The sequence below is a fragment of the Astyanax mexicanus genome, chromosome 9 (assembly GCF_023375975.1).
Source record: "Astyanax mexicanus isolate ESR-SI-001 chromosome 9, AstMex3_surface, whole genome shotgun sequence".
In the NCBI taxonomy this organism is placed as follows: Eukaryota; Metazoa; Chordata; class Actinopteri; order Characiformes; family Acestrorhamphidae; genus Astyanax; species Astyanax mexicanus.
Window position 1 is genome coordinate 34,405,626 of NC_064416.1, and position 72,089 is coordinate 34,477,714.

The following is a 72,089-nucleotide window of genomic DNA, read 5'->3' on the forward strand; positions in this document are numbered from 1 at the left end:
TGCAACAGATACAGAGTTTTTTAGGCCTAGTGATTTTCAGGATTTTATAAAGCATATAGCCCTGGAAAAAAAGGACCAGTTGCTCTGATTTTACTAATTATAGGTAAATGTTTGGGTGAAATGAACATTGCTGTTTATTCTATAAGACATTGTCAACAGTTCTCCCAAATTCGGAATGAAAATATTTTCATTTAGAGCATTTATTTGCAAAAAGTGAGAAATTGTCTAAATAATGAAAAAGAAACAGTGCTTTTTTTTGCTGGATTTAGTTTTAGTAGTTTATGTAACGTTTTTTTTTTTTTTTTTTTTTTACACAATAATTTATGTGACAAGTGGTTTTTGCACAAAGATATATCACCAGCTCTATTCTTTAATTTTTTTTTTTCTTTTCAAAAATCTAGTAGAATGACAGGACAATTTAAATAGCCTTCACAAGCTTCAACACTTTTTAAGCTTCAAATATCTCTTAGTTTACAACTAAGAGTAAAATAAAGTATTGCATAGGGCGCCGAGTGGTCCAGCAGTCTAAAGCACTGGCACTATGAACAGGAGGTCGCAGGTTCGAACCATCAAGCCGCCGGCGCTCAGAGGGAGCACAATTGGCCCTGCTCCCTCCGAGTGGGTAGATGGCGCTCTCTCCCCACATCACTAAAGGGTGATGTCCACAGCACAGGGAGCTGTGAGCTGATGTATTGAAACCGAGCCGCTGCGCTTTCCTACTCGGCAATGCTGCATCAGCAGCAGCTCAAAAAGAAGCAGTGGCTGACTTCACATGTATCTGAAGAGGAGGAAGCATGTGTTAGTCTTCACCCTCCTGGTGTGTTGGGGCATTACTAGTGATAGCGGGAGTCCTAATGAGTGAGTTGGTTAACTGACTGTGTAAATTGTGGAGAAAATTGAAATAAAATTATAAAAATAAATAAAGTATTAAAGTATTGAAAGTATTTTGTTCAAACGGCTTTATTTTAGCACTAAAGTTCTATTAGAAAGTTAGCAGGAGTTAGCATTTTTGCGTTTCTTTGATCATTTTGTAACATTTTTAAATTTAAGGCCCCAACAGAAAGTTCTATCCCTAACAGTCATATACAGTATCACTATCACTAGAACAGTATAGAATCAATTTAGAGATTCCACTTTTGTATTTGTGCAGTTGAAATTCTTAGCATTAGCCTCTTGACACCAAGTGAAATGCAAGCTAATTGTCACTGTGTGGCTGTAGGAGAGAGCTAGCGTGAGATATTCTCATTTTGACTCTGGAAATTTTGCCTAAAGCTCCATGTCTCAAGCGAGACAGCTTCCGTCGTCTCGACACCACGTTCGTCCTGTCACCTCGAGCTGAAAAAATATGAACACCATCAGAGCAGACAGCTACCTGTGAATGACCCCCGTGTCCAAAGTTTAATGAATGTCATCTTTATTAAATGGCACTAAATATGCAAAAACACACACTCGAGGTGGAAGTGACAAAAAGGTTTGGTGAGAGGGAAATAAAAAAAAAGAACACAATCCACTTTTCCAAAATGAAAATAATAAAATAAAATACATTAGTTGCTCTTTCAAAAATACTCTATTTACATAGTTTTTTTTTTCTGCAAACAAATAATTTTTTAAAAAGACAAGCTATAAAATCTGTAGCGAGTTGTGATGGTGTTGGGTTGGTTTGTAGACCGTCAGTCAGCAGCACGGAGGTTTGCGCTGCTCTGCCTCGGGCTCCAGCATCTCACACAGATTTTCGCAGTTTGGCAGTTTCCTAGTTCTGTTGACAGCCTGCGGTGATTTACGCATCTCTGCATTTCCCTAACTGGCTGAGAGGCTTCCTTTAAGCCATTACAAACATCCAGATAATGACAGATTGAAAAGAACATGTTGTCAATGTCTGAACAAAATTTTCCATTTCAAAAACTTATTTTAAAATATTCATTTTTAAATGTTTGCACAGAACTGTAGACGCCTTTCTAAATAAATCTAATATTACTTGAAGAAAATGCCTTTGATACATTGGTTTTCAATTAGATCTGTCAATTTCTTATAGACATTCTAAAAGCTCCCAATTGGCAAGACTTTAGCCAGCTTTTAAAAATGCTTTTAAAAGCCCTAATACAATGTAAATATATCGACTGATTTTCTTCAGCAGTTGTGCTATTATTTCAGTCTTGGTAAGATTTGATACATAACAGAATGCATGTAACTGTGTACGATTTTACTGCTCTACCCTGGATGCTGTGGGAGGTGACACGTTTTATGCTTGTGGTTGTGCGGTTGACTATTTTAAACCTAAAACTTGATGCTGTTCAATGGCCCATAGAAACTTGCAGGTAGCAAACATGGCAAATTCAGACCCACAGTGAAATGTTAAATCTTCCATGGTATTTTGATCCAACATACACAAGTTTTGTGATAGATATGACCAATTGGACCAAGAAATTCAGTGATCAAAGCCATTTGCCATCAAGGAGAGCTCTTTGGGGAAAAAAAATAATTTTGTGGTTATTAAGAAAAATGACAGGTTGGGGAGGTCCAATATAAAGTTTTATAGTGATTAAAACAGGCTTGTCAAGGAGAGCTCTTTGGGCTAATTTGAAATAAGTACAGGCTTGAGTAGGTCTAAAAACCAGTTACATGGTAATTAGAGCCAATGACACACAAGTGGAACTTTCAGAACAAACTACATGGTGATTAGAACCAATCACAATCAGATTGGGGGTCTCAAAAGAAATGAAGCAATAAAGCAGTGATTAGAACCCAGCACAATTAGTTGGAAGGTATCAGAACAACAAAAGTGGTTATTAGAACCAGTCACTGGTTGGGATACAGTAACTTAATATATTATGTGGTGATTAGAACCAATTAGAGGATGGGGCAGTCATAGAACAAACTACATGGAGATTAGATGGTGGTCTCAGAACAAATGAGTCAGTGATTGGAACCAATCAGCTTCAGATGGGAAGGTTCAGAACAAATTATCGTGTTCATTAGGACCAACCACATTCAGGTGAAGGTCTTAGAACAAATAACATGGTGATTAGAACCAATGACAGTCAGATTGGCGTCTTAGAACCAATAATATGTGTTGGGTATTGGGGGTCTCAGAATGAATTATGTGGTGATTAAGACCAATCTTATACAAGAGGAAGGGATTGGAACCCATAATCTTCGGATGTGAAGATTAAAAAAATTATTGTGATGATTAGGACAAATCAGATTTAGGTGGAGGTCTTAGAATAAATAACATGGTGTGTTTAGAACCTATCACAGGTAGAGAGCAGTATCAGAACAAATTACAAGGAGATTAGAACCAATTGCAGTCAGACGGATGTCTCAGACCCAATTACAGATAGTGGGAAATGGGGGTCTCAGACCAATTACTGTACATGTTGATTAGAGGTTTAAAAACAACCAATCACATGCAGGGGGGGGAGGGTCATGTAAAAATTAGGAAAAAAGGGTTCATATACAATGTTTATTTACACAAAGCCTGACTCTACACAAGTAATAAATATACCATTTCAAATATTCAGATATAACTGATGGGGAAGGTTGTCATGCACACAAAAATAACAAAATCTCAACAACAACAAAAAAAAACGCAACCATATGAAAACGAAACAGGCATCTTAGCTTAACAATCGAGAAAACATTCTTTGGTAAGTTTAAAAATAGCACTTTTAATAGCAATTAACGAGACTCAATTGCTATCGTAATAGCAGGTCCTACTTTCTTCCCCATCCTTTGCCAAGCGTGCTTTAAAAAGCCATATTTTCTTCTGTAGAAAAATAAAACACTGTACAAGTGTACACCTGCGTTCGGCACTCGACTTGTTTTTTTGCCGTTTAATGGGAAAGGCTTTTAAACATGAGACAAAAAGGCACTATTACCTCCGAGGGCATTTCAGCATTTCAGATATATGTACTTTGGCAGGGGGCGAGACGCCGCGCTGTGCAGACGAGTCATTTTTAACAGAGGCAATAAACCAGGCAGCAATTATGATGTAAGAGAGGAAATCGCTCAAGAAAAAAAAACAAAAAAACACTCACTGTTTGTCCATTTGGAACGTAGGGTACTAGAGTTATAGAATAATGTTAAAATAACGCACGACTGCCTCTGCTGTGATGCAATTTCTGTCGAAGTGCTTTTGGCCACGCACAGCTGATCGTAAAACACTGGACTCAGTCTCAGAATGGCAGCTGGAGCAGAAGCACATTAAAAGCAACGCTACAGATTGACTTTCTGCACTTTGGTCCATTCAGCCCAATGCCCGACACTGGCCCGGCCTCCCATTCAGGTCTTTTGGAGTTCTGGTGATCAGAGGCACTAAGTGCTTTGGTACGCTCTATTCTCAGTCTTTGGCTGCGTGTTAGCAGGTCTGCGCTGGACGCTAACGAGCTGCGTTTAGCTTGTCGTCATAGTCTCTGGAGGTAACTGGGTCAGCTCTTCCCGGGCCGAAGCCTCCGCTGGCAGGGGGCGGAGGGGTTCGGCTGACCCGCAGCTCGTGCTCAGGTCTTGGGGTTGTGACTGAAAGACTTCATCCTGGGCCTGAAGCTGGGACTGGGCATGCGCTTTGATTTGCAGCCGGCCTTCCTCCGCCAGCTGAGCCAGCCGCCGCTCTTCAGCCTCGATCTCCTCTGTGGTCGGGATGGAGTTTTTCTTGGGTCGGCCTTTGGGCTTGGTTGGGGCTTCATGGCCTCCTTTCAGGACCTACATAAAAACATACAAATTAAGAAGATACAATTTAATACCTTAAGCCTTTCAGACCTGAATTATCTCCAGTGATGGAAAATAAATGCAAAAATGCTGTTTTCTGTCTGTATTGCACAGAAAAGAAGACTCTAATATTCTATTATAAAATCTATATAGCAAATAAATCCAATTAACTAAAATATTTACTATATTTCCATTGCATTTTTATTTCACAAACTGTCCCTAAACAGTAAAAAATAATGAAAAAAAAAAATCACATTAAATTAGCTAAATTTAGTTGTTACTTTGCCTTAATGGCTCTAGTGCAACTGTCTTTACAGTGCAGTGGGCGGGGCCAAGTTACTGTTTAATTGGTTTATAAACATGTTCATCGGCTGGTTTATGGTCTATTCTGATGAACAACAGCATTCAAATAGTGTGACGTGGTATAAAACATTTAAAAATAAAGAAAATACAATGATGTCCATTGTAATGGATGCAGGGTCTGAAAGAGCTCAACTATACAGTTATAAGTCTTAAGTTCTTATGAGTCGTGCTTTCTTATGCTTCTCTTTTTTGTGTTTATTTTTTTTGTCATATTTTTTGTCCTTGTTCATCCGCAATTTTTTAGCCCCAATTTCATGGTTTCATTCATGTTCCTATGGAAATATTAGAGCTTTTTATGAGTCATATGGATTAGTTTTTGATTAATCTTTTGAGGAATATAAATTATGGAAGAGTTAGTTGAGATATTGACTTAAAAAACACTCTTTAATGTTACTTAAATAAAAATGTAGTTACTGTACCTTGTGCAAAATATGATTTTTTTTTATGGTCCCCTGGGACTTTCAGATCATCCACATATTTTTATCAAAGGTTGCGGGAAAAAAAAAATATTTGAGCAGAAATCTTTTATAAGATCCACTGCTTTATAGTAGGGGTTGAGCAATATTTGTATATATATACATGTATATATATATATATATATATATATATATATATATAATTGGGGAGGCTGTTGCCAATATTTATAGATCAGGGCGACCAACGGTATTGTATATAATAATAATCACAATTATTCTTTTTCTTGCCAGTGATAAAATACAAAATCATTAAGAAAAAAACTTAATATACACAGTTTACAAGTTTTTTCACCTGAGTATTTACCATGTCTATAATTAGCTAGGTAAAGGACTACAAGTTAATCAGTGTCAAAGCATAAATCTACTGCTACAAAAAATCTATTCATTTACTACTAATAATAGGTTATAATGTATGTAGTTTAGAAAGAAAGGATCGGAAGTTAGGATTCACAGAGAGGTCGTTGAAGTTTAGGAGGTTAACCAGGGCTGTGATAAATGTGAGCCCAGGTTAAAGGTGAGTCTGGTTATTACAGTGATTAAGGGAAAATGTGTGGGCCAGAGGGACTGAGATAGCGAGGTCATTAATCTCTGAGAAGAATGCGCTACCAAGCTTTTGTTCTCGGCCGAGGAGCTGACCGCACTGACGCAGACCTTTCTCTGTCCTCTAAATCATTACTTATCTTTTCCTCTTTATCTCTCTCTTCCTTGCACACTCTTTTTCCCCTTCCGTCATGCACAGAATCATGCACACGCTAAGTGTATCCCCCCCTGGGCTACAGCTTCCTCGACAGTATATATGATGTATGGAGAGCAATCCGGGGCGAACAGGTTAAAAACTGTTTAATGGATTTTTAATGATATGGTCCAGAATCGTCTGCTGCCAAATAGCTACTGTAGCTTGGTGGTCTGTTTTACTGCAAACTTCAAGGTATGCAATGTTGTATGAGTATGAAATATGAATATAGCTCTGGATGTAGACAGTGCTCGGAATTGTGAGGTGTGGCCTTTGTGAACCCAAGCTGGCTCCAGTGATCCTAGCTTTGTCCAAGATTTAGCTTAATTATTAGTTTATTGTTAGACTTACCATTTTCTTCCATTTCATCCGTCTGTTCTGGTACCAGGTCTTAACTTGGAGCTGGGTGAGTCCCAGAGACTGAGCCAGGTCCAATCTGAAAGAGAACACACACACACACACAAAGGAAAAATTAAAAATGAACTGTGATGTACATCACCATAAAGCAGAATCTGTGGTAGCACCTGAAACAGCTATAAAAAAATGGTTTTAAGAAAAAGATTACATGAAATTGTGATAAAGGTCATTCAAATATGTATGTTTTAATGTTTAAAGGCATTTAACAGTTCTAAATCCCTCAATCCACAATATTACATGTATACCAGGAATACGCCATTTAAGGCATTACCCCCAGTGGACAGTGCAGTGGGTGGTAATGATTGTGACCGGCAACATCTGGCTAGAAATGTCTGTGTGAACAGGCCAATCCCACATGACAGTGCAGTATTCTTTAGCTTCCATGGAACATCGCAAAAGTCATGGGACATGTTATTTGTTACCATGTTTCTTGACAAGGGGGATCAGACTTTTTGGGGTGCTGAGAACGCAACCAAAAAAAAGATAAAACGCTAAATGCTAGAAGGGCTAGCGACACCCCTTTTCCATGACATTTTTTATGCATTTCATATATTTAATGTGCTACAACCACTGTATATGACAGATTTAGCTGTTGTTTCTTACTGTTTTCCCAAAGTTCAAATTCATTATCTACATACAGTAATTGTTCCTTAGAAGTTTAATAAAGGTTAACCGTGAAGGCTGTAAAGCTAGACCAAGGATGCCAAAACATTTGCGCAAAATTGTAGTATTCAGTATTCACCCTACAGCAGTTTGACTGACCCCCCCCCCAAACAAGGCAGAATACAGACTAGCCAATCAGAACAGAGGTCACTATCATATATCTGTCTTGAAGGCACAGCCTGTTGATTCTATATAAGGAAAAATCTTGTGTACAAGTAGAGGAAAATGGTTAAAATGTGAAGCTAGCATCCATCCGAAACCAAGACATAATCAACAATCCCAAAGTCACCTGTTGATCTCTACATTAAAGCCAGTGGGTGGCCCTCCATGGTCCAGATGTTCATCTAATCAGTGCATAATCAGTGAAGCTAGCTGACTGGATGTATCAAAGAGGGTTTACATGACTCTATCTTTCCAGACCTCCCATTCAATCCTGTCGGCGTTTATCTATACAGGAAAAAAGGTAATCCTATCACGCCGGCTTCTTTCTCGCCCAGAGGCGACAGAGGTTCTTCTGGCCACTTTGGCGAGCGTTCCGTGACTAATGCGGTGACTGGTTTGATGGTAACGCGATAGTCAGTGCAGGGTGTGTGAATGAGGACTGCAAGTGGGGTGGAGGGCGGTGGAGTGGGCTGTATCAAACGGCTAGACAATCAAATGACCGGACAGAGACTCCCACCGCGTCTGCCTTCAAAGTGGCTCCCAACAGCCTGAGGGGATTAGCCATGTCTCTGTCGGCCGGTCGGAGCAGTGCTCGGCCATTTGAAGAGAGGCGCAAAGATCTGCTGGAAATGAGCAGATTATCGCACTATCTGAGAAATATTATATTTCATACAGACATGCATGTACATGCGGTTGGTAGAGTTTAGTAACACCACTGCGATTTAGGCAGCAGACTGGCGGTTTGATTGCCTGCCAAAGAGGCAAGGAGACCAAAGTAGAGCTCTGCATTGGCAACGACCTGACCAGCCAACATTCTTATGTTGGCTCACATGGGTGGAACGAACGTGAGCTATTATTATATTATATGGCTCGCAGATTGTATATTTTGTGTGGGACCCAACTGGGCTTCCCAAGTGGTCCCTATTACTACAGTCCACTATTGCAAAATAAACCTTAGATAAAATGTTCTGGTTCCTTGTCGGATTACCCATGCAGGTCTTACATGGGCAAGTTATCTGGGAGGTGCTATGATACGTATCACAATACAGGGGTTACAATTCAATATTTTGTGATATATTGGAATACTGTAAGCCAAACAATACATCATCTAATATCTAAAGCCAGAACATTGCCATACTATATGTCTAAATGTTTGTTAACAAGTTAACTTGAAGTGTTTTCCCCTTGGCTTGGTTTGAATTTGAAACAATATAAAGCGCAAGTGCAACAAAATGTGTCACAATAAACCATGTGAGCACATAGTCTCCTCTTATTGGTCTGAGGGGATAGAACGTAAATAAAATAGGGTCCTGTGTTCAAGACCAACATGTAGGTTTGTGCAGTGCAAATTTGCCTCAGCACTTAAAAAAAACATATAGTTTAAATACTCTAATAAAAACAATAAAAATTAGCAAAATCCTAATACTTTTCTCCACATAGTGTACTTAACTAAACTGACTAAAAGTTGTGTTTTTGAGCTCAGATGTCGCTGCCACTTCTGAATAAGTTGCATAAGTTGTGAACATGAGACAGAATGTTTATAGCAAGGCATGATGTGAACAATTGAAGTTTGAACTAGGCCTGATAGTGGGTTCCAGGTGGGTGGAAAATTTGTGTTTATTTCACTAGAAGTGAAGTGAGGAACCCGTATCTGTTACTAGTGTGAACGTACCTTTCCCAAGAAAGCACCTGCATGTACACATTTCACCATTGTAGCCACAGCTGGTGCTGGATAATAGCCAATATCATAAAAGCGAAAAACACCACTGTATACACTGTATTTAACATTGCTGTTATCATTGTGGTCACGTGACCAAGTGACATTCGGAAGTAGCGCAGATCACATTTGAAATAATGGGGGTTTTGTTTTCTGGTTCTTTTCTGGTTTGAAGAACTCTAGTTTAAGATCAGTTGGCTTTAGATGGTCCAAGCTTGTCTTTGATGGTCAAGATGGTTGAAAGGCTGATAATCCAGAGGAAAAAATATACGTTATACTGGTAAGATAGTGGGACAATCAGGTGTGGCATTTGATTCTGGTCGTTCTGGTCAACATTACTTGCTTGGTCATGGTAGTAATGCCGGTTGTCCAGCATGGTCTTGTTGGACTTGCTGATCAACTAGCTTGGTAATGTTGGTCCATCTGGAACATTATTTCTGTAATGTTACAGGCTACTTTCATGGAACCTTTTGAAAATGTTAATGCTAAATGTTCTAATAACATTCTTTTAGCATTAGCTAGGTTGTTGTTTAGCTTGGTCAGATTGATCAGACCACCTTGTAGACTAAATAACCATCAAACATAAACAAAATCATACCATATACTGATCAAGACTATATTTTATTTCACATTTCAGTAAAAAAAACTGATTTGTGCTGCTTAAGTGATGTATAATAATATCATAATAGTAATGCAAAGAGAGCTATCTGTCTATCATCTATCACCTTCCTGTAAAAGGACAATTCATCACACAAATTGAGAACATCCTTGAGTAAGAGTCTGCGTCTGCTGCGGTCTTATCTCAATCAGAGCATGCAACACTCACATACACACATACTTTACCTTTCACCTAGCCTTCATGTGGGGCTTTTTGAAGTTATTTGAGTTTTGATGATAATGATAATGATTATAATCATCTCTGCCTCAAAAACAATTATCACTAAATGATATACATCATTATGGTCTATATTGTGCCATGTTTTTCACTGCTTTTATGGGCTTTTGATTGGTTGGCTGTTTGTGTGCACTCAACTGTGGCCAAAAAAAGCAGAGAGAGAGAGAAAGAGAATGTGAGAATATGATAGAGAGTGATAGAGAGAGAAAGAGAGAGAGAGAGAGAGAGAGAGAGAGAGAGAGAGAGCACAAACAGACCTGCGGCACGGTGTTCCCCTCATTCCATGGCTCTATCTGTAGAGGGGGATTTCCCCCAGTTCATGTTTTCCATTCGACTGAGATTTTAATTACTTCATTACTAAAACTGAGCAACAGATATGAGTGTATATTTCAGGTGTGATTGTTTTTAACTCTTTGCGGGGACCAAATGTAAGCAAGATATATGCATATGAACATGCATGAAATTTAACATGGGGTCTTGGCCCACTTTCATCTTGATGAATGATTGCAATATTAGTTGCAACCAGAATGAAGAGGAATAGAATATTCTCACGCAGTTCCTGCAGATTTGTGCGGTAGGGGTGAAGTGTTGATAGTGAATCCAATAGCATTCTATAGAGGCATTTCTAATCAGGGATAGGTTTGGCGATGCAGCTGGCAATAGCAGAGTATATGTGTCTCCAAGGCAAGTTATTAAGGCAGTTTGTGGACGAGCACTGTCCTGTTGAAATGGTGTGTGTACACTAGAGTGTGCATTCAGAAAAGATAGGGGCACTAGTTATTAACACATGACTTATTAACATAACATTAGGCTATTATAATGTTCCGTGGGCAAAATGTGCATCCCGATTGGTCTGTTCCTGTGCTCACTAGACCTATCAGTGCTTTTTTTTTTTTTTACAGAATGCATGGCTGTCAAAAGACTCTGAGGCAAGTTAAGGTAAGCTAACAAGTGTTATACTTTCACTGCTATTGTTAATCTTATACAGTATATTCTAGCTCCATCATGGTGTCCCTCTTGATGGTACCCTTGAACTCCTAATGGACTTGGTTATAACTCCCTGAAATGATTTTTGGCAGGGTTGGATATCTTACTATGGATTTGTTAAGTTGCAGTCCTAAGAGTCCCATTGTTTTCAGTCTACTATTTTTTATATAATGCCTTACAGTTACAAAATCACACAGTCATTGCACAGGAAAGACAGTTACTCCAACAAAAGCAGCATAAACTCTTTTTCTTATTATCATTGCATTTCTTAAAGAAGCATGAAAGAGCAGGTGTCCCAGTACTTGCTCCATATAGAGTGTGTTGGATTTGTTTGGGCCTGCAGGTAAGTAAATCTCTTAGAGGATCTATTAGAGGAGGGTTGCTGCCATACAGTTATACAGCCATCTGCAACCTGGGAGATCTGCACTTCAGTGCAGATGATCCATGACAGCCCTGACGCTTTTTCATGCAACAGCCAGGAAAACTGGTGACCCTACTGAGAAAACTCGGCCAATTGTTTTCCATATCTGACACGTTCCGAATCCTCAACGGTGGCTTATATGGTTTTAAATACAGTCCAGATTCGAGACCATAACAGCGGTACGTCCAGCACGGCCAAACCAGAAAACGCAAAGCCCTAAACCGAATGGAAAGTATGCGAAGGCCGAGCAAGTGCAAGCCGCGAGAGGCGACTCGAGACACTGCGATTACCTCATCTCATTGTACGAAAGCTCCAAAGCGTTTTATATACACCTGCATGTGTATTAAATGATTGGCATGAAATCAGTGTAATACATTTGTGTTTGCTGTTGTTGGCGTGTGGCCCTGTCTTGTTGAATGGGGGTAGTGTTTCTTTTAGAGCCTCTCTTTTTTCTTCGCTATTCAAAAAAAAAAAAGAAAAAAGAAAAAAAAGAAAAGCGCAAGGTTAAAATGTTACTCCTGTCCTGACTAGAACATTGCGGTACGTCATCCATTGGCTCGCCTCAATTAACTGGGCCCGAGACGTTCCCAAAAACATAAATCAAAATGTCATAATGAGTCTGTTCACTGTGGGTCGAAGAAATAAATGAAAAGAGTTCAGGCTTACATTTGCATTGAAAATTCTTCGGAGTCCTTACTGGCGTTGCCGTACATGTAATTCCATTTGACTGATCTACAGCACGTGTTTGAGGACATGTGGGCGAGAGCAGGAAAAAGTCCAATATTTTGTGCAAATAAACGTGTGCCAGTACAGTAGTGTGTTTTCTTAGTCATTTCTGTATTGTGCTCCTTCACCATGTTGCATCACACAAGCTATAAAAAAAACAAGTACAAAGTATTTGTTCCTTGCTGCACACACCCACAGTTCTTTTTGTCACATCCGTTGACATCCGATGTCTGTCATCATTTGTAATAAACCTCATCACTGCCATCCCGGCCTTGCACAGACTCGTAACATGGTAATTGAGATGTAATCCTGATTTATACTCATAGTAAACATATTAAACACTCATTCTCAGAACACTCTGTATCTGGCAGTGAAATAAACCTCATTTTTCCAAATGTCTTACTATGGCTATATTTACTTTGCAAGCCTTATTATTTCATTAATACTTTTTGCTCAGAGCGGTTTTGACTCAGATTTCACATTAGTACTTCTAAGTAAGAGATCTTTATTTGCCTGTATTGTAAACAATATTACAATGTGCACATTGATACTTTTATGTACATCATATTTGTGGCTTAGTCACACTGCAGGTGTTGTGCTGAATTCTGACCCACCACCAGAGTCTGACTACCCTTTATTAATGTTCTGTTGTCTGTTGTGAAAAATCAGAAAAACTTCATATTAATTGTTATTTAATAACAGAAACAACAGGAATCATGAGCACAGCCTGTAACTCAGGCTGCAAAGACGAGTCTTTATCTGACAGGGAGTCAGAATTTGAGAGACTTTGGGATTACTAGGACCTAATAAGTAGTAAGAAGTGTTCTGTCCTCATATGGGGACAGAAGTTTATTGTAACTTTTTTTTTTAAATGATCATTGCCATTTGGGACCCAGTTAGTCCAAAAACTAAATTTTAGCTACCTAGAGTAATTAAATAAAGCCATTTCAAACATAACATTAGATGAGAATTTTCACCTGGTCCATGGCTGTAGAAACTTTTGACTGAGATTCCCACCCTCCCATCTTGTTTTAAATCAATTGAGTGTAATTTTTTCGTGTGTCAACTAGATGGTAAGTGCAGTGTATCTGCATATGAGGATGCAGGGTCTCAAGAGATTAAGTAATGTTGTGTGATGTATTTATTAAAGGGTTAAAGTTTTTAATGTCAATTTTACTATTATTCACAACTGTGAACAATTTGATTTTGTATGTTGTATTACATTTAGGCATTAAATACTAAACCACTATAATAATAAAGAGTTGAATGACATAAAATGAAAAGTTGGGCCCGAAAGAGGATGTTACACATTTACCAGTCATGAAGGAGTGTTCTGAGCCATTCTGAATCTTCCGAATTTAATATTTGTTACTGTCCTTTATATTGCGTAATAAATTCTTGAATGGAGAATTAAAATTAAAAATTTAAAAATGTAATGGATTATCTGTTATGTTAAAGAACTGTATATGATCGTGCTGATGCTGACCTGTCTGGTGTTGAGAGATACTTCTGCTTCTGGAACTTCTTCTCCAGACCCATCAGCTGCAGCTCGGTGAAGATGGTGCGGCTGCGGCGGGGCTTCTTCAGCCGGGGGATGCTGTGCTCTGTCTCAGACTCGCTGCTGATGCTGACCGGGGTCTCACTGGGCTGCGGCTCGCCGGGTCCTGGGTGCAGGGGCAGGTGGGTGACGCGGCCAGGAGGTGACGGCTGGGGCAGGTGAGGCAGGGCACTGGGAGGCTGGCGGGTGATGACTGACAGAAGGGGATATGCCCTGAGTGAGGAGGGGCCTGGAAGAACCAATCAGAGAAATGAGAAAAACATTAGCATTGTTTAGCATGTAATATTTAACCCTCAATCCAGGCAAGCAGGTGGTGTGTATAAGCATTAAGCTTAGAGTGGTTCAGCAGACTAAGACGCTGACACTGTCTCCTGAGGCTGGTGAGTTTGAATCCCAGATCTCGCTGCCTCAGCATCAGCAGCCGGAGTCTGAGAGAGCACAAATGACCATGCTCTCTTTTGGTGGGTAGATGGTGCTCTCTCTCCTTATCATTCCCAGTGTGATGCTGATGGCACAGGCTTCTGTTAGTTGATGTATCAGAGCTGGGTTCCCGGCACTTTCCTCCAAGTGAATTGGTTACCTGGGGCTTGGTTTGAAAAGAGGCGGAGTCTGACCTCTAGGAAAAGTGTTTATTTTGTGACATCACACTTAAGAATTAGATGTTGCTCCAGTTTTTTTATATATGTATTGACTGGGCTTTGATTTGTACATTTTGAGTATTTTTATTGTATATCTTTTTTAGTTCTGTCAAAGTCAATTTAAACTGATATTTTTTAAGACAAAGTAATTATTTCTCCAAATTTACAGAGCCTGGTGACTTGTTGTTAGTGATTATATTATTTAGGAATTATTTTTGTTAGTGTTGAGTTCAGAACACACACACACACACACACACAGCTGTTCCTGTTACTTCGAGATAAGGCTTCTTCTAAAGCCCTCCAATAAACTTTTACTCAGTAAATTAAAAGATGTAGAAACACATAAAATTTAAACTGGAATATTATAATAAAGTAAAAAGGAAACTCTAGTCTAGGTTTCCAGACACACACATCTACACATTTTTTTAATCGATATATTATTTAATCTCCCATATATATATATATATATATATATATATATACATACATATATATATATATATATATGTATGTATATATATATATATATATATATATATATATATTTTTTTTTTTTTTAAACATAAATTGATTAACCACAGAATATTGTTGCGATGTGTATACATAATTCCATTTTGACAGTCTTACATTCATTCAAGTCTTTAGAACTGTGATTAATCCTGATTTATCACAGGATATTGTATTATATTGATTAATCAAATTGTTTTTATTGACCAAATTTTTTTCTTCATTTTTTTTTACTGTGGTATCTTTAATGTGTCTTTAATGGATTAAATGTGTACATTTTCTTTTCTCTTCATGGCTGTTTTGGAGCACTGTGTTTGAACCTCATTAAAGAATAAAATTGGCATGTGACGATGTCTCAGTTCACATCACTGAGACTAAATTGTGCCGTGAGGCTCATTTTGCTACTTCTTAGTTATATTTCGTCCAGTTTTACCAACCGTTGTGTCCAACAGATCTAAATCCTGGTTAATGGCCTGTCCCCCCTGCGCTTTACAGTGGACGGGGAGGCTAACAGGTCTGACCCTCCTGATGTAGGTTCCTGAACTGCAGGACCGCTATAATGACGTAACCGGTGTTTTACACCGCCACCTCTGAACCACTGCGAGATAATGATTCTCCCGTGATGCTTGCGTTCACACTCACAATGCACTCTGGGTAATAAATTGGAGAGGGAACGCTGGGTTTTCGGCCCTAAGAGTGATCCCAAACTTAAATCTCTTCATATCTCTTGCCCCCCCCCTCTCTCTCTCTCTGTCTCTCTCTCTCTCTGTCAGACGGCATTGAGACGCCAGGCTCCATAAAACGCAGACTGGGACTCAGCTGTGCTGAGAGGGGCATAAAAATCAAATTCTGATCCTTTAGATCCGCTGGATTTATTAGCACTTAGAGAAAAAGAGAAGGAATGAGACTCTGTCACATTCACATGACTCAAGAGTTCATTCACAGCGTTATATTAATACCTACTGTAGATAAATACAATATAGAATAAAAAGGGTATTTGTTTTGTCATAATCAAATTAAAATCCCTTAACAGGCCAGGATTTTTGTCAATTGTCTGCCTGGCATTACACCACTAAATCAGGAGGATTTCTATTCAGCAGGAACATTACTAAAAAGCATAACTGTAATTGTATTAGAAAATATTTTCCTGAATACAAATCAAACAGTTCATGTTCTACAAACATATTTGCGCCATATTTGTCTATTTTTTACGTCTATTTTCAAACCTGCAGAATTTGGGTTTGATTCCTGTTACTGATCTGGAATTATTAAGTGGAGCAGAGAGAGAACAGACAGCTTAAAAGGAAATGGTTGATCAGTGTCATTCAGAAAAAACCTTTATTTTCATAGTTTAGAGGACATCAGATGACTGATATATTTTCAGTTTATTCATAAAGTAATATTTTATTTTTTTAAGGTCTTCTGAGGTAGAATATCATTTTTGGGGGATTGACATTTTATTTTCAGATCTTTGGTATTTGATATTTTTAGCTAAAAAGAAAATATTATTTTCTTTCAGAGTTTTGATAATTATTTTTTCTTATATTTGATTTCTATGTCTATATATCTTATTTTTTTGTATTTTATGCAATTTTAAGTATGATATTTTGTTTTACTGTGCATTGTTTTTTTTTTTAGTTTTTTTTTTTTAGAGGTTTTCTGAAGCAGGATATGGAGCTTAGGGGTACCACATTTTAAACAAATACAACAAAAACACTTAATGTCACGTATTGCATTGCATATATGTCCATATAAACAGTAGTAGCATTTAATAGTATATTGTGGCAAGTTGTTTGCAGTAAAATATCTCAATAGCTACTGATAACAGGCCACAGTGATGAACATGATACAATATTATTATATGAATGATATTCCATTCCAATGTTCCATTTTGTGACATGTTGTAATTCACCACACATACAATAAATAAATGTTTTGTATAGTATAAACATATGCATGCATGAGTACACACACAAAGAGCTACACCCTTCAATGATTCCGATTCATATGAAATGAGCTCATCGTTAATGTTCCACACGTCCACATGTTCTGCTGCTTGTCCAGACATGAAGTTTCTCCTCTTCTACTTGTGACACACACACACACACACAAACAATAACACACACTAACACACACACAACTCTTTTGCTTTGTTTATATGTTTACTTACACCCGCCCCATATTAATCCTAAGATATATCATACCAAGCAGACAATAACCATGAACCTAATGGCACTATGACCAAGATCCTCAACCTTGCTGATGCTTCTCTTGTCACTGAATTCAATCAAATACTCAAAGCAATGTTCTAATGTGATTCCACAGAAATAAAATGAGAAGAAATAATGATAACGAGCAAATGGCCCAATCTCCACTGTGGATCCGCCCGCCCTAGTGAAAAAAATAGAGTAAAGTATACTAAGCATTATTATGCTATAGTGCATTAAGTGTACATTTAGCCACATTATCAATCAGTATATTTAAAGAGTGCTAAAATTATTATATTAAAATATAAAATTATTATTATACTTTAATTGTATAAAAATACTACATAGTAAAAAGTCTTACTTAAATTGTGCTAAGTGTACTTAACTGTACTAAAATGGAACGTACTTAAGTAACATTCAAACATACTACTTCATGGATGTAACCCCATATTTTAAATATGCTTACACTACAATTATAATACATTTAATGAGTATTACAACTGTATCACAATTATACACCAGGTATATCAGAAATGTACTAAGAATTGATGTTAAATATATTTACATTAGAGTACAAATATGCGTTTTGTTCCTGTCTTTTGTAGGAAGCACAATTCTAGTATACTTTGTTGGGTATAAAATATATTTTAATATACTGTACTACAATTTTTTACCATGTTACAAATTTACTTTTACATTTTATAAATGTAGTAATTTAATTTACTTTCTAAAAAGTAATATGATACATTGTACTTTAGGTGAGCTACTGTAACAGTTGTTTTTAACACACTTTGTTAAAAATATACAAAAGTATATTTGGAAGTATTTTAGAAGTGTATTGAATTACATTAAACTAAAAGTGTATTTCATAGTAGTCTATTTCTAAATACACTATATTGTACTTTTTAAAAAGTATGATCAAAGTTTACTTTCAAACATTTGATAAAAGCACAATATGAATGTACTTTTAATATATTTTAAGTAAGTACATAAATCTGACATTTCTCAGTATGTTTTAAGTACAATTAAGTATATTTTTTTTCACCAGGGCGGTAAAAAATTTATATCCGAGGGTCCAGGTGTGATAAGACTTTTACTTTTATTCTGTTCTGTATCAAATAATTTACTTATTAAAAGTAAATATTGTTTGCTGTCCAATAAAAATATAAAAAAAAACTTAACAGGATGGAGAAAAAAATCTTCTTAACTTTTAATGGAAGTTAATGTAAAAAAAATAGTTTATTTCATGTTACTTTAGAGAATTCCTATTGGTCTATTCATAAAGAAACATTTTGACACAATGTAAGGGTCAGTTAGTATGTTCAAATTATGTATTTAACTAAAAATCAACAAAAATAGAGAAACTTTTTTCATTAGACAGCGACTATATTATTTATATCTTATATATATTTTACTCTAGAGAGGTCAAACTAATGCAGTCAGAGGTGACAGCAAAAATGTAACAGGCTGATAAAGTGAATGGCACCTTTATAACAAAGTTCATACCTTCACAATAATTCCTTTTACATGCAGTGTGTGAAATGCCATCAACATTCCTGGTTACTAGTCAATAATCGTTGCTTGTTTGTTTTTTTAGGACAGAAAAATGCTTTAATGTCCTGTTATGTGTTGCATTTGTTTACATTTCACTTGTAAAACAAACTCATGCAAGATCTAAAGTTAGCCATGCAGATTATTTTATTCAGAGTTCCTCATTGCTACATGCCGTATGTCCGGAATAATTTTCCATTCAGCACCAGCTCGCCTGTCAATCATCCCATGTGTGGCAGAGTTTATGTGAACTTTTACGAGAGGGGTAAAACCTGAGCTAGATTTCCGACATTTGGCCACCGTGGAACCTGTTAAAGTGACAGAAGTATCTGTTAACATGCAGGCCTGCTTGCATCCGAACTGTGTGGACAAACACCTGAATTTTAATCCTTAGATTCTGCTCCTCAGCGTGCACATAGTATGCCACCAAAAATTACATTATAGCCTAAATAGGTGTAACATCCACTTAACGACATCTTCAACAGGATAATCATTATTCTTATATAATATATATATATATAATATATATAAGATTATATATTATATAATCTTAATGTATTTTCTTTATTAATGATTACCATGCGGACCCTGGCTTTTGGACTTGTTTTTGGACCTCTTTTTAAATAAAATTGTTGTGGACATTCCTGGAAAAGATGCTGCCTTAAAGGCAGTATATGTTGCTCTAAGACCTCACCACAGAAGTGTACTAGCACAACCTCATACCATGACAGACCCTGGCTCTGGACCTCTTTTTCCAAAGCCAAGCATTTGTAATGTGTGCAGCATGTGGTTAAGCATTGTCATGTTAAACAAAATTGCAGTAGACATTCCTGGAAAAGATGCTGCCTTAAAGGCAGCATATGTTGCTCTAAGATCTCATCACAGAAGTGTACTGGCACAACCTCATACCCTGACAGACCCTAGCTTTTGGACTTTTGGCTTTTGGAGTCTGGATGATTTGTTTTCTCTTTGGTTCAGAGCTCACGGCATCTATCTATCTTTGGATTGGTCTGAACACAGGATATATTTCCACTGTGTTTAGGACCTCTGAGCCCAGAAAAGTCAAAACCGCTTCTGGACATGGTTAACATGAGACTCATCTTTTGTATACTACTAGCATTTCTGAATGCAATTATGGATTTTGGAGCTTCGTAAAGCAACTATGGATTGTGACCTGTACTGTATTTTAAGAAGTACTAAACTAAAGATGCAGGCTTTAGGAAACAAAACGTGTCTAAGCAGATCGACTGCATTTAGGCTAAGAGGAAAACTGCCTAAAGTGCATTCGATTTTATTTTTTACTGAACTATCGCTTTAAAGTCTTAATCGCTCTTCCCCTTGTACCTGTCCAATTTCGCAGCACCTCCTCCAGCGATCGGATTCCTTGGGGATGATGTCACCTGGCATTCGGCGTGCGCTTGAACTCTCAGTAACACGGTACGTGATGTTTTGGTTCGCTGGGGTGTTGACAGCTCGGTGCTTGGACTCTCTTCTTCACTCGTCACCTATCAAACAGATCTCATCTCAGCCCCATAAGGGCTGAACCTTAACGAACGCTCAGTGGGCCAAAGGAGCTTGTTCGCCTTCAGCACATCCTTTGGTGTAGAGCCAGCTATTCAGCAGTGTTACCCATGTGTTTATGATAATGCAACGTATCTGATAAGGCCTGTTTCAGTCGTAGCGAGGCAACCGAGCTCTGGCCATCTCACCCTTAATAGTGTCCCTCCCAGCGGAAAGGTAAGCACAGAGTTGCAACGAGAGCTGGAAAACATTTAGCGAAACGCTTGTCAGTATCGCATTACTTGTAAGTGTTGTATAAGTGTTTCGACTTGAAACGCAAAGCCTGTGAATTTTCCTGCAGAGCCCGTAAATGCCGGCGGGCACGAGGCTCGGCTCTTCAGACGGATCTCCTGGAAGAGTCGACCCTGAAGACAACATCAGCGAGAGGGATTGGCAGTGTTGTGGGTTGTCTGTCAGCTCAGAACAGATACAGTGTCTTTGTTTGCTTGTAGATACGCTTTAAAAGGTCTGTATTATATAGTTGAGGGACTGATGTGGTGTAATGAGTTTTTGTAACAAGAGCATTCATAATTCATGTGTACATAACCATTCTGTAACCATTTGTGACATCACATAATCAGATCATTCAGTATGACCTCATTTTGCAGTTTTTCAAATATAGAGAGCATACAGACTGTATGCACTGATGTATGAACAGGTGGAAATTCTGAGTTAACGAAAAGTTTACTTTTTATCCAATCAGAACAGTGGGATTAGAAGACAAAGAACAACACTGCTATCAAGAGGTCGGGGCTTAAACACAACACAAAATAAACCATTATCTGCCACCAATCTTAACATGTTAAACTATTAACTAAAAATATACACTTTGTTTTTGAGTATTGATGCTATATTGCAAAATAGCATGTATATAAATGAAAGTACATTTACATGCAGATTTTTGGTGATATCATAACATGATGAAATAGAAATTAGCTTAAGCTCTGTCACAATTGTTTAGTCCACATAAGGCACTTACTATACTATAGACTTTAATATAGACCATTGCTATAAACTATACACTAATATTAATAGTGCAGGTTTGGCAGCTTCTTATGCAAAAATATTAAGGAACTTAATTGATAAGGCATATTGCTATGCCAACATATGTCTGTGCTATTCACCTTATTCTGCCACGCCCACTTTCACGAGTTTGCTTCTTTCACATTTGTGTCAGTTTATATTAAATGATGCCTGATGATCGCATCGCTTTTAAAGTAAATGCAGTCTGAAGTAGCTACTGCTGTGGACACTGATCATAAAGTAGCTAGATATGGAAATCCAACATCCCAAGAGCCTATTCAACCTTATTTACAGCTTTTAACACTAGCATACCTAACCAGCTTTCATACAACACATAAAATTATAGAAGTGCTGTGAATTGCTAGGTTGCCATCTAGCTAACTTATATCCACTGCCTTCCATAGAAGAGGAGCTGCATCTGTGGTTGAAGGAGCTAAATTTAACACATTCACCCAAACACTTATAGTACGTCTGCTGTTACTAGACCAGTGAAACAGACGCATCAAGAGCCATGAGTCTACAAGTAAGCCTTAAAACACACTCTCTTTACCAGAGCTTAGAACCAAGAACCTGTTTCTCTGGGTTGGGATGTTCCAGTTTTGGTTTATCCTCTATAAAATGGTAAGAGCAGACTTATGAACATTTGGGTCGATGTGTTAAATTTAGCTTCTTCAGCAGCACATAGCAGTTCCTCTTCTCTGGAAGGCAGTGGATATAAGTTAGCGAGCTAGCTCCACACAGAACTCCTATCTTTTTGTTTGTTGTGTGTGAAAGCTGATTACTTATGCTGTATTTAGCTAATAAATAAGGTTAAATATCCTGGATTAGCATAGCTAGCTACTATTGGATCAGTGTTCACAGCAGTAGCTATTTCAAACTGCATTTACTTTAAATCTCATACGACTATAAACAATTAAATACGTATTAAATGACCAGATATTCTAACAATAATGCGGAAGAAACACACTTTTGCATTTTCCATTGCATTGTGGGATAATAATGTCCATTGTAACCACACCCAAAAAAGAACACTGTTAAGTATAGTTATTGGATATTTTATTTAACTTAACTTTTTCATAATATATTATTTCATAATATTTCATTCTCAAAAATGAGTAAGTAACTGAAATCTAAATTTAAGGTTGGCATGGGTTGGTTAATAAAAAGTAAATTATTATTTTATACATTTTCCCACTTCAGCCAGTATCTTCCTTGCCTTCTTCCAGTCTACAAAAAACACATTAGCAGCAGATGAAGCCTCCTCAGCCTCCTGATATGTGGCCATTTTTCACCACCCTGTCACGGGAGATTACAACACCGCTGATATCTCTCTCGCCTCCTTCCAGAAAAGCCTCGAAAAAGAGCTTTTCCCTCAGTTTCTGCTGAGAGACGAGCCTCTAAGTGTAATATTATAACCTACCATTACACCAGCCTATCTGTAAACAGGCACTTCTGCACTGGCAGCACTCTAACACCTTTTTTTAAAAAAAACATTCAACACGCTCACGCTCACAGTCTTTTTTCTCAGGCCTAGTAGAGTCAACGTATACCTAATTGCTCATGGGAAACAAGGTTTTAGAAGGAGCTTGGGTTACACAAACTTGTCCTACCTGTGCAACAGTAAGGAATAGCTGTTCCTCCACCTGCATTGCTACAGTAAACAGCAGGGAAATGATATGACTGATATGGCTTGTGTGATGGTTACAAGATGGCTATGAGGATGTTATTAAGTCTAAAGCGAAATACAATAGCATTATTAGGTCATTTATCAGTATGAGTAAATGACATGGAACACTTACGCCAGGGCTAGTCATTGGTTTGGATTTAAAAATTGTGTGTGAATCATCCACCAAGTTCTTAAATAAGAATGACAGTCAGAAGGAAACTCAACTCAGGCACTCTTACAAGCGAAGAGGATACATTTAAAGAAGAAATCCAGAAATGTTTACATTTGGGCAGAACATACAGTATTTCTAAAAGATTTGATGTGAATTGCTTTGTTTAAAATAAATCTAAGCATGACATAATAGAGTGTCTACTTAGGAACGTCCACATTTGTATGAGTTGTGAGGTGTTTTCTTGTGAGTGCAGTTAAAAGGCAAAATTCATGGGACTAGATACTAGTCACATAAAGAGAGAAAAACAAAAAATGTATCAATATTTTATACACTATAATTATAATAAAAATAATAATGTAAAACAAAATGTGAAGGTATGATGGTGGTGTTTTACATAATAAAATGTAAAATATGCAATAAATAGTAAAGATCTGTTTTTTTTTTAATTCCTTTAAAATAGTCATTTTCTGCACTACAGCACTTCAGGCATTTTAAAGAAACTGCATTAAGGAACCATCTATATTACAAGAAGATGTTATTTGTGTGCAGTACCATTCAAAAGACACACCTTACCATTCAATGGTTTTATTTATTTATTTATTTATTTTCCTATATTTAAAAAATATATATATTCAAATTCAGACTATGAAGGAACACATAAGGAATCATGTAGTACACTTAAAAGTTTTTTTTTTTTTTTTTTTTTTTAGAATTGTGTATAAGTATAAAATTGTTTTTAAGTATTTTTTAACATGGGTGCACAAGTATCATCTAAGGCATTTCAGTATATATACACATGTATAAGGAACCAGGTAAATACTGCCATAGTTCCCTGTTAAGGACCACAGCCCTCACTAAAGAAACCCTCATTTATTTAACGTGTACTCTATCCACTAATTGGAATTAAAGCACATCCATTCATTCACATCAGTCCACTGCTTGCTCTCAGGTTTCCAGTATGTTACAGCAGCCCCCTCTGGTGAGAATTGGTAACAGCGTGGCCCTGTAGATCAAGGATGCCACGGCCCCAGTCCCAGTGGGAGAGTCCAGAAGCCAGTGTCCTCTCTTTCAGTGCCAGCCACCATGCCAGCCAGATTCTATATTCAGCATTACAAGCCATTGAAGTACTGGCATATAGAATATCTCACACCAGGCCTGCTTAAAAAGAGACGGTGGGCGCGAGGTTCTGATATTTGGACTGGATACTCAATCCCTCCAGGCTGAGCTGCCAAAACCCCCCACACACACAATCACACACACTTATACACACACACACACACACACACACACTGCCCTCTAGCCCATAGCTATAGCAAGTCTTTCACATCAGAGAAGAGGAAGTGTGTATGTGTGTGTGTGTATGTGTGTGTAAATAACCTCCTGCCTGACATGAAAGTGAGCAGCAGTAAGTTACTGAGGCTATTTTTATTATTTCATCTCCTCCACCTATTCAAACGTAGCGGCTCCGGTTTCAGCATTTACACAGCAGGTATAAAGAGCCGTGCTCAGCTCTCAGCAGGGCATGTCAAGATTGCCATCAATTCGAAACGCTCTGTGTCATATCCAAAGATCACTTCAGTTTTTTCCGCTCAGACGCTAAATCATTAACAGTAACGCCGTATATGTATTCGCTGTCCAAAGAAAATCAAATATTTTTTTCAAAATACTGACTTAACTACTCAAACAGTAAGTTTAACAGTTAATATATAAGATATTTTGGTGTAATGTACAAACAAAGCCAAAGTGTTTTTTGTGATGTCATAAAACCCAGCTTGCTTAAATACATGCATCCATCTATTCATCCTACAGCAGTTTAGCCCCGCCCACTTACACTCTCAGTTTAATGCTGCCTGTTTTTTTTTTCTAAAGGTGTAAATAAAATGCTAGGAATTAGGCCAAAAATTGTAATGTAAACATGTCTTATCGTGTGTTATGACTGTTATTGGCACTTAAAATAACACAAATGTACACAAAGTAGTTTAGTTGATAGGGATACATTAAAATATATATTTTTTAAATGTAGGATATTAGCCCTTTTATGTGATGAGAGTGTCAGTATTACACTTTTTAAGTGGCTAAAACATGATTTTTAACTCAACATCATTCAGATTTATATTAATGATGCTGTGTCAGCTAGTGCAAAAACTGCAAAATTGATAACATTAATTCTAATCATTAAAATTAATTTAAAAAGACTTTTACATAACAGTTATGTAACATATGTGTAGTTTTACACACCAAAAACAGTTGTAATTCATTGTAGTGATCTGTGTACATGACCTCTTTTCTGAGTGGCTGCCCCAGAATATATCACACAGAAAGATCGAGAAGGCAGTGTTGCTAGTAGTTCGTTGGCAGAACTTAACTTGACTGGTACGACCTTTGAAATTAACATATTACTGTTTGTTGTGGTAGAGAGTATAACTTTTACTGAGCTTTCAGTTGATTTTGCTTAAACACTATAAATGAAAGAGGCTAAAAATGATGTAGGATGCATAAAAAATGCCGTATTTAAATGCTTTGTTTTTGTGACATCACAAAAACATTGAATTTGAAGCTGGCTGCTGATCAGTTTCCATTTATGGCCTGAAGAAATTAAGTAGACAACAGTCTGTGTTTTTATTACGTCAAGGAGGCAAACTGACACCCCAACATGTTTTATGTCTGTATGAATATGTAGCTATTAAAAAGACACAACCCATATATACACTATATAGGTGGACATGTATTGTGGTTGAATTCTGGCTGTTGAACGGTCAGAATGCAATCAGTACTAACATCGTGGCCTTGATTGGCTCTCCGGGAGCACACATTTAAACCCCCATGAGTTAAGTCCACGCTAAAACCTGCGGATGAAGCGCAGCTGCCGAAGAATTTAGAAATGCGCTTAATGAATCCCCAATAAACTAATTACATAGTGTTCCAGTGCTGCAGCGCAGAGTGACGCAACATCCTTTCCTTGCCTGGGAACAGGGTTTGTTGCCTATGAATGAGGTTAGGAGTGAATGTTTGTGGGTGATTTCATTTGTTCACTTCCAATCAGTCTTTTGAGAAATAAAAAGAAATAGAAAAAAGTGCCTAACCGCATCCTGTGTGACGAGCGCACCTGCTTCAGGTATGATGCCCCCAAAAAAAAAAAAAAAAACACTCCTCTGTAAATGCTAAAGCCTGGGGGCAAGCCCTAGCAGGCTTTATTTCAAAATGCAAATGTGTAAATCATTACCGGTTGATTGTGGTGGTGAGTCAATCGGCAGTTCGGGTGAGAAAAACATGTTGAAGGGTGAGGTATAAGTTAATCAATGATGTATAGAGCAGCCTTAAGCAAAATATGCCGTTCTTCAGCTCTTTAATACGAATATTACTTTAGATAAAAGTAAATGAAGCTGACAAAAATAACCAGAGCAGGAGTAAACAGGGCCCAGGTTCCTTGTACAACTGCGGCGTGACTTCAGAGTACAACTTTTATCTGTATAAAATTTAAATCTAAATCTAATATTGGTTTAAAATTAAAATATTAAAATAAAAAGTGAGATGTGAGATTGGACAAGAAAGAGAATGTATTATCTTGATGCTGAGCCAGCAGAACAGGATGAGACACTGAAAAAAAAAATCTGAAGTCCGTCCGTTCGCAAAATTCGTGTTACTGGTGTGGTGCACAACTATAATCAATAAGCATAAAAAACTATTCATATAGCAGTGACCTATCTTATAGTCCACTGCCATAGAAAGAAATCATAAAAAAGGAAGAAAATGTCTGCAACATGAGCAAGGCATCATAGACATTTGTCGTTTGGATGTTACGTCATTAACTTGGTAGGTGGGTAAATATAAAATATAATTAATATAAAATACCCAAAACCGGCGCAGAATCAATAAAAAACAGCTTGGTTCAATTTAAATGACATCTAAACTAAAATATACATTGATTTTAGGTGGATGAGATGATTATTTTCATTGCACCAAATCTATCAAAATTCCAAGAAATTGTACGTAGCATCATAGTAGCATGAACAAGGATTAACAACTGGAAGCCTACAGCCTAAAAAGGGCCTGGGTACCACCCTCCCCTCCCCTTTTGGAAATGAATCTGGCAATCTCTAAAAAGTAGATCATATTTTATTTAGTCTTTGTGCTTCAGAATAATGTGCCCGAATAATTATGGTAATAACAGATGCCTTCATTATTTTTTTATTTTTTTTACCATTTTACCACAAACTTGACAACAGCCTCATAAGAAAAAAATGCAGTATTCTGTCATGACATGACAAGTATGCTATAACATAGATAAGTGATTGCTGTTGGGCTGAAAAGGAATTAGTGCCTTATTAGTGCATACTTTCCAACATGGTTTTAGGTAAATTAAACTTAATTAGCTAGTATTGTTGTAGCTTGACAGCTCTCAGCTCTCATTAGCCTTATCATACTTAAAAATAAATATTTGAAATATTATGGATTATCCGTTCTTCAAGCAATGTATCTTGTGGAAGTTATTCGGATAACGCTGTTCTGTAAGAGAACAGTTATTTTATTGGCATATAATTATATACTATGACTTTATGTTTAGTTCTAATGTAGGTATCAATACCAGAATTTTCCAAGCTGCCGGTAAGAAATTACTGTGATCAATCCCAAACAAAACACTCGCTATTTCCATCGGGATGGTAAATAAAAGAAGTAGAAGAAATGTTAATTCATGGCTAATTAGTGAAATTGGTATTTATTTAGTGTGAACACCTTTAAGTGAAATGTATTTTAAAAAATAAAACCCTCACATCTACAGGGAGTTTTTATTTTTATTCCTGTACTTTTTTTAAACACAATGCAAAGTTTCTTAATTTTATGCTGATTGTGCTATTTTTTAGATTCCTTTAATTGAACGCGGTTTCAAGAACTATTTAAATCATTACGATATTATATGCATGATTAAACTAACTTATACTGAACAGGGAACACTTGTGGATAAGGATATAATAAATTACTTTTAGCTAAAAACCGTTAAAATGGAAAATTAGTGCAAATTTATAACCGAGCATCGAATTTTCCCAATTCCAATTTAGTTTAGATATGGTTCGTTATTAATGATTACTTATTCTTTTTACTAACTCTTTTTTATTGCTATTTGTTAAACATTGAAACGAATTATTCGGAGAGTTCATAAATAGCTCGGTTGGACGCTTTTCGCTGTTATTTCTCAGTTCGTCTCTGATCGCTCTTACACAGTGGTTCTCAAACTGTGGTAACACTGTGGTACGCAAAGCATCCCATGGTGGTATGCCAAATGACCTCAGAACATTTGTGGCATACACAAAATATTAATTGTACTGAAATCGTTTTATTTTTAATTTCCCAATTTTAATAACATTCAGATTTGTGTGTGCTTAGTTTTTGGCCCGTTTAGACTCTGTTTGCACTGCATTGGCTAGAGACAATAATCAATCAACTGCAGATTGCAGAAGCAAACAGGGTCCACACAGTAGCCCCATTATATAAGTATGTATTGAACATGGAAATCTTAGTTTAATCACTGGTGGTACATGGTCAAAAATTGACTTGTTGATTTGTCACATAACATCGGTGAAATGCTTTGGCAACTGTCCGCAAAAATGCATGAAAAAATAAATATCTAAAATATAAGGTAAATATCCCGGACAGGGATTAATCGTAGACTTAAACGGCACAGCATTTTGATTATTGAATTTTATTTCCACCGAAAGGAAAATATAGTCTATGACGTCCTTGTCCGGCAGAGTATAAGGATAAGCAGAGGTGGGAAACAAACTATATACAGAGATAATAATAATAATAATAATAATAATAATAATAATAATAATAATAATAATAATAATAATAATAATAATATACAAAATAGTGAACATACACAGAATATACACAGTACAGAAATTAATAATGGTATATTGAATGTAAAATGATAAATGTGCAAAGTGGATGCGTAGCAGACCGCGAATAGTATTATTCTATGGACAGTTTTCTAGACAGAGTTAACCTGGATTTTTAAATCAAATGAAAATATTGTCAACTACCAGGATTCATCCCTGTCCAGGAAACTGACCCTAAGTGTACTAAAATAAAGCGGAGCTGTTAAATGAAATCTGCTTACCAGAACATGAATGGAGGGCTTTGGGTCGGACCACCAGGGACGGACACACCGAGTACAGGGAGAGCCTCTCGAAGTAATCGCATGTCTCCTTGGACAAGATCTCGTCGATCATGAAGGTTTTGTAGCGCCGTCTTCCCGCGGCCAGGTGCCCGGGGTTTGCGCCTCGGAGCTCGGCTTGGCACTGCATGGTGCGCCGCTGTGCAGCTGGTCCTGTCCGGTCTGGGTCTCTCCTGGCTGCGCTGCGCTGCGCTCCTCTCGGCTACTGACGGGCTGGTTGGGCGGGTAATGAGGGAGGTGGAGCTGCTTCAGAGAGACATGCTGACTGATTGCAGCCTCCTCTGTAGATCAGTCCAGGGTTACTCCAGAGCAGAACTGCAGAACAACACTTTTCAGCCTGCAGATCTGTGTTCAGTTCTTTTGATCTTTTTTATTCGCTAATGGGGTTGTGTCAGTGCCACGCTGTGGAACTGTATTCAATACCTAACACAGGTCAATAGTTCCCTCACTGTGCTGAAGTTCCTCCAGTCCCTCTCTATCTGTGAGCGCGAGTTGCGTGCCGCTATATAAACCACCTGCACCTCCCCATACAACACACACCGCGTGCCAGTCAGCGCGCGCGCGCACGAACACACACACACACATACAGATACATACACACACACACATGCAAAAGCGCGTGTTGTTGCTTTCTCACTTTATCTCTATCACCCATTCTCTCTCTCTCTCTTTATTCTCTCTCTCTCTCTCTCTCTCTCTCTCTCTCTCTCTCTCTCTCTCTCTCTCTCTCGAGCTCCATATGAGCGCCGCAGGATGGTTCAATAATAAAAACGATAATAACAATAATATGAATAATAAAAATGAGGATAACAATAATACTAAAAAATAAAATATGGTTATGCAATAATAAACATTTTCAAGTTTCTGCAAACAAAATTTTAGGCGTATTTTGTTGCTAAAAAAAGTTGAAATTCGTGAATGAACAATAGGATATTTAAACAAGTTAAAATCTATTTGATATTTTTTTATATACATTTTTGTTAATTAAATTTATGATATTAATGTAAAATAGTCAGAAATTAAAAGTAAACGTATTTAAGGTGACATTCCATTTGCACACGTTTACGCGTTTTTCTCTGTATCGTTCATAAAAAAGAAACTGTCATTATGATATTATAAATTAGTTAAAAATAAAAATAATAATGATAAGCCGCCGCAGCAGTGCAAGTGTAGTGATAATACTGATGTGTAATGCCGAAGTAGGGAAAATGCCTCAAGGCAAAATCAATAATCATTTTCTGCGCATTTACCGTCGAATGATCATAAATAGCTTGAGAAGTATTGCACAACGGTCAGTCGAAAAATAAAGGTCATACAGGTTTAGTCTAATTACTGATGTTCTGTACTATTAGGCAGGCTAATACACTATATACTGCCATTTATTCTGAATGGATTGCCGTTAAATCTGAACACACTGCTGTGGAAGACCAAATAATACACACAGAAGTTTCATATGATGAATAAATAATCAAAACGGATAAACGTGCGTTTTTATAAGAGAGGAGTTTGAGAATTTGGAGTAATCCTTTTTAGATCAAATTTTAAATGTGTACCTACTGTATAAATGTACTTATTAATTGTATGTTATTTATTATTTTTATTATTTATTATTAATATAATAATAATTATTATAATAATAATAAAAATACTTTTTACAATTTAAATACGACTTTCACCAAGAAATATAATCACTTTTGTATGCAAATAAATACTTTTCAGTGTGGGCAAAACTGTTGTGATATTTTTTTTAAATTATCGTTTTCGTTATAATGCAAGCATACTTAATGTTGTTATACTGTTATATACATTAATAATCATAATAATAATATTATTTGATGTGGCCTACCCGGCGAGCAATAATATTACTACTACTAAAATATAATAATAATAATAATAATAATAATAATAATAATAATAATAATAATAATAATAATAATAACTGTTATTATTATTATTATTATTATTATTATTATTATTATTATTATTATTATTATTGCTCGCCGGGACTTTGAGGCTACATCAAATACGTTTTATTTAAATGACAAATATCTCACAGCTGACTTTTTTTTCGCTTTTACTGAACCAAAAACACCGCTTAGCGCCCATAGCATGTCGAGTAAATGCAAAGTTTAATTTACTATCGGATTTTACTTCTAAAAAAGTGTTTGTTTAAGCTGTATTTTGGTGTTTTAAGAGTTTGTTCTCAGTCCGTCGCTTTTGTAAGAGTCTGAAATGCAGCCTGTATAGGGGAAAACTTTGCGATCCCGCCGTTCATCTGGTTTTATCATGTCTAGAAATGGATTTAAACATGGAAATCTATCTCTTTCTTTGTCGGTCTTTGATTAATATGAGACACTGTTTGTGACTACATCTTTAGATGGTGCACCAGGTGTTTTTCGTGTTTCTCCTATTAGTTTTCAGAGTCTGTACAAAAAAAAAAGAGCGACTGTATTTACAGCTCTTGCGCTAAAAACGCGTGGAGTTCCTTTTCTCCACCTGCATTCATTCCAGCCCCGCCCCCTACGCTGTGATTGGCTAGTTTTGCACACCCACCAGTTGTTTCAGAAGACGCTGAAGGTTCATACTCAATCTAGAGCAGCCCGTCCATCCTAGTGCGAAGGAGGAAGGCGTGGCCCTAACAAGCCAATGATAAAAAGTGGGCTGGGCATGATGCAAAACGGGTGGAAAATAAAAAGTAAGACTGTCCTGTTATTCTAAACTAAAGGCCACTGACTATGATGCTTTTTTCAGATGGATCTTATCTTTGATCTCACAGCTACGCTGGATGTCCTGCAATTGAAGGGGTCAAGGGTCCGATTCTCACTGCCCGCCGAAATGATTATCTATTTCCCGTGCAGAGTAAATAGAAATGCCAGGGGAGCTGAGATTATGAGGGCTGTGTTCAAAGTGTGAGGGATTAAGATGCAGGAAATGTGAAGATCTCTGTTAGAGAAGCTCTGGCTGCTTTCAGGGGATTGAGGGCTTGATCAAAGGGTGAGATGGGAACAACTGTGCCGGGCTGCTGCTGGATTAGGAGCAGGGAGACATATGAGCGAGTGTTAGGGATGTATGGGTGTGTAGGGAGGGGTTGGGTAGGAGATGTGGCACCAGTGAACCCTGAAAGCTGATTGTGGCGATGAGGTGGGTGATGTAGGCTGAGGTAGTGCAGGTTGAAAAAACTGCAACAGAAATAATTTAGACTATTAAACATTATGAAAAAAGGAAAATACTTTTACCTTTTGTTTATGTAACCGATAAACACTGCAAACCAAGGCTAAAGATGACCCAATTAACAGCAAAGATTGTGGCCTGGTAATCATGAGTGCTGATTAAGGTCTCACTTCACAATTTACAGATGTATTTGCCCCCTTACTGATTTCTTTCATTTTTGCTTTGTCATAAATATATTTTTCAGATTATTAAACAAACTTTAGTATCAAACAAATAGCCTGAGTAAATACAAAAAGCAGTTTTAAATGACTTCATTCATTAAGGTGAAAAAGCTATCCAAATAAAATTGACCTTTAGAATCAAGGAATCATTTAAAAAAAAACCCTGTCTGACAACATGAAGCAGGATAAAATCTCAAAAAGCAACACATTATGCCTCAATCTAAAGAAAACATAGATCTAACGGTCTGGAAAAGGTTAGTTGTCTCTAAAGCTTTGAAAGAAAACCACTGCTAACCAAAAAGAACAAAGACCCAACTCACATTTTCCAACAAATACATTGGTGATTCTCAGGAAAATATTCTAGGAGCTGACAGAGGTGGAACTTTTGGGAGGTGTGTTCCATCACATCTGGCCTACAATTATCAGGTCATTAACTTATGATGTTAAGCTCAAGTGTGATTGGGTTCTGCAGTAGGACAATGAGCCAAAGCACACCAGCAAATCCACCTCCGAATGGCAAAAAAAAAAAATAATAAATAAAAGTCAAAGTTTGAATGATGTAGCCTTATGCCATTAAACAAACTGTTCATGCTTAAAAAACCCCTCAAATGTGGCAAAAGAAGGAAAAAAAAAAAAAACTTTACCCACCGTACCAAATTACAGACACAGAAAACAGTCACAGTCTTAGGTGTTTTATTTTTCCATTATGGAAGCAAAAACCTTAGGGATGATCTCAGCCCAAAATCATACAAAATATTCCTCCCCAAACTAAGTTTACCATAAGAAAGCAAAGAAATAAAAATATAATAAGCTTAAACTAATCCCTAATCAAAAACATAGACAACCCCTTAAAAAAATAGGCTATAAAACCTCTACAGCTCGCAAGCTAGAAAGGTCAAGCTGATGGTACAGGGTTTTACATACCACTGTGGAGCACTAACACAAATCACAAAGGTTCAGCAACACATGGAGAGCAGACCACTCTGGTCCACTTCATGGTCTCCAAGTCGAAGCATGGTAATAGAAAGGCAAAAGAAGCCAGCAAGAGCTGGTAGACATGGTCATAAACCATCCTGCAACACTAGTCCAACCAATCAGCACAGAGAGTCTTGCTGAGTTTAGCAAGCTGAATGAAGTTGAATGATAATTACCTAACCTAAAATTATTCCATCCAAAATTAGATGGAATTCCATCATTCCAGAGAACACTGTTCCTCAGTCAGAACTCTGACCTCACTAGGACTCTTGTCACTGAATGCAATCAAATCCGTATTTCATTGAGATATCTATAGCTTTAGGTGGGAAAGGGAGGCTCGGGTACATCAATCTGGTAGAGTTGAGCTGCAACTGAACACTCTTCAATAAAAGAGAGCATTTTAAAGGTTCTTTAGCAAGGCAACAGTTCTATGAGGTACCATGACATCTCAAACAGTTAAAAGATTTTTGCCTGATTTGCTGTGCTCTTGGGAATGGTGAAAAACCTTTATTGTCGATGGTTCTACATGGAAGGACTTCTTTTGTTAAGCGTTAACTCCACAAGAAAGTACATCTTCAAAAGGAGGCATTTCAACATTGCTTTAAGGCCTACACATTACCACACACTTGTTGAGTGTGAGTATTTTTGGGGAGGGGGGTTTGAACTAGGGGTACATTCTCCATCAGGCTTGCACCCATCGACGCCAAGCAGCTCAATCAATTAAAACAGTAGACTGTGCCCAGAGTTAGAGCGCTTCCTAGTACCGCCGTGGTCCGGAGAGGGGGATCTGCTGCTCTGTACCGAGCAGTGCTTCCAGGCATCAGGGCGCAATCTGATCCCTGTCAGATTAGTAGCAAGACAAAGAGCTCAGTACACAGGGTGCAAATGCACCTCCACTTTTAGAGTGCAAAAGCTGCGGTGGGATGAACGAATTGATGCGCAACGGGAGCCACTGTTAGCGGGCTAAGCACTTTCGGAAGGGTAGATTATGACCCTCAGCTTGGACATTAAAGGATTTCGGCTGTCACGTTGTTGTAAGCGGGGCCACTGCAGGCGACAGGCGCATCACTCTGTGTAGCAAAAGTGTAACATGAGCAACGGGGCCCCGATTCAGACGTTGGCCCTTTGGAGCCAGGTGCCTTTGAAGTCTTAGGGAAAATTAACTTAGCGGGCGCTGTGGTTCAAGTGACTGAATGCATCAGTTTTAAATGGTATCCCAGTAAAAACAGCCCACCCTTCTGATTTCCACAAAGCGCAAAAAATAGGCCCATGCAAAGCTATTGGCTTTAGCGTGCTTTGTTGGGCTGTACGGCAGCTGTCGGACCCGTACCAACAGGTATTAAACTCAATTTCCACTGCCATTCCATTGTGTTTGCGTCTTTAGGAACTCTTAACCGATGTCAAGCGATTAACTTGTCAAATACCCAAATCCTGCTCCTTCCTTACCCGATCAGATTTGCGGATTTGGCAAACAGTACATGAACATTAGTCGACCTGACTGGTTTGTACCTGTCAAAATGACAGTTGAGAAATATTTGTAATAATCTTCTTGGAAAAAAACATATAAAATGGATTAGGTGTAATTTAAGCTTACACTAATCAGCCATTAGAAAAGAAAAAAAAAACAACACTTGCCTAATAAGTCCCTTTGTGCCAATATAGCCCCACTAGGGCATAAACTCAAAAACACATCTGAAGGTGACCTCTGATATCTAGCAACAAGACCACCATTAGCAGCAGATTTTTTTAAGGGTTGGTTTCCCAAACAAGAAATAAGTTTAGTCAGAATATGGTTGCGTGTGTTTAAACATTGAGGAACATTTTAGGATACCAGACCAGTACTCGAGGTTAGTTAAAGAGGCCTGCACATACTGCGTAGACATTTAAAGGACTTGGGGCAGTTTTCCAAAGCCTAGCCCTGGGTGAGCTTCAATGAGCCATGGGTTTCCATAACCCTGATGTTGGAGAACTTTTGATAGGTATTGATATCTACACATGGCTTGAGGAACGCCACAGAGACTAAACTTATGTTTTGGTGACGTTTCAACAGAGTCATCTAGAGCCTTTACATCTTTTTTTTTCTGTAAAAGGGGAGCTTTTTTTAAGGTTCTTGCACCTGCCCATTTTCTTGCTTTCAACACACCATGTAGTGCTTTCAGGCCTCTCTTCAACTTGGACTACAAGTCTAAGAGAGTACAAGTCAGGAGATTACAATAAGATTTTGTTTAGCAAAAAGTAAAACTAATATAATGTATCATTTTTCCCAGATGAAATCAATAAACTTGCAATACAGCTGTTTACACAAATACTAATGTTTTGCCATGGAAGGTAAAAACACAGCACTTAACTATGGGATAAGGGTTGGGTCTCCTGCACTGAACATGGTTGTGATTGCGGTTAGAGTTACTAGTCTGTCTGCAGGGACAATTCCAACCAGACACCACCAGTCATGATCATTATCAGAGTTTGAGTGAGGTCTTACAGTGTGTGCAGATGGATGGGACATTTGATTTCCTAACTTGTGCAGGCATTTAACATTCCCCGATACTCACATGAGTCTGGAAGTACATTATAAAAGGCTTTACTACACACAGTGAACAGAGCATTTAGTGGTGATGCCTTGATGTATACAGGTTAGGTTTTGTCATGTCAGTGCAAACTGGGCAACTAATATTCGGGAAGAAAACAAGTAAGACAATACTCACGGCACAGTTTCCTTTAAAAACGATGCTGTATTTACAAATGTACAAAGTTATTTTTGTCACTTTTCTCAGGCCTGGGGAAAGAATACACACTGCTAAAAATCTGTAAATATATATCGGAAAACCTCCAATTAACATTTCTGACAGGTAGAATATGACAGAGAAATACAATTGCTAAAAACTCCTGAGAGGGGGACAAAAATAAAAATAAAATACAGAAAGTAAGAAAGTATTTTTCTAAAACAGAACACTCAATTTAAGTACATGTTCATTAATCAAGGACCAGTACATACACTTGCTGTAAAAAAACATCTTCTGCTGGTGAAGTACATAAAAAGAGTAGAATTTACCAAAACATTCACTACATATTTAGTGCCACAATATAAATTATTGTGCGGTGAATGCCATGGTAAATCTTGCAGTTTAAAAACATTTATCTGGATTAAAAAGAAGGCCACATCTGAAACATATCTTTTTTGGGGGTAAAAACAAATAGTACATCAGATGTTTTTTGGGCATTGACCCCTGAGATGGACATAAGTATTTAAAAAAGTTCAGTAAAATGCCATATTGTATAATATTACTGGTAAGATATGAAGGTCACAAATGTTAAGGTCGTTATTCAAACAAATTTCATAGCTGCTTTAAAATCATTTAAAAGTCAACATCATTATAAATCACAAAAGCTGCAAACACCGGGAAACTCATCCGTTAATAATAAAAAAAAAAAAAAAAAAACTCTTTTAGCAAACCATATAAAACAATAGTATTTTTCTTTAACACAGTCCTTGTTTCACTTGTTTCACAAAAAAAAAAAATTAAAATTTCATGCGGTTTCCCAATCATTTCCAGCGCCTGTCCCTTCCCCCATCTCCGTAGTCTCTGCGTCTGTCTGGGGGATAATCTCTGCTTCGGCCTCCTCCACGATCATCGTGCTGGTAGAAATCACTTCGCTGGCTATCGTGGTGATGGCTGCTGCCATGCCGGTGGTCCCGGCTGTGATAGCCACTGTTGTCTTGTTGCTGGTGGCGGTGACCCCTGTAAGGTGGGCTCTCCTGATGCCAGGGGCTACCATTCCCACCCCTGAATTGCTGCTGCTGCGGTTGTTGATTCAAGCCAAGCTGGAAAGCTCCGTTTAGCTGCTGCATCTGATGCATACGGACCTGCAACATGTTGTTCATCTGCAGAAGAGAGACCCAGATTTAAATAGTGTGGGGAAAAAAAAAAACATATTAAATGTTGAAATTTAATTAAGGTTTTTTGATTACATGTATTCTTTGAAATACCCCCAATGACTGAACAAATGGCCTCTGGGATCAAAATTTAAAACTGTTCAAGCCAACTATTAAGTCTTATGGGACAAGCAAGAAGTGACATGCAATTTACAACATAGCATTTCTGATGCCCAGTGCATTGAGATCAGGGCAACCCATGCATTTTAATGGATTGGGTATCAGCTTTTAAAGTTCAATGTCTGGTTGCACAAAGCATTAGTTTTTTCCTGACCAAAGGTGTTTTAAGATTTTTCCCTTACCCAAGAAAATCATTTAGCTGTATTGTTTAAAATCCCTTAGTCAATTCACTTAACTAAGGACAAAAAGTAAGGGATTTACGGCAGTGTCTGAGGTTTCACTGCAGTCAAGTTTCACAGTAACCAGGACAACAATAAAAATATTTTACATATTAATACTTAGAGTATTAAGTGAACAAAAAAAGAAATAAATAAAACACATTATATTACTAACTCACTAAGATGTGAAAGTGCATGTATAAACAGTGACGTTCATGCTCATTTATGTTTAGTTTATTCCTGTTTTTTATTTTTTTTTTTACTGAATTGAAAAGTATTGTAACATTCCTTTTTGATTAATTAATGTAGTTAAGATAAGGTTTTGGGTGCCTTAAATAACTTAGATACCCAAGGAAATACTGGGGGTTACCCAGCGAAGACGCTTCAAGTTTTTTTTTTGATGGAACACTTACCATTGCTTGTCTCTGGAGAGTGTCTGGTGAAGAAAAACTCCTCTGCAGGTTCTGTGGAGGGGAGTAGGATGGAGAGCTCATCTGGTCTGGGGTCCTATCATACCTGGAAATTAAACAGAAGACACATGCACCTTGTGTAAATTACCTACCTAAAGCCTCTGTAGACCTTATATCTAAACACAATTTGAGAGGGATACCTTCCGCCACGGTGATTGGGTGAGTTCACTGGACTGCTGTTTTGAGAGTTTGCAGGACTTTTACCCTCTTGATTAATATGACTGCTACCTGTAACAGACCCATAAACACCACACAAAGAAAAACAGACACGTTAGTGAAAAGTCTGCTCATCATCACTGGGCACCAAGTTCCCGTGTATCCAGAACCAAGAAAGTCATTTCCCCACCTGCCCTGTACTGTATGTTGAGCTGCCTTCCATACAGCCGGACTCCGTTCAGCAGGTTCATGCAATAAGGCACAGAGACCTCATGCTTGAAGTTCACAAAGGCAAACTGTTTGGACTTTCCATCATTATCTTTTGGGATTTTGACTTTGACCAAAGGTCCAGCCTATGAGAAAAGTGAAAGGGAGAAACATGGACTAATTAAGGAAGCACTGAAATAAAAATAAACCAACTACCAATACCAAATATGCTTTACCCTCAGGTTTTTATTCACCAATTTCAATATTGCATAAATTAAACAACAGGCCTCAACAAAGCACAATATTGTTTCTTATTTCTTTGATTTATTCACATTTAGACTCTATACTCACTTAGTTAGGATTTTGAGACAAGGTTACTATTATTATAATCTATAATATAACTAAATTATTGTTTTTATAGTTTAAGTAAGTATAAAAACAGTAACTTTGTCCCAAACACTAACTAACTAACTAACTAACTAACTAACTAATCAAGTATGTGGTCAAAATATATGTCGCTAATTTGGTCCAATAAATAAACTAACATTGTTAATTTAGTTGCTAAACAAGAGTTAAATGCTGTGTTTGGATGATGTGTAATTTTAGGCACACAAGCATATTGTTTAAACCAGTGTTATATTTTGTAAAAAACTCTAAATCCCATTAGAACAGATGCAGGTAAGCATAAATAAAGTGAAAAAGTAAGAAGAATTGCTCATTAAAAAAGGGACTAAGGTCTTATGAGGTTTAAATGAACAAAAGCTGAGTCCAGATTTCTTTTGGATGCCCCAGTCAGTGCACAAGTGGATGTGTTCAATCAGCAGTTTACAATTAAGCCCTGATTTACCAGCCCAGCTGCTGAGATATGATCAACTATAAATCAGAACTAGACTTCAATTATTTATTGAACACAGTGACTCAAAACCACCTCTACAACTTAATTTCCATCTGCTAAAAAAGATAAACTAACATTTTATAATATTTGGATACCTGCTTATTCATTGCTTCAAAACCAAGGGCACCAGGGAAGACTTTCGTTTTAGGAGGCTTTCACACCTGCCTTGTTTGGACAGACTTTTCAGTTTTTGTCCAAACCAAAGTAGCAGGTGTAAAAGGGGTCGCAAACCATGGCCTGGACTAAATGACCAGAGTTTGGTCCAACCAAATGAAGTGGTTTGGATTTTGGATTAATTACAGGAAGTTGAGTCCGTCTTTAAATAAACCAAAGGTGTTGGGGATTAAATCCCACTCCCACTGGCGTGCAGGTCTATCATGCAGCAATATGGACAAACGCTTCAATTTGGAAACAATTTGTTTACTGTAACAGTAAATTAACCCTTATAAACAGAAATAAAAGGGGCCAGCGGATAATCCTTTTACAATCATTCTGCTGCAGGGCATGTGTGCCCGTGAAGGGGAGTCAGATTCTGACAGAGATAGAACACATGGCATTTTTTCATTGCTAGGATATTTAGTCCTCACTAAACGGCAGTGTAAATCCACACTAACTAAACCAAATACATACAATGTAACAAACACACAAACTTGTTGTGAGGATTTGAATATTTGATGTTGGATGATCACCCACCCAACTCATCCCAAAACTATTGGAGGGAGCGTAATCATTCTAGAGAACACTGTTCCACTGCTTAATACTGGGCGTTCATATCCCTCTAGCCAGCAACTTGGTTTTAGGCATGATGTTCATAGATTTAAGTTTTTTGGTCTAAGCGAGAGAAAAATTTGTAATATAATACAGAAAAGTACGGAGCCCGGGAGGGGCCGTGGATAAAAAAAATAATAAAATCGAGTGAACGATGTAGCAGTTCGTGCTCACGTTTTCTTTAATTCGAGTGAACGATTTGCAATTCGTGCTCACGATTTCTTTAATTCGTGCTCACGATTTCTGTAATTCGTGCGCACGATTTCTGTAATTCGAGTGAACGATTTCTGTAAATCGTGCTCACGTTTTTATGCGCAATAAGACAAGAAGCTCGGAGGGAAAGGAGCATTTTCTCTCTTGATCTGTTACAGGGGTGCAGTAATGATAATCAGTTATCTACCTTTATAACCTGCTGTTATTAATGCACTAGTGTTACAGTTAGATGTACAGTACAGTGAGCAGATTTTGCCTGGTGGTGGAATCTCTACAGCGCGTGGGGGAGAGCCGTCCGCGGCATCGGTTCCCCCGCCGCCAGACACCTGCCGCGCGCGCAGGTCTTCACGGAGCTTATTTACCAACAATGTAGACAAATACAGTCAATTCCAGTCATGAATAAAGGAAACAAACATTTTACTGATGCAGGACAACTGTGTGTTATTAAAACCAGATCAAAACAAAGTTATAATGCAATGTGCAAATGTGTTTATTAATTTCTAAATAACATTCAGCCAGCCTCCAAGGAAATGCACACCTTCTTAAATCTGGTTACATCATTATTACTTTTATGATAGATTTAATCTATATTTTAATAATTTGTATAATAAATAAACACATAATTCAGAAAATATACATTTAAGAAGTTTATAATTATTATATTTTTTTTATTTGAAGCTTGTGGCATGTTTCTGGGCAGGACACTGTGATTTGAGAATAAGCAGATATTCAGGACATTTCATCAGATATAGAAACTTAATTATTTTAGGAAACATATTGGAATAAATTATCAAATTGATCCAAATTATTATATGAAATGCCTATTTACTAAATATCTTAATACATTGTATTAATAGTATTTTAGACCAGCTATTTTGATTTTATATAGTGTTACATATTTAAAGCAGCTCTTATATGAGCCATTCATAGACAACTGTCACACCTTGCATTAATTTTGTATTATCTTTATTAACTTTTACAGTGTACATTTGGACCTAAGTCTTATAGCTGTATATTTATATAATTATACTTCTTTACGTTATACTATTGTTGAAAATAAGAAATTATAAACAGTTCCACATTGCATTATAACTTTGTTTTGATCTGGTTTTAATAACACACAGTTATCCTGCATTAGTAATGTTTGTTTCCTTTAATCATGACTGGAATTGACTGTATTTGTCTACATTGTTGGTAAATAAGCTCCGTGAAGACCTGCGCGCGCGGCAGGTGTCTGGCGGCGGGGGAACCGATGCCGCGGACGGCTCTCCCCCACGCGCTGTAGAGATTCCACCACCAGGCAAAATCTGCTCACTGTACTGTACATCTAACTGTAACACTAGTGCATTAATAACAGCAGGTTATAAAGGTAGATAACTGATTATCATTACTGCACCCCTGTAACAGATCAAGAGAGAAAATGCTCCTTTCCCTCCGAGCTTCTTGTCTTATTGCGCATAAAAACGTGAGCACGAATTACAGAAATCGTTCACTCGAATTACAGAAATCGTGCGCACGAATTACAGAAATCGTGAGCACGAATTAAAGAAATCGTGAGCACGAATTGCAAATCGTTCACTCGAATTAAAGAAAACGTGAGCACGAACTGCTACATCGTTCACTCGATTTAATTGTTTTTTTTATCCACGGCCCCTCCCGGGCTCCGTAGAAAATGATGAAAAATCTTGCACAAAACTGGAGTTATGCATAGGGATCCGCCATGATCTATTATTATATTGTGAAGCTGGGGCAATTGATCTTTCCCACATTTTCATAAAGTTTTATTTAGATTGAGCTCAAGCAGTGGAGTCTTTTCTAGTTGTCGGTCAGGTCAGGTGAGTAGTGTTAGTTTAAGTTTCGTTTTACTAGTAACAAACCACAGAAAAAGAGAAAGAGAGAGAGATACACGAGTTTGTGGCATTGGCTGATTTTGTTTTCCACACTTTAAAAGGCAAGAATACAGTTGGAAACTAATATAGAAATTAAATTCTTACAAATTAAAGTCCATTTTATCTTTTGGGTAACTGTTAGCTGTGTTAACGTTACGTTAAACTCTTTCGCACACAAACTAGAGATCCCCTTCTATACACTGCAATACCTACATCCGTATTTAACACTTAAACCTGAAGATAATGGGAGAAATGGCTTAAAATCAATATACTGCTCTTACTCTGTTTAAATTTGCCGCTTATATGAACCTGATCTGTGGTAACTGCCTGTGATATACAACAGCCCTGCTGCTCAGCTTGTTTACTAGCATTAGCTATGCGAGCTAGCGCCCTAAATTATCAAAAGACAACTAAGTTAAACTGCGTAACACTGAACTTTATACAGAGAAAATAGGCAAAATTAAGTTATTTAATGCTGGAATCTGTCACCTGCACAGCTCTACATATTCACTGTATTACTCCACGCAGGATAACCTAGGTTAACTGTTAGCTACACAGCTAACACGCTAGCTAGCTAGCCAAACAATTCTAAAATAATGAATAAAACCTGCCTGTAAAAACAGCTCGAACAGCAGCTCCTCTGTCACCTGAGGGTCCAAATTCCCCACAAACAGAGTCCGGTCCGCTTCGTCCGCTATTCCCATTTTCTTGCGAGGTTTCAGGCCGAAAGCGCTGCGTTAGCTTAGCTTACCCGCGTCCCGGCGCTAGCAACATTTATAAGCGCGTGCCAATACGCGCACTTGTATCCTGGTTAGGGCGCCTACCAAGTGCGCACTTCGCGACCTGGCGAAATAGAGGAAACAAAACAGAGAATAATTAGCTGGTGAATGTATTGTTCTAAATTGTTACGTTCCGTCTTAGTTAGCAGCAAATTACACAAAACAGAAAAGACTTCACGTTCTTTTCATTCTTGCCTTGGACAAGAACACATATTGGGACGCAGCCCAAATTTTAAACGTTGCATTTATCCACGTGCACTTCTCAGACCTGCCACACAGGGGCACCTTTACCTTTAGGTTTTGTATGATCTTCTAATTATAGTAATTTTCTAACTTTTTGTGTTTCATATCTTTGCAATAAATTAATTTAATCATTCAGTAGTCACAGTATTTCTCAATTGTATTTCTCAATTCTCTAATGTACATTATTTTCTTATACTTCATGTATGGGTGAGTTTCTATGATATATGTAAAACACATCTATAACAAGTATGCTTTAAATATCTTGTTTTTGTTCACCACAATTGTTCACCTTATTTTCATTTTCCTTTCTTACTTTATGCAGAAGCAAAGCTTTTGTATTTTCTACATCAAGTTTACACACATGGGTCAGACACACACGACCCACATGTATTTACAATATCACAGCTCAGCAAAGCTCCTGTTAAGCATCTAATTCAGTATTGTTTTCAATTTCAATTTTCAATTGTTTTTCAAAATCATTACTTTAAAGAATATTTGATGACAGTAGTGAAATATAACTGTACATAATATTTGATTAGGTTTAGGTTACCCTAACAGTAAATACTTATTATAAGCTAAGTAATTAGATAAGTAATTATTATTAGCTGTTATCTGTTTAAATGTACTGTAGTTAGCTTTATTAGTACATTGGTATATGCATTTTTAACTACATGGTATTTTTGTGATAACAATATTCTTGGAGTTATGATAAAAACTGAAAATTATTTTATTTATTTAAAGAATAAACTACTTAAACAAAACAAATGGTAAAGTGGTATAAATGGTAAAGGTTTTATGTTGTATAATTGTTTCAAACATTTATCAGAAGTGTCCATTTGGACATCTCCAAGTGTCCTTTTGGGCATCTCCAAGTGTCCTTTTTGGACATCTCCAAGTGTCCTTTTGGGCATCTCCAAGTGTCCTTTTTGGCATCTCCAAGTGTCCTTTTGGGCATCTCCAAGTGTCCTTTTTGGACATCTCCAAGTGTCCTTTTGGGCATCTCCAAGTGTCCTTTTTGGCATCTCCAAGTGTCCTTTTGGGCATCTCCAAGTGTCCTTTTTGGCATCTCCAACTGTCCTTTTTGGCATCTCCAAGTGTCCTTTTGGGCATCTCCAAGTGTCTTTTTTGGGCATCTCCAAGTGTCCTTTTGGGCATCTCGAAACATATGTTTGGGTATCTCCAAGGGTTCTTTTGGGCATCTCCAAGTGTCCTTTTGGCATCTTCAGGTGTCCTTTTTGGCATCTCCAAGTGTCCTTTTGGGCATCTCCAAGTGTCCTTTTGGGCATCTCTATATGTATATTTGGGTACCTCCATCTTGGGCATCTCCAAGTTTAATTTTGGGCATTTCCAAGTGTCCTTTAGGGCATCTCCAAGTGTCCTTTTGGGCATCTCTATATGTATATTTGGGTACCTCCAAGTGTCATCTTGGGCATCTCCAAGTATAATTTTGGTGGTAGTGATGGGTCTGACGACCCTGAAACCTCGACACATGCGCCGAGCTGTCAAGGCGAAACCCCGTGTCGGTGCGCGTATCAAGTTAAGGAAAACCACGTGACCGATACACTTCCTGTATTGTTTGGTAGCGATGGGTCTGACGACACTGAAACTTCAGCGCATGCACCGAGCAAACAAGGCGAACCCCTGTGTCGGACCGCGTATCATTTTAAGGAAAACCACGTGACCGATGCATTTCCTCGCGCAGTTGCTTGCAATGACTTTCTTAGTCCAGCAGATGTCGCCATCATACCTGTCAAGTCTCCCGTTTTGGCCGGGAAACTACCGTATTTTACTCCTCTTTCCCGCCGTCCTCCCGTATTAGTATTTTCCCGTAAATTTCCCGTATTATACTAAATAAAAAAAATATATAGGCCACAGGCGACAATGCACTGACCGCTGTGTGTCTCTTAACCAATCGTGGTGCCGGTTCAAGGAGAAAGTCCCGCCTTTCAGGAGAAACAGCCAATCAGCTAGCTGGTTTTGCGGAGCGCAGTTTAGTGTGCGGGAAGCCCCGCCCCTCCCCTCGCTGTGAGTTCAGGCAGCTAGTCGGAGCAGCTGTCGTTAAAACTAATCTGGATATACGGAGATTTTTCTAAAAGAAAGGTAATGTAAACTGTGATGAGATTGTTTCTGATAGCTGGTTAAAAAGACTCTTCTCTGAATCAAAACATAAATTAAACCCACTGTGTGTTTAATAAAATACAGCTTGTGACTCAGTTAGCTTAACTTTAGAATTAGCTAGATAGATATTCAGGGTTTGAGAAAAATCTATATATATATATATATATATATATATATATATATATATATATATATATATATATATATATATATATATAATGCCCTGCCCTGATGTGCCTGATCAGCCAATAACTATCATTTCCAAACTCTATTAGTTCAGGGCTAGTTTTAGGGTTTGTTAGAATTTGTTTAAATCTCAAGTATTGTGGTGTAATGTATTATTTAGAAGGGGTAGAAGAGATGGTTGAGCTGGAGAGAGAGAGAAAATGTGGAGAGGGCTGAAATTAACTGAACTGATCAGGAGTGGGCTGAACGATAGAAAGAAGTATTAATGAAAGATTATTAATTGTGTAGGCCCCTTAGGACTATTATTTACTTATGGAATATATCTGATCCATGTCCTTTTTGTAAATTTGTGCACCCTTCAATTTAAATTTTAAATCTATTAAAATATATATATATATATATATAAAAAAAAAAAATATATATATATATATATATATATATATATATATATATATATATATATATATATATATATTTTTTTTTATTTTATTTATTTATTTTTTTTTCCCTCGTTTGGGCTGTTGGGGCGGCGGAAAAAATCCCTTATTTTTAAGTCCAAAACTTGACAGGTATGGTCGCCATTAAGTGATACAGCAACACAGTTTCAACACAGTGTCGATACAGTTTGGGAAATGTGCCATACGCCCAATGAGGCTTCATCTGCCCATCACTACTTTTGGGCATCTCCAAGTGACTATTTGGGCATCTCCAAGTGTCCTTTTTAGTATCTCCAAGTGTCCATTTGGGCATCTTCAGGTCTCCGTTTGGGCATCTCCATGTGTCCGTTTGTGTATTTCAAATAGTGCTTTTTGGCATCTTCAAGTTTTCTTTTGGATTTCTCCAAGGACACTTGGAGATACCAATAAGGACACTTGGATATGTCCAAAAAGACACTTTGAGATGCTTAAAATGACACTCTGAGATGCACAAATACTTGGTCAGTCTGCATTACATAGAGTAGTGATCATAGTTATTAATGTTAAAGGAAACGAACAGCTAACGAAAACTGAAAGTGAAACCCACAATAAAAAATGAATTGAATTAAACTATAATAAAAAAATAAATAGCTATTATAACCTTGGTTGTAGTTGCTAATGTTAGTGTAGTTGGTCATGCTGTAGTATTCAAACTCTGTTAGCGATCCCTTTACATTTCTTTTCTCTTCTGGACAGAGTGCAAACACTGTTTGTAACCCTGGTAAATAATTAGCTAAATAAATAATAATAATTTCCAGAAATAGTTCTTTAAATAGTTCATGTAGTTGTTCTTAAATAAGCTTTGTTAAGTCTATGTATATTTTTCTGTTTTTTATTGTATTTTGTCCCATAGCTCTCTCTGTTGGGATCTGCTGGGAGAAGGGGGCGGGTCTGAGAGTGAGAAGTGCGGGGGAAAAAGTCAGTCAGAGAAAGTCAGCTCTAGAGGAAATTTCTCTCTGTGGCCAACGGAGAAGAAATAGAGTGCTTGCAGTCGTGGTATTAGCTCAATATCACTGAAAAGTGTAAAGTCGCTGCTGTAGATTACAGGTGCTGGTCAACGAATTAGAATAATTTGAAATAGTGCAATCATGAAATTCTTTGAATGCATTTTTTGTGCAGAAAGCAAATCAGGTGTTCACCGCACCTGTCCTACTCGTTAGACTAATCACAGAACTCGTTACCTGGAAAAAAAAAAAAAATCCCAGTTTGGGAAATGTGCCATACGCCCAATGAGGCTTCATCTGCCCATCACTACTTTTGGGCATCTCCAAGTGACTATTTGGGCAGTATAAAGTCAGTATAAAGTCAGGGTTGAGTAGAATTTCTAAGTTGTAAAATCAATCATGGGTAAGCAGCGCGACCACTCAACCGGAATAGTGGCTCAAATTCAAGCCCTTCGCCAACAAGGCTTGACCCAAACTAAAATTGCTGAGCAGCTCGGCATCAGCCAGTCTTCCGTCTGCAAAGCTCTCAAGAAAAACTGCAGCAAGCGCACCAACTGTTCCGGCGTCCGAAAAACTTCTGCTCGCGACAACAAGCAGCTGAGAAAGATCGCAGTCAGCAACCGGTTCAAGTCCACTTCCGAGCTCACCGACTTGTGGAACAAGCAGACCGGCGCTGACGTCTCCAGATCAACCACTTACCGTCGTCTGCACGAACTCGGCTTCAAATCTCGCGTTCCAGCAGTAAAACCGATGCTGAACAAGAAACAAATGGAGAAACGGCTGAAGTGGGCCAAAGAACACGGCGAGTGGACTGCTGAAGACTGGCAGAAAGTGGTCTTCAGTGACGAATGACGCTTCTGCATCTCCTTCGGTGACCAAGGTCCTCGTGTCTGGCGTCGTGGTGGCGAAACCTACAACCACGAGTGCGTGAAAAGATCCGTCAAGTTTCCCCAGAGCGTTATGGTCTGGGGATGCATGTCCGCTCGAGGTGTAGGGAAACTCTGCTTCCTCAAGAAGACTGTCAATGCTGCCGTATATCAAGATGTTCTGGAAACGTTCCTGATTCCGACTGTTGCGGAACAGTTCGGCGAAGAAGACTTCATATTTCAACAGGATCTTGCACCGGCTCATGCGGCAAAGTCGACCAAAGATTGGTTCACTAAAAAACTGCTTGAAGTCGACCAAAGATTGGTTCACTAAAAAACTGCTTGCCGGCCAACTCGCCTGACCTCAATGTCATTGAAAACCTTTGGGCCATCGTCAAGCGGAAAATTCGCAACAGAAAGCCTACTACGCTGGACCAACTGAAGCAGAACATCGCCACTGCCTGGGAAGCTGTGAGTGCGGAAACTTGCGACAAGCTGGTCAAATCGATGCCGCGGAGACTTCAGGCAGTCATACAAGCCAAGGGGGCAGCCACAAAATACTGAGAAAGTGATGATTGTAATTATAATAAAAATTATTCTAATTCAATGAAACGGTTTCTCCATTATTCTAATTCAATAAAACAACAGTGTCACAGTTAAATGGCCTAAATGGGCCTTTTGGAAAGCTCAGCTGAGCAAATTTTTTTCCAGGTAACGAGTTCTGTGATTAGTCTAACGAGTAGGACAGGTGCGGTGAACACCTGATTTGCTTTCTGCACAAAAAATGCATTCAAAGAATTTCATGATTGCACTATTTCAAATTATTCTAATTCGTTGACCAGCACCTGTAAGTGTAATGACGGTAATGTTCTGTTATCTCTTGTGTTTTACTGCGTGCAGAGATAAGTTTAAGCTCCATTGAGGTGCACAACACGGTTACCTAGCCAAGGATAGCACTGACCCTCGTGAGGAAAGCTAACAGAGCTAACGCTGGACATGTTTGGTTAGCACAAGCTTTATCGGGTCCGACCTGAGCGCAAGATCTGGCCTGTTCACCAGACACTCAGAGCCACCGGTAAGCTAGCGGTTAGCCAGTCCGGCCAGCCGAGCTCCACCAGCACCGTGGAAGACTGTAGTGTTAGCCTAGCCACCCAAGCTAAGCCCCACCGCGCGTGCAGCCCCGCCCGCGCTGCTGCTGCAGAGAGAGAGAGAGAGAGAGAGAGAGAGAGAGAAGGAGAGGGAGAGAGACACTCACAGAGACGGAGCTTTAAGCTGAGTGAGGTTCAGTCTCAAACTAAGGTGCTTTTTTATTTTAAAACTTTTTTTTATTTTTCTAGAAAAAGTGAAGAGGCCAGTGTATATTTCATTTTCTGGGCCACAACGCACGCCAACAATGAGTTCAGACCTGCAAGGAGTACTTTAACTAGTTAACTGCCGGTTTAGGATTGAGTCTAAAGGTGGGCGATATTAGGAGTTTTGGTATCAATCCGATACCAAGTAGATACAGGGCTAGTATTGCCGATATCAATACCGATACTTTTTAGTATTTAAGCTTCATAGATCAAAAGGATCGAAAGTCCTAGAATAGAATTTCGCCAAACATTGTACATGACAACAAAATACTTTATCACAATCAACATTTTTGTTTAGAAACAACAGAACAGTAAAAAAAAAAAGTTTCCCTTAATATTAGGAAAATAAATCTTTTTTTGAGGTAAAAAGGGGAAACCACAATACAAAAATAAAACAAAAATTCTCCCCTCACTATACATATTTTCCAGTTCTTTCTCTTAAAAAAAAATGTTCTTAAGAAAAACAATAAAATAAGGAGTTTCTTCCTTTCAGTGCAATTCTGTTATTTCTTAAATAAACAGAATATTAAAAAAAATATCACTCAAGTCGGCGGGCCAGGCTGAGCCTACCTGCATGGCTGTTTGGCTGGCTCTGCTTTTTACATGAGAATTGATAAATATCAATACCAGCGTTGGTATCAATATTATCTACATTCGGATCGATCCGCCCACCTCTGAGTGTGAGAGTGTGTCTGTGTGGGCCCACTGCACAGTTTAAGGGTTTAGTTTTGAATTCCCAACCATTTAAGTATTTTGTACTAAAAAGTTTAGATCTTCTATACACATACATTGAGAAATTTTGCGTAATAGTATTATATAAAAGGGGTTATTTTCATTTGAGCTAAAAGTGATTTAAAACCATCTTTATTGTTTTTGTTGTGATTTAATTAAATACTATATCTTAAATAAATAAATATGTAAATATATTATATGTAAATTCATACTTTTAAATTAAATTAAATTAAATTACATCATATACTGTGGTTTAAAGTATTTTTATTTTTATTAGGTTTAATAACTAATTTAATTAATAAGTAATCTGGCCAGTGGATGGCCTATTGCCGACCCCTGGTACAGACAGTTCAATGAAATTCACGATGCTTACCTCCTTTTTGTTCATCCTCTTTTTCTCTAAGGTGAAAAAGTACTCGCTGCTGCCCTCAGAGCATTTCAGAGTGCAGGCCTTCAGCAGCTCATGAACAGCTCTCTCACAATCTAGAACCAGACACACAAAACCTATAGAGGAGACAAGCTTCAGCCCACAGATCCACCACAGATAAACCCCCAACAGCTGCACCTACTAAACTCATGAACATCCTTTATTCATCTTAACTTATCCTTTCTTACGTATCCTTCTTTACTTATCCTTCTTTACTTTTTCATCTTAACATGTTCATCCTTACTTCTCCAATTCTGGAGTGACACGATGCTTACCTCCTTCTTGTTCATCCCCTTTTTCTCTACGGTGCTGTCCTCAGAGCATTTTAGAGTGCAGGCCTTCAGCAGCTCATGAACAGCTCTCTCACAATCCAAAACCAGATACACAAAACCTGTAGAGGAGACAAGCTTCAGCCCACAGATCCACCCAACAGCTGCACCTACTAAACACATGAACATCCTTTACTCATCTTAATTCATCCTTTCTTACTTATCCTTCTTTACTTATCCTTCTTAACTTATCCATCTTTACTTATCCTCCTTTACTTGTGCATCTATATGTATCCATCTTAACTTATCCATCTTTACTTATCCTTCTTTTTGTCCTCCTTTACTTATCAATTTTTACGTATCCTTTTCTACTTTTTTCTTTACCTATCCATCTTTACTTATCCTTCTTCACTGTCCATCTTAACCTATCCTTCTTTACTTATCCATCTTAACTGTTCCATTTTACTGATCCATCTTTGCATATCCTTTTTTACTTATGTTTCTTTACCTATCCATCTTAACTTATCTATCTTTCCTTATCCTTCTTTACTTACCTATCTTTACCTATCTGGACAGGATTCATTTATAATGGGGTCCTGGGGTAATTTTCTCTTTTAGGGGTACTCTGTGATTTTATTCTCGACCGGATTGATCGTGTGCATGTTTTTCTCAGACGTCCTATGAGAAAATCACAGGATGGATTACCTAGATTTTTTCTCTGAACTACGCACCTTAATTACACTTTGGGTGCATGTTACCACAGAGATCCACGTAAACACAGCAGCGAGTGGAAATGGAGGAGCTACTGAACGTGATGTCACGTGACTTAGAAAGCCAAACAACTTACTGGTTTTCCTGTTGTTTTTTTTTTTTCATTTGCAGTCTAGATGCAAGAGTTTTATCATTGAGTAGAAGTGAGAAATATTTTTCACAGACTGAGAAACTAACCCCCTGGCGCTGGGTGAGATCAGACTGCTGATTACAGCATCTTTCACTCTGTGGTAATCCCACACTGCCTTTTTGGTTGAGAGGCAGACGTGACCGCCATTCTCATCAGATTGCCTTCTGGGTTCGGCTTCTGCATTAATAGGGTTAATTAAAACATTTAATTATGTTTCGGCAATGCTTCAGTGACACACAGTGACTATTCCATGCTAGGATGGATTCCATTTTTAACACTTTATTGTCACTGCACAGCTGTAGAGTGGAATTCAAGCTGTGAATTTAACCCCATTTTGACTGTAAACACACCCATAACTGATTGTGGCATTGAGTGCACACCCTTAGACAAGTGGATAGCCATCCCAGTGTGGTTGGTATTAGGTCAGACAGGAGAGGGCACTGTTGTTTTGCTTCCCCAACTTCCTGCCAGTCCTGGGGATTGAACCAGCAACTTTCAGGTACTCAGATAGCTTCTCTAACCTTTAAGTCACATGTTTTTGTTGGCTGGTGTGGTTTTGACGACAAGTAATGAAACCCAAAGCTGTTTTTCACTCAAGTAAAATAAATGTTTTAGGAGATCCCTGACATTCAGAAATGTTGCAGCGTTTTCACAACGCTGCCTTGTGCATAGCAGAAAAAAACATTTCCAGCACACCTTTCTTAAAGTCAAGGTCTTGAGTCTTCAAATAAAGTTTAACATGTTTATTGGTCTTTCAGGCATCCAAGAGTACAGTCATTCCAGTTACATTGCCTGCCTAAATCCCCAACTAAAACTAAACAAAAGGGGTGGTTAAAAAGATGTGCCTGCTCCATGACGCCTCATGATGCCACCCTGTCTGCCAATAGGTTGTGGCAGCCATTACATGCTGCCACACAATAAAGTCAGTGACCGTTATGCCCTCTAGAGATGGTGGCAATAACTGCAGGTAGGCAGAAAGTGAGGTGAGGTCACAGTGGAATCAATAGAAGCATAATTCAAAATCCAAAGTAACCCACTTAACTTTCAGCTTGTACAGTTACACATTATACACTACATTACACATCTTACATTTAATTAACTGAAAACACAACAAATCTACTGAAAAATAAATATTGGCTCCAACAAGAAGAATTTGACAAAAGAATATACACAGTGATATATAAATACACAAATTATACAAAGTGTGAAAGTAACCAGCCGTAGATATGAGGTAGTCCAGATAGAGGTATTGTATTGGCCTGTCCCCAATAGAGAACTTGACTGATCCTGTACTGTTGTACACATTAAACTGTGTTTACAGGAAGAATGGAACAAAATAACTCCTGAATCATTTCATTACTTGGTTTTCTTTGGTTCCAAATATTTTCTGAGAAAGTTCTAAGCCTAAGTGTTGTGAGAAGAAAAGGCAACATTACGTCAACAAAGTATTTTTAAGAATGTGTTGCGGGTCTGTAGGCCAAAGTTGACCAGACAGACACATGAACATTAAATACCTTGGGTTCATACAGTCTACAATGTTATTCATGATTTTTCCTACCAAGCATTATTTCAGAGTGCTAATGAAACTATATCCTTCTGACCCGACCAGGTGCCACATGTGTTCAGTCATAAACACCGAGGGCCGCATTTATAAAAGTCTGCATGGATTCTTGAGTGAAAGTGTGCACACACAAGAGCCAGAAAATGGCATGTGCTCAAAAAGTTTCAGGTTTATTTATTTAAAAGAGTGCGTTCGCACACATGGACACTGTTTGCTCATGATAAATCACAATCTTCTTCAAAAGAGAATGTAAATATTATTGAGCTTAATTTGTTGTCGCAATTTGCTAAGTGTGGACCACGCCTAAAGAAGTAGAGAACGAAGAAGGAAAAGGGGAGGGGAAAATTGGGCTGGAGTTCTGAACTGCGTGCTTGAAAAAGCGTGCAGATATATCTCCCCCTTTTTATTTAATATGAAGTGGAAGAGTAGATAGGGGATAATGTTGGGGAGGAGGTGGGTTGCGAACTTTCGTCTCGAGAGGTAGTTAGTTAGGGCAGGTATTTATAGGGCGGTTGGAGTTTGGGCATGGTCCTTCTCCCAAACTTTTGTTATTACATAACATCATTCATTAAAATAATGCATGTTGCTTATATAGCACATTCACTACAGAGTGAAATAAACAACAATACAACAATCACTGAAACTTTAAACATGCAGACAAAAATAGTGAAGTAAAATTAATAATTGTTCTTTTAGAAGTTCATTCAAACAAATGGGTGTTAATCTTTCTTTATACTCCCTAATGTTCCTTTCTTAAGCTTTATTTATGTTATACTCACTGTTTTGTGTGAGAATGGTTTGCACATTTACTTGGAATTCACAATTTTACCACATGGTGTCACTAATTTCTCACTACAGTGTTTTGTAGAAGCATGCATGGCTCAAACCTTGCTCAAATATGCTGTACGGTTGGTTACGGCTTTCGCTTTTCAAGTATTTCTTTATAAATTCCAGGTTCTGCATGAAATGTTGCTCATGCACATTTCAGACCCCTTTTTTGGGTATGTATCCCTTATAAATGAGGAACCAGGGATGCATTGTAATCAGTCTGATCATTCTGGAGCCCGTCGTCAATGAAAGTTTGAAGAGATTCCAGTTGGCAGTTCAGCATACACTCACTCAGAAAAGCATAAAACAGCACCTGTGTTGCAAATTTGTCTTCCCATAGCCACTGTTTCACTCTCATCTATCCTTCCCTCCGACACGTTCACTTTATGACATCGTTGGGCAGCTTCACCAGGCTTTTAGGACGCTGGGATTCCTCGGAAGAGATAACCTCAGCATGGAAAAATAGAGCGAATGTGGAAAGTGAGAAAGGAAAGAAGCAATCTCAGGAAATGACTCCTGCATATTTATAGGGTCCTCCATTTTACTGTGATTGAATGTCAGGCCTCTTGCAAAAAATACGTATCTTAGAGGCGGAGTAAGCTTGGGTGCACCGCCTCTCGTTTACACCTTAAGCTAAAAGGTGACCTTCTCTAGGATGTATTCAGATTTCCTTACTAACTTCAAAGTGTGTTTTGAACACAGCCATGGTGGATCTCTTACTATTTCTGGATGCTTGCTGTTGATTTGACACATCCATAATTGATGCATTGATGTTCCACCAGTGGATTCAGAGAGAGAGAGAGAGTTTTCTTCTTCTCTTCTTTATTTTCTGCAGACTCAGAAAACATTCCTACTGGAGTAGTGCTGGGTGATATTAAATTATAGCAATATCACAATTGATTGAACATTTTAACTCAGTTACAATTAATGGACACTTAATTTGACAAACATTACGTTTTTTGTTTTCTATGCAACTTCATGTATGGCTGAGTGTTTCTATGATTTGTATTATCAATAAATAATTCAGTTATTCAGAATTTAAGATTTTAGATCATCGTACATCCTTACTTTGTTTTTACTTGTCTTACTTTTTGCATAAAAGTCCATTTTGTATCACTACCCCTCTAATGAACACGTGGGTCAAAGTTTACCCAGATTTATTTTCTATATTAATTCATGTATGACTTTCTTCAGCACAAATCTTCATTTTGGTTCTCCTTTATTACTTTAGGAAGAAGCTTTTATATTTCTACATTAGGTTTACCCACGGGTCAGACGCAAAAAGGGCTTTTATTAAAAAAGTAAGACAAGAAATAATAAAATAAGGATGTACTATGATCCAAAACAATTTAATTGAGGAATACCGTAAATACTGAATGATTAAATCACTTCAAAGGGTTAATAAGCAATTTAATAAGCGCAAAAGTCTCAAAAAGAGTGACGCAGGACTTTAATCAACAGAATAACTTGAGTGGTGACTTTTAGTGCTTATTTTGAATTCAAGTGAAAATTTGAAAGACTGATTTAGGTCATTAATCTTTTTATAAGCTACATAATCTTACACTAACACAACGCTTAGTAAGAAAAAAAGTAATTTTGGCATTTTAGTGTATTTAAGCTGTTTTTTTTTTAGCCATAGTTTGCACAGACTTCTGTAGACAGTAACTGGATAAACTGTGTGCATAATTCACTTTTTATGGTGGAGATAGTGCCCTGATTAGGACAGAGAGGGAGCAAACTAGTGCTCACAGAGCTTAGCAGTTTGCTAACATTAGCTTGCATGGTTGAATAGTTTATAAAGGTATAAATCATAACTATAGAAGCTAAACTTCACAATGTGGTCATTGGTTGCCATAATAAATGTTCAATAAAGTTAAAGCTCCAAAAATTCTAGCCCTAGTCTTGACAGGAACCTTCTTTGAAGCTGAGCCTGCTTATCTGCTTTGACCGTACCGCTTTCACTTATATCCCTTTCTGCCCTGTGCTGATGTTGGGTATCTAATTCTTCTGACAGAAGATGGCAGTGTTGTTCCACCACAGTTCCCAGCTCAGTCCAGCTTCAGCAGGAATTCACAGCATCTCATAACAAAGCTGAAGGAAGACCAAAGCAGGCTAAGCTACCAGGTTATACAGGCTGTGTTCTGGAAAAGGAAGGGAGGGAGGAACAAAGGAAGATGAAAATGAATAATAAGAAAGAAGGACAAAATTATGTTTTTACTTAGAACTCCTCTAACTCTGACCACTCCTTATTTGGTGTTTCATGAGACAGGACAATATGTAGCACAAATGCTAACACTAGTCACTCTCTTGCCTTGAGCAGAAACTGGCTTGAAAGGCAAAGCTAATTACGCTGAGAATGACCTCATCTCACATCTCTTTAACCGGAGGAAATTAAAGCATCGGGCTCATACTAGTGCACTGATAGCATAAAAAGACTTTATTGACTTCATTAACCTCACTGTATTTAATTTATATGTCAAGACCCGCCTGCATGAATGGCTTTCACTTTACTTTATTGATTTACTATCGAACTACAATTCACTTTTTTATGTTAAGCAAGGTCAGGCTGTTGACTTTGCCTTGAATAAATTGAGTTCACAGGCTCTCCAGTGCGTGATTTGAGGTCTTTGAGGAACCTCAATGGTGGTTTCAATTACAGTATCGAACATAAGGTTTAGTGGGTAATGCTAATGCTGCTCCAGCGGTGCTAGCCATGTTAGCAGCAGGCTACAGGCAGATTACACTCACCCTGAACAGGGAAATATCAGTTAGTGGCTAATGCTAGTGATACTCCAGCCCTGGTACTGTAGAAGTACACTGAAACTCCTGTACAATGCTGCACTTTAGCGGAGTGGCTTTACTGCTTCTTAATACCCAGACTGTGCTAGAGCTCCAGAATTGAGTAAAAGTGAAAGTAATATATCAAAATAGTAGAAGTTGAAGTGTTTTTTTAAACATAATTTTTAAGTAAAAGTACTAAAGTATTCAACATTGTTTGTACATAAGTATTGCAAATAGTTTATTTTACCTTTTCTAAATGAATATGATCTTATTTTCTTTGCTTGCATTATTTGAGATCTAAAACCACAGCATTTGTCTGCAAATAAATGCTGTAAAATACAATATATATATTTTTTTTTGGAATTTGGGAGAAATGTCAGTACTTATATACAAATATTAAATAGTAAAATAAGAGAAAATGGGCTCTGATTTTGTTTTTCCAGAACTGTAAGAATTTCTATTGCTTCTATGCTTATTTTAGGAATAACAAATATACAGTATATATAAATTTCAGGATTTTTTACTTGATTGAAATCTTTCATCAAGGATTTAGAAATTGTGAGCTTATTTTAGGAAATGTTACTAAGAAATAGGATTTTGCTTAATCTATTTGGCATTTACTTCATATAAACATACATCGCAATTTTATATATATTCTTTAGTTTTTGTAAATTCATGTTTTAAGCATACTGGACAAACATGTCACTCACTAAATTGTCTTAATTGACAATATATTTGATGTCTGTTGGAAACTAAAACAATCCAGAGTGTTTTCAACAAAACCCATACCAACAGATATCACATTGTTTTTATGAGACCCAAAATCATAAGTTTAAGTCTCTGAGGTGGGCTTAACGACAGCATTAGCTTTTAGGGACGTGTCAATGTGTGTTAGGTCCACTTTAGAGCCACCCCATAAGAACAGCATGTTCTTTTTGTAAAAGAAATGTGTCATTTATGTATTTGCTTTTAGAACCCTTTGTGTATGAGAGACATAGCTACATTAGCATTGTAATTCCATCACATCAACTGAAGAAACAGAATTCAGACAGCAAACACGCTTTGATCTGATATATTTGCATTTGCAGCAAAGAGTAGAAAATGAGCGAATTAGACTCTCTCTTAAAGATCTCTTTAATTGAAGCGAGGAGGTCGATGCGGGGTGAGGTTCAGCCGGCTGCTTGGGGCGAGATGGGTGCGAGTGAGCGTTAAGAGAACCGAGAGGCCGTGGAGAACCCCGCATCTAGGCCACCAGCCCGGAGCGCCACGTCACCCGCTTTCTGTCCACCATGCCCTGTGTCCTCCCTGTGGGCTCTCACTGGTGGCCCTCTCACAGTCTCCATACAACCCGCCTTCCTCCACTCCCCCTCCCTCCTTTTTAGCTCAATCTACTCCTCTGTTCATTCGTTCATATCTATAATTCATGCGGAATGAGATCATTAAATGTGCAGGGATATTTGTGGAATGAAAGTTTAATTAAGCTAGCCGCTTGGCCAGTGGTGGCATGACTGCCCGAGTGGCTTCCTGCAGGCCGGACTGAGCTGAGATGAACAGACTTAATGGCCTGAGTGGGCTTCCTTTACAATGGAGACAGATGGAGTTTGATATGCTTTCTAGGTGCTGAACTATGTGAGAATTAAAATGTATTGCTTATGAGCTCCCCCTATACTCAGAAAGTGTTGCATTTTAGACCAAGTCTCTCACATAGGCCTCAAATACACAGGGCTTACTATTACTAGGCTTTTAAGAGTTGTGAGGGACAGGCAAGGTCAGAAACAAAATGGCAGCAAACCTAAACAACATGCCAAAGAAAAGCCAGGCTGACTGACTGCATCTAGAGCACCTGATACTGTAAATCGTATTCATCTGTTTTTTTTTAAACAGACTTCACCTTTAAAACAGTTGGCTGGAAAAGTTTTAACCTTCCGACTTTGCTCTGCTACAAGTAAACAGCTGTAATTATTTATGGAAGTGCAGCAAGCACAAATGCCTAAACATGTGTAAGTGCATTATAAGAGCACAGGAGTAGATGTAGGTATTGTGTATCATATACAATATTAATGCATATTGGATTGTTTATAGTGACGATAATGGTGACTCTTCTCTTGTTCTCTTGTTTCTTGTTTAGCTTGATGAAGTTAGACCAAAGTTAGAAACCAAATGAAGTGCTCAGAATATACATTATATTGCCAAAAGTATATGCTCACCCATCCAGATCATTGAACTCAGGTTCCAATCACTACTGCATTCATCACTACAGACCTCCAAACATTATGTGACCTTTGATTGAGAAAAATTAGAGCATAGAGAGTGGAGCTTAGATTGGGCCTAAAAAATCCGACCCAGCTCGGCCCGAGCCTGTGCACTTTCTGTCAGAGCCCAACCCAACCCGCCCCATTAACTGTCAATATGAGCCCGACCCGACCCCAAAACTGGCTGTTTTCGGGCTGTTTGAATGAGCGAAATCTGTTCAGAATGATGTCAATTAACACTGCAACATAGAAGCATAGAACTATTATTTACTAAAATAATTTTAAGAACAGATGCACACAGCGCTGCAAGTCAAACGTGGACAAGTGGAGGAGCATGCGTGCACCCATAGCTGCGTGATTATAACATTCTATCTGGTGCAACTTTTTTAGACAGTTTAGTTTGTAACTTACAAGGTTATTATAGGTTAGAGTTTTTCATTATAGTTTAATTTAATTTTGTTTTCACATTTTCTCCTCCAGTTCAGTTTGTTTTAATTCGTTTTCAGAGTGGGTTTGCTAGATTTATTAGTTTTTACACATCAGCTCAATCTGAAAAACACATAAACTCAATAAACTACAAGTTTCACTCATTTTCACCAAAATAATTAAATATGAGTGAGTGCAAGAGAGAAAGAGAGAGAGATTTATCAGTTCCTCCTCCCGCTTGATGTTTTCAGGTATATAAGCTACTCACAGGTAAAGCTTCTCACAGCTGCATCTCAAATGGACTTATAGCTGTGTTGAGTTTATTCCACATACTGTATCTCCTGTTTCACTACAAAACACGTGCTTTTATCTCCCTCGCGCTCATATTCTAATCCCACACAGAATTCTGCAGCTTACTACGTGTTTTCTGTCGTTATTTCGCGGCTAGCGCGAAATTGTACCGAATCTGGCACAACACCGCCCACTGTAAAACTGCGGGAGTGGAAACAGCACTTATAAATAAATGACTAAACACGAAAATGAAGGGTATTCTATGAGTAATTTGAATTTGTTTTAGTTTGTTTTATAAACACACAGTACAGGTCTAGGTCACGTTTTTTTTTTCCTTTTACTTACCGGTTTTTATTCGTTTCAGTTAATAAAAATATTTTTTCATTTTCAGTTTTCGTTATTTTGTTTGTTTCCCTTAACGATAATAATTGGGTACTTAGCTACATTGTGATGATCACACCAGACCTTTATATAAAATAAAAATGTAATTATAAAACAGATGCCAACATCTCAAGACTTTTTTTGGAGCGCAGCACGACCCGGCCCGAGGAATGTGGTGGAAAATCTCGGCCCGACCCGACCCGAGTTTGGATTGGGCTTCGGGTCGGGTTTGGGCAGAGAATCTAACCTCTAATAGAGAGCTTTATGGAATGAACAGCCGTGTAACACAGGTGCTGTATTTATCCTTTCTCCTCAAAACGCTGTGGTAAGAAATAATATACTCATTTGCTTAAATGACCATATATTTAAAGTACATGAAAGATCAAATGGTTTAGCTTGCTGAATCAAGTATGACCAGCATCATCAAGCTGTTTTAAAATGATATGTCTTTTATTGAATTGAAATGCATGATAAAGCTCCTACTTTATCTAAGTCAGCATAACATACTGTCTATTAGCATGAATAACCTAACCTAACCTGTCATGCTTCTCTGACCTACGATGTTCAATGAAATGTGTTAAACTCATACATTACATACATCCCGCAACTCATGAGTCTTGTTTGGGGGTTTCAGGCTGAGAATTCTGTTTTTTTTTTAATTCTCTGTTTTACTGACATATAACTAATATGGATAATAAAACACTTTAATCTTGTATTCTAATATTCTTGCAAGGTAAGTAATATCTTTGACATAATGTGAGAGCGTTACAGAGCCCAGGAGAGGCCTCTGGTAAAAAAAAAATATATATTATAATCTGAGAGAGCAATTTGCAATTCGATTCCCACCTGTCCCATTGCAGCTACATATGTAGGTAAAAGTTAGTTTCATGTTTGATATTCGAGAGAGATTTATAACTCTGCACCATTTATTAAAACATAGATTGATTAGTGCATTTGCCGTTTAGATCAAACGATAAAAAAAATTACCACCCCAGTACTAAACTTCACTTTATATATTAAAGAAGTAATGGATAAATGTATTAAACATTCTCAACATATAACCTCATGAAAAACCAACAATAATATATACAGATAAATGTTCCTTACATAATACAAAGCATATACTGTATTAAATATTGCTCTGTTAAATCATTTCATTCTAATTGAATTATTCAAAATAATGTATTAAACTGTATTAAAATGTATAAAATACATAAAATGATCTAATTTAAAAATAAAAAGCTAGTTTGTAACATGTGAAACTGCAAATAAATTCCTTAAATTAAAGAAAATATAAAAAAATGAGATGCAAATCCCTCCCAGGCTCTGTAGAACATAAACAGCACCAAATAATCGATTAAATTAATTAAAATCAATAATTAAAATTAAGAAGAAAAGAAGAGAAAGAAAGGCAATCAGTGCACTGCAAGTGCAGTTCTTTTAAATGTCCAATGTAGTCTAAATACCTAGTACTTCTCATTTTATGATGATAATATTTAATAATTAATATTACATTTTGAATAAAATATTTATTTTAAATGTTTAAATTAAATTATTTAAAATTAAATTATTTATTTAATTAAAATGTTAAATGTTTAATCATATTTAATAGTAGTAATATTTAATGTTACTTCACGTATTTAATGTTTATTTATTTATTGGGGTCTTACTTTACTTTTTTTTTTCAGAAAATTAGAAGTATCAAATATTAAGACTATATTAAAGAGGATTTCACTTGCTATCATTTTTGCAGGGCATGACTGTTGCATCACTTAGGTAAAGTGAGGATGTGATTTGGAAAAAATCAAGCAGGCATGGCAGCGGAAAACCGAATCATGTCTAGAATATAGGTAAGATGAGCGTGTGAGGGTGTGTGGGTGTGTGCATGTCTGTACTGTCCACATAGTTTAGGTAGGAGTTCACTCCTGCCCTGTTGATTCATGCCCTTGTTATCCGAACAGTATGATGAAATCCGGTTCTGACTGGAAGCCCAATTACAGCCAGGGTGAGTAGTCGGGGTGACCCCACAGCCAACAGTTGCATCATGCTTGCAATAACTCCAAAATTCATGTACGCTTGTGGTGGGGCACGGTGGCCATTAACACCTCTGCACTACATCACTTCCTCTGACACCAGCACCCGCCACCTTCTACCCTACAGCTCAGGAGGACTGTAATAATCATGGGCAAACGTAAGCATTGTATTATATATACTATCCTGGAGAATTCTAATACTATAGAAAGGTGCCAAAGGTCATGGGACAGGACTTGGTATCATCTCCCATGACTTTTGCCATGTCTAAAGCTATATAGCAAGTGCTAAGCTAAGAAAACCCGTTGGATATACCTGCATTGAATGTGGATGTGACTTGATTTCTTCCAGAGTTGCTTCCATCTGTTTGGTAAGGACAATTTAAGCCAGACACTGCTGGTCACAATCATTACCACCCACTGCAGAGTTTAATGTGGGTGGTAATGCCTTCTATAATGTATTCCCGCTGGCAAGTTTTCAACCTCATTCACAAGATAACACCACACAACTTATACATATATGGGCATTCCCAAACAGTACCCAGTAGCAGGTCACAAAATACATCATCAAAATACAGTTGGTTTGATCCAAAATAAAACCAAAATAAAAGGTGCTATTAACCAAAACCTGGGGCATCAGACCAAAATAGGTGGTCTTAGTCTGGATCAGCTGAACCATGGTCTGGTCTCTCATCTTCGGAACAATTACAGGAAGTTGAGGCAGAGTATCAACACCTGTTAAACAATAGAAGAAGAAAAGGAACTGGTATGGTGCCAAAATCTGACACCCCTTCACCTACATTCAATTCAATTTATTGTCACACTGATACATGGTTGTACAGTAAAACGAAACACAATTAGGCTACACCAGTGCAGACAAAAACAGTGTAAGACAGAGTATATAGTGCACAGACGATAAAGACAGAGGACAAATGCAAGACAAAACACACACAAGACACACAGTGCATAGGCAAAAAGTACAGGGGACACAGACAATAGATACAATTAATATTATTATGTTTATGTGCATATGTTTGAGTGATATGGTACTGTTAAGATAGGATTAAAGTGCAGTAGTGACAGCTGTACATTATACATAGTCCATATGTGTATAATAAGTAGAGGTAGGAAAGTGCATACATGTGAAATGATCAAGTGCAAAGTGCATCATGTAGGAGTTTGAGACAATATAATGCTAATGATTCCTGTATCTTCTCTAACTTTAGATTAGCACTGATTTAAAAACAGAAATAAATTGAATCTAAAAAAAAAATCTGTTAAGCACTGTTAACATACAAAAAATTGAGATACAAGGCAACTTACTGCAATAGATTTTTGAGTTTTGAAGAAAACCACCCCCCAGTTGTATCAGCTAAAACCGTTAGTTCAGACAATTAGAACTTCAAACATTAAATATCTCGCCAACTTTGTTTTTAGTTCTACAAAATATGTATGTGGTATGTTCTGTTGCTTTAAAAAAAATGTGTTAATAACATTTCTTACTATAATCAAATTAATGCAATCAATGTAACACTATTTTTCACTTCGTAAAGCAATTTGCTAAAATGACACAATGCTAGGTTTCGACAAAGCCCTTCTACACAACCACATCAACATCAAGCTCGGGGGATGCAGAGACCAAATTAACTAACTTAGCAAATCTTAATACGAGGCAATGTAACAAACTCATGAATCTTGTGTTCAGACATGAATCTTGTGTTCAACTTTGGTCCAGACATTTTGGTGTAAAAATGCCCTTACACACTGCTATCCAAAGACTTTTGGCATATCAGTGTAGGTTATACACCTTGGAGAGTTCTTATACTTCACTGCTTCACTGCAGTGGTCTTATCCAGATTCAGCAAGGGCTATAACATTTCAAATATGACTGACTCTATCTTGCATTCCCCTCCCTACTCACTGATAAGTTAACCGCAAGTTAAAAGAGTTTAAAATGAATCGCATTGCTTTGCTTTGCTTTGTAGGGACAAGGACAGACGTGCTAGCTGTAGGCTTTCAGGAATAATTAATGCAGAGATAGCAAGATCAGTGCTTTCTAATCTCCCATCTCCAGCAGCTCAGAGATTCCAGCACGCACCCTCGCTGCATTTGAAGCCGTGGATAAATCAAACGAGACAATAGCTGCTGTCAAAAAGCCCATCTTCATGCGAGGCCTTTGCATAGCACTCGTCGCGCCCAGAAAAGAATAGAGGGATGGAGGGAGAGCAAGAGACGGGGAGAGACAGTAACAGAGAGAGAGATAGAGATAGACAGAGAGAGCTCAATCGAGGCAATGCAGTGCAGAGTTTCAATAGAGCCTGTATTTGTCTCAGGAAGTCAGGGAGACATTTGAGCCGCGAGCCCGGCATCGATTCTCCACGGGTATGATCAGCATGCTAATGTGTGGGCACTAGCAGAGAAAATTAGACACTATTTGGCCTGCCGAGCAATTTGTCCCATCAGTGAATTTAATCTCATGGAATTAACATGAACCTGACCCAAATCGTCGCCCGCGATTAAACTCAATTTGCTCGCGGAACGCGGCACGCGACTCGGCCCGCTGACCTTTCAGGGAAAAATTAGAACGGAGATGGCCGGGATTGGGAATCGATAAGTGGGCACGGCTTGGAGCAGAAATACCTCGCATCATCTTGTGTCCTTGTTCAGAGCGCGAGCCCGAAAGACGCCACGGGAAGGGAACTCTGAGTTCTCTAGTGAAAGGGTCATCCTGCCATTGCGGTGACAAATGACAGAATGTGACAGCTAAGACTATTTTTGCAACCCTGAATCAGAAAAGCGTTGGGACTATACGAAAAAAAAAAAATCTATGTAGACAGAATGAACCCTAAGATGTTTCATGTTTTACTTTATCTAGTCAATTTATTTCCGTATAATAGTGGGGATGGTAAAGCGTTTACCACCTACTGGAGAAATCCAGTATGAAATGAACTTGGGGTGTAGTAGTGAAACATGATAATGAGTAGAGACCCTAGCATTTCAAAATACAGCACTTTTAGACAATGCTAGCGATAGGGAAACATTAAGGGAATGTAGGCTAAATGTAAGTGTGTGTACATACATTTGGAGGAGAAATGCATGTTAAAAATATCACATTCTCACTAATATGTGATAATGAATTTCTCTCAGTCACAATAAATTCAATTCCACTTCCTGTAATTACAGTTTAAATTCAGTTTAACATCCTGTAGGACGGATTCGGTTCAAATTCAAATTCATGCACTGAACTGAAAGTCCTGAAATTCTAAAGTTTGCACAGCCCTGGTAGAATAAGCCACTGCTCGTGGGTGGTCTCACAGGCAGCTGGTTCATTATATATTTACATTAATGTTTACGTTCCTGTTTGCAGTCTTAAATCGACACGCCTCCCACCATCTGCATTTCTGTATTCTGTGTGAAGTGCAGTAGAGTAGGAAAACTCATATCTTTTGCCCTGTATAATGACATGTACGCTATCATGAAGAGTCTTAGTCAAAAACGTCTGAAATGTGACACATCACAGGGTCGTTTGATTAATCCTTGGCCTTACCTTCAGCTTAGCAGTCAGCGATGTTGCATACACAAACATGCTGGAGATGCCTGCGTTTAGCTGAGTAATTGACTGCAGAAGCGATTTGTGTAGACTTGCGCTTTACGGCCGGGTGCAAAACAAGGTCAAAGGAGCCTCAATCTTCTTTGTAACGCTGGGTGAGTAAATTAATTGCAGGCAGGGGCTTTATGGAATAATTGACTAACTGACTAACAGACTTATATTTGCCTAGGATTGCAGAGCTAACCTTCACATAGGCACTGAGCTCTCCCAAAGCTTTAGATTATTATTTTTTTTTTCTGTTTTATTTTCATAGCATCATGCATTTCCTTATCATAATCTGGATGATTTGAGAAAGGGGAAGGAACCAACATGTACTGCAACTGGCACTGAGGAGCAAAGCCAGCACAGAGTGGCAATTCAGTCACACACATACATACTTCCACCACACACACACAGAAAATGTAGAGTAGAAACGTCCCCCAGGTAGGGACTCAAACACATGACCCTAGTATTGGGAGACCGACGTGCTAACCACTAAGCCAACGTGCCACCAATGCATTTGAAATGTCAGTGGTTTTGATATTGCCATTCAAACAACAACTTAAAATACTCAACAAAACTATTTCTTTAGTGCTTTTAAACAACATTTAAAGCAAAACAAACGTATTCACTCATCTGCTTCACATGCATATGAATTTGAGTGACCTCGCATTATCAATCTTTTGGGTTTAATATAATGCTGACCCACCTGTTGCAGCTATAACAGCTTTAGCTCTTCTGGAAAGGCTTTCCACAAGGTTTAGGAGTGTGTTTATGGGAATTTTTGACCATTCATCCAGAAGTGCATTTGTGAGGTTAGACAGAGATGTTGGAAAAAAGGTCTGGGCTTACAGTCCCTCTCTTTTTAATCCCAAAGGAGTTCTGTTGGGTTGAAGTCCTGAAAAACAAGACTCTGTACGGGCCTCTTCTTCCACACCAAACTCACTCATGTCTTTATGGACCTTGATTGGGCACTGGTGTGCCCATTATGTTGGAACAAAGTTGATTGGCCATTGAAACCCATTCAATGAAGCTCTCTTTACACTGTTCTTGAGCTAATCTGAAGGCTGAATTACCAAAAGTAGATGATACATGGAAGAACCAGTTAGATCTATGCAAACATTGATATTGCGATCTGTGTACAAACCCTACAAACGATGTTTCAACAAAAATGACCAATTAATAAGCCATTCACTAGTTGAAACTGGTGTGTTATGCATTCTAGATGGACATTCATACAGTACAGCACATTCCAGTCATTGGAACAATTCCCCTGCTATTCTATGAGAACTATTAATCAACTACCCGGGGGTCTGACTGACTCATAAAGAGATATGGAGGAGCTGGAGGGGAATTTATGCAGTGCAATGAGTTTCATTTATCCAGGCAATTCTTCTGATATTCTACAGACCCACTCATCAAGATCCCCAGTGTCTAACTGCCTCTGAAAGAGATATAGAGGAGCGACTGTAAGTTCTGATCTACTGCTACTTACTTTGTACAGTACTTTACTCTTCATATTATACCAGGAACACTGGCATGTTCACAGATATATAGACCCCAGATACTGGAAACGAGCCCCTGCCCTTTTGTCCTCAGACTGCTCGAGCGCCCTTAGTTGGTTTGTAAAATTGTTACATTATACAGCCATTGCTGCAACACTACTCATTTCAGTAAGGAAACACAGTTCTCTAAGGTTTCACAAGCTCTACAAGAGGGATGTGCATTGTATATATATAGTACAAATCCTAACATATCAATATAATATGCTAGACTAACAGAATTTATTTAGTGATAAAAACAGTTTACCCTTGAAACCCACCTTTAGCATTTACTGACTTACTCTGTTTATTTAATGTAATACTTATTAAACAGCCTTTTATAATTATTTGCAGCCATATTGAACATATTAAACCATGGGGGTAATGGTATCCCAAAGGATGGGATACCAGTTAGTGTGTGTGTAGCTGGTAACATTTGGTCGGGTAATATGTTTGGGGCTCAATTTTCATTGTAATGAACATAATAGAGAAAGATGGCAAATTCAAAACATATTTAAGGTCCAGATATTAAACCAATGGGTTTGGATAGCATTTCAAACATGTACACTAAAGTTCAAATATGTCCGTGGTCCTAATTTTATAACAGTGAAATGTTATAAGACATATTTTGGGTTCAAATCTCAGCTTTAAGTATTTTTGATTGCCTTAATTCCTCTGGATTATGATTGTACTCCCTCTTGGTACACGCATTTGCTGCATGCTATATATTGAAGGTCAAGCACTGGAGTTTTACAGTACTTTCAGTGAAGTTATCCACAGCACAGCACAACACCTTTTTTCACAATTCTTCAGAACCTAAGGTTTTTTACTTTTTTTCACAATTTGCCAGGTCTCAAACAGACAACCTTATCACTCTGAAGACTCCAAGGAATGGAAGACTGTACGGCTGAGCCAACGAAGTCCACGTATGTTAGGAGGAGCTTTTGCTTTTTTTTTTGAGGGTCCCCAAGAACACTGCCCTGAACCGGCACTCCTAAGACTTCAAGGGCAATAGGACACCACCGCAGAGCCAACAAGTTCCTCATGTGTTCTGAAGGGGTTTGGCATCTTGAGAACAAGACGAAAGGAAATACAAATGATGCACTCAAAAGGATGGACAGCTCTACCACTAACCCACCAAGGATAGCATCCCTGCCCGGTCTCAAAACCTGTGACCTTCGGCACTCTGAAGACTCCAAGGGCCGCAGCACTATACCTCTGAGGTGTCCCTGGGACCTTTTGCATTGTTTGTCTTTCATTTAGTATTGTTCTTCTCAGGCAAGACTAAAAGAGAGAACCTTGAGGTTGAGGGTCCACAAGAAGACCACCCCGACACGGTCCCGAACCGGCAACCTTTGGCACTCCGCAGACTCCAAGGACCAGAGGACGATAAAGCTGAGCCACCGAGGCCAGCAGGTTACCTGGTGCAGCTACATACAGGTGGGGTCTGACTTCACATGTATCAGGGGTGGCATGTGCTGGTCTTAACCCTCCTAGACCTGAGGGCATAAATAATGAAAGCCCTGCAGGCACGTAACAGTATTAGACATTATCCTGATGTAAAATTTTTGTTATCTGTGTCATGACCAAAATTTAACCTGAAATCTATTGACTTTGAAGGCCAGCTGGTAGGGAAAGTCCTAATGAGTGGGTTTTATATATGTTGTTTTCATTTTCAGCAGGTGTAATAACAACAAAACAAGAAGAACTTTGTAATAATTTCTACTACCTTACATTTACAGCATTTAGAAAATAATGCAGAGTTCTTTGCTGTCTACTTGGATGATCCATAAAGGTGCAGTTCAGGGAAAAATCAAATAAACATGATTTAGCACTTAACACATACAGTCAAACAGCGGAGACATGTCGGATATCTGACATTCACTTCCTTCCTTTACAGCGAGAGACGATGGTGTGCTAACATTGCTAACAAGCAGTAGAGGCAGTGGTGGCAGTAGCAGTGGCATGGTGGTTAGAGCAGTGGGTTATTGATCTCAGGACTATGAGTTCAATACCTACATATACTAAGCTACTGCTGTTGGCCCATTGAGCATGGAAATAAAGGGTGTATTATACACCTGCACTTTTTAAGCCTGATTGGACTGGTTTGTTTCACACTCGGTGCAATTAGATTTTTTGAGTAGGTGTGAATATGATCATTTTATTTAGATGTGGACTAAAACAGTTGCATTGTTTAGCATGTTACAAAATACTTACACAATGTTATTGGACATTTCAAGTATGCTTTAAAAAATCATTTTAGGAGCTGTGGTATGCTCTCCATCAGTCTTTCACACTGCTTTTGGGTGACCTTTGCCACTCCTGGTGAAACAATCAAGCAATCTTCCTTTTGATTACATTACAGAGGGTTACAATGGGGTTTAGGTCTGGAGATTGACTGTCAACTTTGTCATTTGATTAAAACTGAATATTAATGAGGTAATAGTAATTTTAATTAATTTGTTATACACACATACTGTCAGATTTTTAAGGTAGAGAAGTGCATGGACCCAGCTATCTGTTGACATAATGTATTTTAGTTGGCTAAATCTACTGTAGTTAGCTAACTATTTTTAGTTATAACTACTTAGCTATGCATTTTGTTTTGGCTCTTTAGCAAAGTATTTATCTTAAAAAGTATATTTTAATAACAAAAGTGCTCATTTGTTTTGCTATTTTCTGTGAAGCTACTATAAATTTATAAACAATAATATAGACTATTAATAAAATGTATTCCAAATTCAAAGGAAAAATATTGTAATTTAGAGCATTTATTTACAAAAAATGAACTCAGGAAAAGTTCAGAAATTATTATTTGCTGGAATAACCCTGATTTTTAATCTCAGATTACATGCGTCTTAGCATGCTCTCCACCAGTCTTTCACACTGCTTTTGGGTGACCTTATGGCACTTCTGGAGTGAAAAATCAAGCAGTTCTGCTTTATTTAATGGCTTGTGACTATCCAGCTTCATCTTGATTGGATTACAGTGGTTTTCAATGGGGTTCAGGTCTGAGATGGACCTTGACCGTCAACAACTGTTTGAATAGCATTTGATTAAAGCAGAATATTAATGTATTTGTCTTGTATATTTAAAACATACTTCCAAATACAGTCAAGAAATGTTTACCTCAATTTTTCAGAAATTGGTTGGTGTGTTTTTGAGACTCCAGAATCCTTCGTGCACAGTGGGAAAACTTTTGGAAAACTTGTGTAAGGACGAGCTGCTGCAGTGGGACAGTCTGTAATGATGTATAATGGAACAGCCAGTACAACTTGCTGAACCCTGAGGCCCTTTCTATACCAAGTCTTGGCACGATCTGTACTAGCTTGGCTGCAGTTTGGGTTTTTGTGACACACTGAATCACTCTGGTTCTTAAAAAAAAAAACTTTTGAAAGTGGTTTTGTGGACACTGGTCTGGCTCTGTGACATTTACCACATTGCTCAACAAGTGACTGTAATCATGATTTGGTACAAAAGCCATATCAATGAAAAGCTAAGTCTTTGAGGAGCAAAGATGAACAGAGAATATCCAGTTTGTAAGGAATGCATGAGAAATTTTGAGAAAATGTATTTCTTTCTCTACAGTCCATAATATCATCAAGCCATTCAAGGAATCAGGAGGAATTTCAGTGAGTAAAGGGTAAGGGCACAAGCCTAAGCTGAACACCCATAATCTCCAATCCTTCAGACGCACAGAATCAAAAACCGTCATTCAACAACAGCTGATAGAACCACATGATCAAAAGATTACTACACACCTTGTCCAGAGGCGGTGTCGACTTCTGCAGGCTCAAAAGCATCTGGGATGGACCATCAAACAGTGAAAACATATATTGTGGTCAGACAAATCAGTACTCCAGATATAAGAAATTTATGCAGTGTTCTCTGAACCAAATATGAAAAGGACTATCCAGACTGTTATCAGCAACAAGTCCAAAACGCAGGGTCGATCATGGTCATGGTGTGGGGGTGTGTATTTCTGCTCCTGTGATCATCATTAAGATTTGAGAGCAACTGATCCTGCATTAAGACAGCATCTTTTTCAGTGATGTCCAAGCATTCTTCAACCAGACAATGCAAAAAAAAAAAAAAACACATGCTGTACATGCTGTATAGTTACTGGGTTTGACCAATTAGAAAATCCATCCATTTTCTTTTTACATTTGCATTTTACTCACTGCCCCAGTGTTTTTTTTTTTATTTGTGGTTGTATTTGATTGACTATTTTGTGAGACTTTTGTTGATTTATTTATAATTCAATTATCATGTGCAATTGGCTTTGAATTAAGAGTATTATATATGCTAAGTCTACTGAAGACAGCAACTCAAAGGGGTTCTCTGGAAATTAACAGAAAGTCCAAGGAGTGCAAATGAAGAGTCAAAGCAACAAAGTTCAATTAGTTGATTAATTGAATTAATACAAATAAATTAATTGTTAGTAGTTATATGAATTAATTCCAGGCCTTATTTTTTGTTTCCACTGCAGCACAGATTTGGATTTAAGGTAACTTCGATCCGCAACAAAACAGAGAGCCCAGTGCTGTCTGTCCGAGATGTC

The 72,089-nt window shown here is 37.9% G+C and overlaps 2 protein-coding genes across 2 annotated transcripts; both read right to left on the reverse strand.

Annotated features, from left to right (window-relative positions):
• Nucleotides 1-3,446: 3,446 nt before the first annotated feature.
• On the reverse strand, nucleotides 3,447-29,814 carry barx2 (BARX homeobox 2). Its single transcript, XM_022667739.2, has 4 exons — nucleotides 29,262-29,814; nucleotides 13,748-14,048; nucleotides 6,625-6,709; nucleotides 3,447-4,695 (listed from the first exon to the last, which is right to left on the reverse strand). Exons 1-4 carry the CDS (start codon nucleotides 29,446-29,448, stop codon nucleotides 4,390-4,392), a joined length of 879 nt encoding a protein of 292 aa, XP_022523460.1. The 5' UTR covers nucleotides 29,449-29,814; the 3' UTR covers nucleotides 3,447-4,389.
• Nucleotides 29,815-36,397: 6,583 nt separating this feature from the next.
• On the reverse strand, nucleotides 36,398-43,345 carry rbm7 (RNA binding motif protein 7). Its single transcript, XM_007250991.3, has 5 exons — nucleotides 43,167-43,345; nucleotides 38,774-38,936; nucleotides 38,568-38,655; nucleotides 38,371-38,473; nucleotides 36,398-37,568 (listed from the first exon to the last, which is right to left on the reverse strand). The coding sequence occupies exons 1-5, from the start codon at nucleotides 43,257-43,259 to the stop codon at nucleotides 37,230-37,232; spliced, it is 786 nt and encodes a 261-aa protein (XP_007251053.3). The 5' UTR covers nucleotides 43,260-43,345; the 3' UTR covers nucleotides 36,398-37,229.
• Between the last annotated feature and the right edge of the window lie 28,744 nt (nucleotides 43,346-72,089).

What these genes read in the sequence shown, in the direction of transcription:
- rbm7 (XM_007250991.3), bottom strand. Translation starts at nt 43,259, where the DNA reads ATGGGAATAGCGGACGAAGCGGACCGGACTCTGTTTGTGGGGAATTTG. An exon ending in CCCAATCACCGTGGCGGAAG is followed by an intron (nt 38,474 to 38,567) that starts GTATCCCTCTCA and finishes TTTAATTTCCAG; the next exon opens with GTATGATAGGACCCCAGACC. An exon ending in CTCTCCAGAGACAAGCAATG is followed by an intron (nt 37,569 to 38,370) that starts GTAAGTGTTCCA and finishes TCTCTTCTGCAG; the next exon opens with ATGAACAACATGTTGCAGGT.
- barx2 (XM_022667739.2), bottom strand. Translation starts at nt 29,448, where the DNA reads ATGCAGTGCCAAGCCGAGCTCCGAGGCGCAAACCCCGGGCACCTGGCC. An exon ending in AGCCCTCCATTCATGTTCTG is followed by an intron (nt 14,049 to 29,261) that starts GTAAGCAGATTT and finishes TGGTTCTTCCAG; the next exon opens with GCCCCTCCTCACTCAGGGCA. An exon ending in GGATGAAATGGAAGAAAATG is followed by an intron (nt 4,696 to 6,624) that starts GTAAGTCTAACA and finishes GTTTTTATGTAG; the next exon opens with GTCCTGAAAGGAGGCCATGA.